The 72,089-nt window shown below is 39.7% G+C and overlaps 1 protein-coding gene across 1 annotated transcript; it reads left to right on the top strand.

Annotated features, from left to right (window-relative positions):
• The first annotated feature begins 13,242 nt into the window (after window positions 1-13,242).
• LOC144250606 (uncharacterized) lies at window positions 13,243-33,215 on the top strand. The gene is given in 5 exon segments (XM_077793510.1): window positions 13,243-13,310; window positions 30,492-30,618; window positions 30,799-30,859; window positions 31,430-31,491; window positions 31,702-33,215. Coding segments are annotated over 5 exon segments (1,725 nt in total). The 5' UTR covers window positions 13,243-13,307; the 3' UTR covers window positions 33,174-33,215.
• Window positions 33,216-72,089: the final 38,874 nt, after the last annotated feature.

Genomic DNA, 72,089 nt, shown 5'->3' with positions numbered 1-72,089 from the left:
CTGTTTTCTCGGTTAATTGAACAATCAATTTTGTAAATCCTTTGAACAATCAAGATGTTTTCTTAATTCTTTCTTTTGTATATTTCTTTTATTCTTGCTCTATTCTTTATCAAAATTCATCCCCAGTGCAATTTGATTACAGTTTACATTTCTTTGTCTAGTTACTTCATAGAGTTAGGTTTTGGTTTGGGCGGTGTTTCTTTTATAATGTAGGCTTTTGTGGTTATGAATTTTCTCCTGAGGGCTACTTTAGCTGCAACTCATAAATTCAGTCATGTTTGTTTTCACTTTTATCCACCTAAACTATTTTCTATTTTTTTCTTTCTAAAGAGTACACTGTCTAATTGCTACATGTTTGCAAATTTTTAAATTTTTTTTCTAACTTAATTTCATTGTAGTTACAAAAGATCATTGTCCTGATTTCAGTGCTTTGAAATTTATTGATATTTTTATGGCTTTAAAATGGCAAGTCCTGTACACTGTTTCCTACACAGTGGAGAAAAATATGTAGTCTACTCTTTGGGGCAGAATATTCTGTGTAGTCCTGTAGACCTACTGTAGTTATATTGTTGTTCAATCAGTTTGTTTTACATGGATTTTTGCTAGTCATTTCATTCTTTCTTGAAAGTGGGATATCACAAATTATCCACCACATTTTGTAGATTTTTTCCCTTTAATCCTGATAGTTTTCACTTCACATATTTTGGAACACTGTTTTTAGACATGTATACATTTATAACTTAGTTTGTGAGATTGCCCACTTTATTGATATATATCTTAATTTTTATCACAAATATGCATATATTTAATATATAATTTAATCTATGTAATTGCAATTATATATCATGTTCTTGCCTCTATCTAACAATTTCTGTTACAGATGATTTTGTCTCACAAGTGCAGAGCCCTTCAGCTGTTTTCTTTTTTGTTTTTATTTGTTTGCTTGTTTTTTTCTTGTACTGGTGGTTTTACCCAGGAGCACTTTACAACTGAGACCTGTCCCCAGCCATTTTTATATTTTATTTTTAGGTAGGGCCTGACTATGTTGCAGGGAGTCACCCGTGAATTCCTTGGGGGTCTTCTCTCATTATGGGGCCATGGAGATTTAGGTTTTACCTTGGGAAATATCAGCAGCACCCCCAAGCCCAATAGATTGCCAAGGCACATGGCATCTAAAAGTTACTAGGTGATATTCATTGGGTGTGACCAAGTTTAAAATTAGCCACTGCAGATTTCAGTCCTCTGTTTCAGATTGCCCAGGGAGATCCTTCTGTACTTTCTCATCAACTTATGGCAGAAAAAAGGATTGCCATAACAAAGGTTGACTTTGTCATGGAGACTGCACAGCTTACTAGAATTCATCCACAAGAGCCTGTATATTGACTAACATTTGCCAATGTTCATACTCCTACAGGAGCAAAATTGCAATAATTGGGAATTATTGAGTGGCCTTGCCTACCTCATTCTCCTCAAAAGTCATCAACTCATTTCCATGGCTTTATTACTCAGTTATTAAAGGAATGACATGAGTTTTGCAGATAGTTGGGTCATGGCCTAATATTATTGTTGTGTCTTTTACTACTCAAGAGCATGATTGGCTTTGGCAGTCTTCTAATAATTGGCAGATAGCTTTTGCTAATTTCCCTGGTCAAATGGAAAGCCATTACCTTCATGATAAAATTATTTAGTTTGCTCTTGTGACTACATTTATTTTCCCCAAAATTGTATGTGCTTAACCAATAGTTGGAGCACTAACAATATATTCTGCTGGATCAAGTTCAGGAAAAGTAGGTTTCTATAGCTATGGTCATATAGAGATAATACAGACATCTTATACTTCTGCACAATGAACAGAACTTCAAGCTTTAATTCATCTTGCGAATGAGCCAATCAATCAATGTTTATTCAGATATTTTACATGCAGCTCGTGTTACAAAAAATATTGAAACATCAACTACTGGGAACACACCATTGCAAGAGTTATTTAATATGTTTCAGACCTTACAGAAGACAATTCAAATGTGTCACTATCCATGTTTCATTAGCCATATAAGTAGGGCACATTCTAATCTTCCAAGTCCTTTAGCATCAGGTAATGATAAGATTGATTAGCCTGTTGCTGTTTGTGAATAAATATCTTTATATGATTGTGCACAAGCCTCACATTCTTTACATCATCAGAATGCTTCTTCTTTACATAAACAACTTAATATTCCTGGGGAAAAACTTGTCAAATTGTTCATCAAATCTCACAATGTTTTAAACATATTTTATCTTTACCAACTGGGGTTAATCCCATGGTTTATTACCAAATCAGTTATGGCAAATGAATGTAACTCACATCCCTCAATTTGGCAAACAGTGTTAAGTTCATGTTATTATTGATACTTACTCTAGATTTATGTTTGCCACTGCTGGTGTAAAAGAAAATACTCAGCATGTTATTTCTCACTGTCTAGCTACTTTTATAGCATTAGAATGTCTTTTACAGATTGAAATTGATAATACACTAGCTTATACCAATTTTTCTTTTCATCAGTTTTGCCGTCAATTTTGTATTGATCATAAAACAGATATTCCATAGAAGCATCAAGGTCAAGCCATTGTAGAATGAGTTCATTTATGTATTAAGCTACAATTTTTAAAAAAAAGTGGGGGATAAGCCCGCATAAAATAACTTTAATCATGTTTTGTTTTAATTTCTTTATTGTGACTCTGAAAGTCACACTGCAGTTGAAAAACACATTTTTTCCACTGCATCAGGTCCCTTGGGCCATGTTTGGTGGAAGAATTTACAAACATAACAACAGAAAGGATAAGATTCAGTGATAATGTGGGGTAAAAGTCATGCTTGTGTTTTCCCATAAAGTGCCTCTCATTCTATTGGGGTACCTGAATGTGCTATCAGACATGGAGGACCCAGAACTGAGGTTCAAATGACTGAAGATTGATCCAGACATGTCAGCCCTTGTGGGAGGCCAACCTTACAGGTGACTGAGTTACACTCCCCAGCTGGGTGCTGAGGTGCTCAGTCACAGAAATGGGTGTGTCTTGATACAGTCCCATGGGTGAAGCTATGCTCACCTGTTCCTTTGTAATAGAACCCCTTGCCCTGTTTAGGATAGAATCTTCCATGGAAGTGCCTTGTGTGAGTTCCCTCCTCTTACTGTGCCCTTGGGTGTGGCCTACCCAGGTGTCAGTCAACCTGCTGACAGTGGACATCATGAAGATAGATTCAGCCCCTGAAACCTGACCCCTTGCCTCATTTGAATAGCTTCTCCTCAATAAAAGGGGTCAGCCCGTGCTCTCTCTCTCTCTCTTTCTGCTGACACTTACGGTCAGAGGAGCTGTCACAGCAACCCCAAAGAAAAAGGTATTTGTGTTTCTTGTGTGGTTATTTCATGCAGCCCAGTTAGCCCAGTTTAACTAGAGTGACCCCTGAGCCTTTTAGTCGCGAGAACAGAAATCTGGCAATTGGTGCCCAACGTGGGGCGAAAGGTCTGTGTCTTTAAGCTGCTGGGACAAAAGGGACAAATGCTGGCTCCTAAGGGTACTCCAATTTAAATATTAAAGAAAGTGAAGTTGAAAGTTCTCTCCAGGAGTTAAGCATGCTTAGGATTGCAGAGTTTTGTGGGTAGAATTGTAGAAAATAAGTGAATTAGACAAAAGGAAAATCTGTGACGTTAAAATTTTTAATATTGGGGTATAATTGTAGAGACTCTAAATAAATATAGTTATTAAGATGATTGATGGGCTATGTTGTTGAGTGAGTCCTCTGCCTGGAAAGCGTGCTTTTGTGGATTTTAAAATTTTTTTTTAAATTTTTTTATTGGTTGTTCAAAACATTACAAAACTCTTGACATATTTAAAATTGTTTTTATAAATCTTTATAAAAGATTTTTTGGGGGCTAGGATTGTTGCTCAGCGGTAGAGTGCTTGCCTAGCATGAGCGGAACCTGAGTTCGATCCTCAGCATCACTTAAAAAAAAAAAAGCCTAAAAAAAAAAAAAGAGTTTTTTTTTTTGGCCTTTATGTTCTAGAAGTTTGCGCTAGAAGAGTGAGCAAAGGGGAGAGAAAATGTGATGTTTACCTGGAGAGAAATAAGTTTCAATTTTCTATTTTTTTTGTCAATACTCAGAAAGTATGTATGGACCTTTTTACTACTTGATTGTCCTATGAATCAGAATGGCTGTAACTCAGCCGCTGGGGATAAGAGACTTTTGCTGCTGCTGCTCCCTGCTCGCTATGGGGTCCTAGCCCCTGCAGCCAGCAGTGCTTTTAACCCTTGAAATACTTGACCTAAATGCCAAACACAGACTAACTTAAGATCTGATGGTAATGCTAGCATAAAAAACCTTTGGAGCACCCACATGCCACAGAAAAAAGTGCAGGATGTACAGGAGCTGCAACCGCAGGTGGCAGAGACAGAAAAAGCTGCTTCTGCAGTAAGATCTTGGCCAGGTGGAGGAAAATGCAGACAAATTCAAACAAAATACAATCGGCTAGGAAAACTTGGGGAACTTTTGCTTGGACAATGGGCAGCGGACTCCATGTTGTTTGCATGACCATGGTAACTAGGGGGTGCCTGGCGGGAAGAGTGGGCTTCCTGGTCCCACCTCGCATACTTCTGCGGGCTTCCGATTGGTACTTCCACAGTCACTCAGACAGGACTTCTAGTCCCACTTCCAACCACTAACCTGTATTACTGTGTTTCAGATTTCTACCAAGCTGTTCAGAGTCTATTTTTAAGAATGCCTACCTGTAAATGCTAACGAAAGATATCTTTTTCAGACAAAATTTAATTCCACAGGTTTCTATGTTGCAGCCCTAAATTTAAGTTAGTTCTGAGTTAAATAACCTGACTTTTCTCCATAGTTGTGTTACTAAATAATGTTCTATTGATGAGAGATATCAAACATGCTTCTTTATATTTTACTTTTAATTTTGGAGGTTATGAGGATGCATTTGCTTGAAACAGGAACAAAGCCAGCAACATTCCTGTGATGACCAAAAAATCCTTATTCTCATTCCTAACTATAAAAATAAATATGTATACTCAAGTATTTATTTCAGTTACATCAAGTGACGTCACATAGAAGAGTGCACTCCTAGTTAAAAATAAATTAAAATGGATCCAAATATTTTAAGACCACGTGGTTACATAAAGTTAATATAAGTTATGTTCTTATTCTTAATATATATTTTTAGATATTTAGATAACCTATATTTGTTAATCTATAAAATAATTATCACATGGCTAACTGATCAGTTAATATAAATTTCCTAATTGTTTTTCTTCAACAGAAAACCCATAATTTATGCTTTATATTTACATTTATCAAATACTCTGCCTTTTCAGTTACAGATATTTGACATAAATGTGTTTACTATAAATTTGCTTTTAAGTGAAAATACAATCTTCAAGTCGTTTCTAATTCTCAAAGTTACTGTTCAAACACATAAGATGATAAATAATTATAATTATGTCTACAAAATATCTAAGGATTTTAACTATATGTTCATTGATATTTCTTATCAAAGTATAATAGTTTGTTTATAGAGTCTAAGGTTTTCAGACATTGTTCCAAAGTATAACCAAAAACAGAATTCTAAAAGAAAAAGATGCTTCAACAAAGAAAAAGCACACATGGATCCTAAAAAGAAGAAAGAAATCATCTTTGGGTAAAACAAGGTCTTTATATTCATTTTCCTAAGTAAAAAAGATTTTTATATTGTTATCTAAACAGATGATGTAAAAAGTTAGAACAATGATGGGGCTGGGGATGTGGCTCAAGCGGTAGCGTGCTCGCCTGGCATGCATGCGGCCCGGGTTCGATCCTCCAGCACCACATACCAACAAAGATGTTGTGTCCGCCAATAACTAAAAAATAAATAAATATTTTTTAAAAAAGTTAGAACAATGAAAAAAGAGATCTATATATACTAAACCGACTATAATTAATTTAAGGGTATTTCAGGTTATTTTCCTAATTTAACTATACGAATATGAGCTAAGATTTTGTCCATATTTTGACATGATAAACAACCTATTAAAATGTAAGTTTATTTCTTTAAAGTAAGATCCTTATTGCCTAATAATTCTTACTGTTTAAGACAAAGATTAGTTTTGGTAAATAAATTCACATTGTTGATTAAACATTAAGTATATTGAACTACTAACTTAAATCCCGATTTTAACAATTGTCCTTAGAGACTAAAATTGATTGATTCTAAGACACTGAGATACTAATTTTTACATATTTTGTTTGTTAGATGATTATAAAATTAAAAAAAATTATTAAGACTAATGTTCTCCAAATTAAAGTTATATATTAATTTTAAACAATAAAGGTTACAAACTTAAAAAATTCATTGATATTATATAAGTTCTCTAACTAGATCTTTTGTCCATAAAAAAATACAGTAAGATTTATATACTGCTCCCTACACAGAAAATAACCTTCATCCTATTTTTTAAAGGCAATTAAGAGATACCTATTTAAAGGATAATATTCTAAAACATAGAGATTTTGAAACCTTCTCTCAAAAAGATTGAGGATTCTTTCTAAATTGTCAGGATGGATCGACTAGTCTATATTAAAAAATTTAATAATCAATAAAAGGTAAATCTATTCTTAGTCATTTAAATACTTGTACTAATAATACTATGACTTATGCCAAGCCTTTACTCGATTTTATTAAATAAGGAAAAGGGGAATACAGGATCCCAGAGAGACACTAGATTTTACAAAATACTTTAAAAGTTTTTTTCTTAAATTGTAATATTGAGAGTCTTAGTGTTACTGAACACGATTCAGTAAATTTAATCAGATATCAAAGGAGAGTTTAAACCAGTCATCATGATAATGAGTGAGAAACCTGGCCTAGGAAGGTCAATTTCCAGCTACAGAGTTTATAGCCATGCAGCTTCACGAGCTTGTCAGGTAAATAAAAATTATGAAAAGACTTGTATGGACCCATTTTCCAGGTCCACCTTTAATGTGTCTTGCAGTGTGGACTGGAAAGTCCACCCATGAAACTAAATTAATTGTCCTGACTGTAATGGTCAGTTATACCTGTATATTGATTCTATGGTAAACAGACTGTCTGGAAGTATCTTTTGAGAAAAAGAGAGTGTTGAAATAACGGATTGTTCTGCATCCTTATGGATAACAGCTGTGGACCAGATGTGAGTGACACCAGGTAAGGGCCAGTTCTGTGTGAGGGATCTCCTCTTCATCTGTCTCTCTCAGCTTTGTCACTATATTACTGTTTGACTTTCTATGGCCTGTCTCCTTCCTTCCTGAACGCATCCCCACCAGCCCGGTGCTGTGAGCTGGGCCCTCCATGGAGAAGAAACCTGAGTTTGCTGATCCTAGGGTAAATGCTGGCGTGGAGGCCACGGGGGCATTATCTATCAAGGAGACAGAGAGCCCCCTTGGGGATGATGCCATGCACACTCTACATCACCCTATTTGGCCCCAGAGAATGGCTGGTTAGCCAGTGACGGGTAAGATTCCTCAAGGGAGGGACAACCTAAGACAGGCACAGTTGCAGAGGGGCCATCAGGAGAAAATTTGGGGGCCAACAGAGGTGAGGCAAAGAAGCTCACCCCCCCACTGGTGCAAAGGCCTAATTCTTCTCCCCTTCTGAGAGAGGTCTCCTGCCCCATGGTTGCTTTGCTCCCTACATCCAGCTCAGATCAGAACCCTAGTGACAGAGACCTAGTCAACAGTGACTGCCTGCTCACCACAGCAGGAGACAAATGCAGCTACAGTAATGGGCCATGTCTGGATGCTTTTCTCTTTCTTGGTACTCATTTTTTTCTATGCCTTTCCTTTTCCTTTCTTTTCTCATCAGGGTTCTCCTTTGACAATAAATTTAATAGAAGAGGAGAAAATGTTAGAGTAGCCTTCAGTTGCAACTAAAGCTACCAGCATATAGAGTTTCCTCACAGTATGGTTACACTAGGCAGAAGATGATTGGCTTATGGATATTATCTTGCTTTTGTAGATTGACAGGCACGCCCCACTCAAACCCTATAATAGTTGTGTACATTCCAAAAAGAAACTGAGCTACTGGACATTGACTTGAGGTTTGTCACCAGCCAGTTATCACCATCTCTCGGGAATGAGGTAGCCAAATAGCAGAGCAACAAATTGACCACACCAGTGACAGAAACTTATGCTAGACAGCAAATAAAAAACTCAAGCCAGCCAATTTTGCTGGACTTTAGTGACCAAGACTACATTTACCTTTATGGGCAATTCTACCACGCGGCCTGCGCAGTGGTTTCATTAATGAGGTTCTAGGCATAAAGTTAGTTAGACGAGATCGAAATAAAAACACAAGACTCAATTACCTTAATTCTATTGCTAGGTCCGAGACGGCTCCCCTCTCTGGTTCGCTCCTCTAGCCGCCCAGCAGGGCAGCAAGGATTACTCAGGGCTAGCAGGAGAGAGAGAGCGAGCACACCGGGGAGTAGCCTTTTATTAGGGAACAAGAGATTCAGGGGAGAATTCCATCCAATGAAGGTTGAGGGGGGGCTGCACTCCAAGGTCAGGGTCAGCGATTGGGTCCCCGGGGTCAGTGGTCAGGCACACCCCCACACGGATGGGCTCTCTCATCAGGAAAGGGCCCGGAAAAACTTCGACTTGTGCCAAAGTGCCTCTGACCCTCAACGGGAGGCACCCGATCACGTGTGAGAATGGCTCCCCACAGGCAATTGTTGGAAAGATTATTAAAATAAATTTTTCCAAGGGTATTTGTATTACTGACAGATATAATTAACTCCTTAAATATGAGAGTGAAGAGAAAAAATGATAAATATCCTGTAGCCTATAAGAATACAACTTATTGCCTCATTAGTTATTGCCAGCTAATATTTCAGAACTATAATATGCTGAAGTTAATATTCAGGCTTTGAAACAGGTGTATGTTTATTAACCAGACCTAGCCAAACTGCTGGTCTCATAATCCCTAAAGTAACTACTTTAAATATTATTCCTTGCTTATTCAATTTCAGCCTTTGTGGCTATGTCTTACAACTTACAATGTATGGATTTTCTTAATGTTTGACTTAAATAGCATCCAACTTCCTTCATGGTCAGTTAAGTGCTAATGGAAGGATGAGAACTAAGTAATGATGTTCTAGAAGACAATGTAATGAATAATGTGAGTGAGCCCTTTGCCCTATGGTTTATGGAGAGGCCTAAATGCCATGGCAATGAAAATGTCTGTTACTATGGCCAAAAACAATGCATCCCAATAAAATTGGGAAAAGATTAAAAATCTTCTGATGAGTGTTTGGCAAGGTAATAATAATAATCCAGATTATTGTGTTGACTGTTATGAAGATAATATGTTTTCTACTAATTCTTTTTGTGTTTCAAAAGCAGATTGTGATGACCTTGGACCATGAGCCAAGTGACTGAAAGAAAATTTCCCTGTTACATTCCTTTTTTTATATTAAGAAAGGGGGAATATGTGGGAGGCCAACCTTATGGGTGACTGAGTTACACTCCTCAGCTGGGTGCTGAGGTGCTCAGTCACAGAAATGGGTGTGTCTTGCTACAGCCCGACCTGTTCATTTGTAATATAACCCCTTGTCCTGTTTAGGATAGAATCTTCCATGGAAGTGCCTTGTGTGTGTCCCCTCCTCTTACTGTGCCATTGGGTGTGGCCTACTCAGGTGTCAGTCAACCTGCTGACAGTGGACATCGTGAAGATAGACTCAGCCCCCTGAAACCTGACCCCTTGCCTCATTTGAATAGCTTCTCCTCAATAAAAGGGGTCAGTGCGTGCTCTCTCTCTCTCTCTCTCTCTCTCTTTCTGCGGACCCTTAAGGTCAGAGGAGCTGTCACAGCAACCCCAAAGAAAAAGGTATTTGTGTTTCTTGTGTGGTTATTTCATGCAGCCCAGTTAGCCCAGTTTAACTAGAGTGACTCCTGAGCCTTTTAGTCACGAGAACAGAAACCCGGCACTCACCCATTGTTGGTGGGACTACAGATTGGTGCAACCACTCTGGAAAGCAGTATGGAGATTCCTTAGAAAACTTGAAATGGAACCACCATTTGACCCAGCTATGCCACTTCTCGATTTATATCCAAAGGACTTAAAGATCAGCATACTACAGTGACTCAGCCACAAAAATGTTTCTAGCAACTCAATTCACAATAGCTCAACTATACAATCAGCCTAGTTGCCCCCCCCCTCACACACACATACACACACACGGAGATTGAGGAGGGAAAAAATAAAAGTCTATTGGATTAGATAAAGGGAAATTATGGGAAGGGAGGGGAGTGGTATAGGAAAGAGAGTAAACTAAATGGGACACATTTTTATGTTCATATGTAAGTACAGACCAGGGTAACTCCACATCATGTACAACTAAAAGACTGGGATCCTAATCAGAATAAGTTACACTCCATGTATGTATAATGTGTCCAAATACACTCTAGTGTCATGGAACACACAGAAATGCAAATACTGAAATTACTCAAATTACCAGGGCAAAAAACAAGAGTGAATTTTGGGGATCTTGAGAGAGGAAAGATGTCTTAGAATCATACTGAAGGTACAATCAGAAACAACTTTTAAAAATTTTTTATTTGATTTCCTTGGTATGGAGGATTGAACCTATGGGCACTTAACCACTGATCCACATGCCCAGCTCTTCTTTATATTTAATTTAGAGACAAGATCTCACTGAGTTGCTTCAGGCCTCACTAATTTGCCAAGGGTGGTTTGAAACTCGCATTCCTCCTGCGCCAGCCTCCTGAGCTGCTGGGATGACAGGCATGAACCACTACACCAGCAAGAACAGAAAATTTGATAAAGAGTACCTCATCAAATTGATAAGAATTTTCTCTTCAAACACCATAAAGAACGTGAAAACAGTCTCTAGACTGAAGCATTCCAAAATCTATGCATACATCCATATAACGTGATTTTACTAATGAATGTTTTCCAAAGGTTATTGATATGCCCTGTGCAAATACCCCCATCTCTGAAATCTGGGGCATCTTAGAGTAGGTCTCCACTTGCTGCTCAGGTGACACAATCTGAGGCTAACAGGGACCCTAAGAACTCTGCAGCCGTGTGTTCCTGCAGGAGCCCGGCAGGGGGCGCCCTTCCCACACACTCCCCCCTTCTCCTGCAGGATTTTTTAATTGGAGGAGGAATGATGGGAATATGACTTTTTACACAACAGCCCCCCTTGGCCTTGGGCAATATTGTTAGGTAGAATGAACTTGCGCCAGTGAGCAGGATGTGAAAGACTTCACAAAGCCCAACTTAAGAGTAGAGAAAAAAATTGTACTTAATTTCCAAGAGGGGGATAGACATGACAGGCAGTGTTGGCCCCCAGTGGCAATGTTTTATGGTTTATATGCAGAGTTAATGGGCCCAGCTGAGCAGGGTTTTGGTTTCTTTCTGGTTGGACTATCAGTTCAAACCCAGGATGCTGAGAGTGCTGGGTCAGCTACTGGGGGTATGTTGCTTCCTAGGGCTTGTGGCTTTTTTGGGAAAACCTTGACATGGAAAGAATACACTGGAGGGGGACTTCGTCCTGACAAAGTGAGGTCAGTCTTTGCAATAGAGCGACATGCGTCCAGGGGGCAAGTGAGTGTGAGCTCAAAGACAAGTTATAAGACCACAGATGCCTGAAGCTTAAATCCTATAGATAATACTAAATCCTAGACACAATTTCCCCTACCCATACATGCCTATGATTACCCATTCTACAAATTCTCAAAGTCCTTGTCAGCATCTGAAGACAGGGTAAGGACAGGGTTTCCTTGTCTTCCTGGTGGAGCTGCACTGGTCAAAGTTTCTTTCCTGCTTTGCATCATAGGCTTTTCTGTTTGGTTTTGGGTGAACACCTGAACAGACCTATGGGGTCACCAGAGTCACATCTCTGCAGGAGACTTCCTAACAGTGGAAGTAGAACATCCACACTAAGCACAAAGCACCCATTTTATTTCCACCGCACATTGCTGCCCTAGAGGATCGCCTTCCTTCCTCCCCCACCCTTTCTGCTGGGGAGGGAGCCTTGGGCATCAGAGCCAACCCCAGCTGCTTCCTTCCATAGATCAGGAGCCTCCTCAAAGCAACAGAGGCCAGGAGGTGAGGAGAGTTACTAAATAGCTTTCAAATTGTTTCCATTTTTAGATATTATATATGGGTCATATATATGATATCGTTAAAAAGTGTTTCAAAAATTTGGAAACCGTGTCTTTCTAACATGAGATCGCATCAGCTGGGGGAAAAATATTTTATATATATATATATATATATATATATATATATATATATATTATATATATTATATATAATATATGATAGATAATATTCTGATTAGATGTACTTGGTGTGAGAAATATATATATATATTATATATTTTATATATAAATATATATTTTACATATAAAAATATATTTTATATAAATAAAATATATTATATAAGTATCCATTTTATATATAGAATATATTATATAAAATACACATTTTATATATAAAATATATATTTTATATATATAGAACATATTATATAAAATACGTATTACATATAAATATATAATATATTATATATATTTTATAAAAATATGATATATATTTTATATATACAAAAAATATACAAAATATATATTATATATAATATATAATAAAATATCGTTCTTTGTTTTTTAAGGTACTGGGGAATAAACCCAAAGGGGCTTGACCCCGACCTCTGAGCTCCATCCCCACCTTTTCATTTTATTTTAAGGCAGGGACTCACTGTTTGCAGATGCAGACCTGACCTTGGGCTCCTCCAGCCTCAGCCTCCTGGAGAAGCTGTGCTTTGTTTTTGTGTTGAGGTTAAACCCAGGGCCTCGCCATGCTCGGAAAGCACTCTATGGCTGAAGCCTAGCTCAGTGCCAGGTGTCCCCTCTGTCCCAGAGGCTAAGCCAAGGCTTCCCACGTGGATTCCTTCCCAGCACAGCCAGGAAGCTCCTCCTGAAAAGGGCTGGGGCCACGAATCTGTCACTCTACCTAATTTCAGTCAATGATTGGATGATGTTAGCTGTCAGTCACGATCCAGAGGCGGGCCTGGAGGCCATCCATCCTGGTCTATGGGAGGAACTGTCCAATCGGTGCGCAGAGGGAGGGGAAGGGCGGGCTTCCGCAAGCTCGCGGGCTTTTCTTCCTCACCGACTGGGCTGCTCCTGCTCCAGGGACCCGGGTGACTGCGCTGCCGTGTTCTCGGGGATCTCGGGTGCCCGCAGGTTCCTCCAGAGGACGCCAGGTCACCAGAGAAGCCAAAAATGGTGAGTTCGCTGAAGGTAGGCATTCAGCACCTGCCTTGGGGCCCGGCGGGCGGGCGGGCGGGCGAGCTGCTGAGTGGCGCGGAGTCGCCGCTGTCGGGTGGCCCTGGGCCCTGTCCCCTGGTTCCCTGGGTTTGGAAGGGAGGCTCAGGTCCCAGGTGTCCCCTTTGCTCCCTACCAGTGGCCTGCACTCACTTTTCCCAACGTGTGGGAAGCAGGGCCCTAAGTGCACCTTCCTTCTCCCAGTGGAGCTCCACCCAGTGGAGGGCCTCCAAATTGCAGGCGCCTCCTGCCTTCTAAAAGGCCACCTTCCCCCCACCTCCAGCTCAGCCAGACATTCTTCTTCCCACTCGTTTCAAATGGACACCGCCTGCTAATTGTCATTATCGCTTAGTGAAGTATTGGAAAGAATCAATCAATCTTCCCTTCCCCCCTCCCTCCCCCTTCCCCTTCCCTTTCCCCCTCCCTTCCCCCCTCCCTTCCTCCCTTCCCCTTGTGTTGGAATCTGGGCTGGCCTCCAATTTGTGATCCTCCTGCTTCAGCCTCCCGCTTAACTGGGGTTACAGGCCTGTGCCAAATGTCCCTGGCAAGAAGAACAGTTTTGAAAGCATTTGCTTTCTATTTGTGAATATTATCCTTGAGGGGAAAGAATGATCACTTCACACTTTCTTGTGTTTGGTCAGAATAACTGCTTTAAAGGGAATAAGGTGGTTGTTTGTAGATCCCAGGGGTATGGAATTCTGGGCTACATCAATAGAGTATAAGTGCTCCTTTTTCTGAGAGTCCATAATGTAGAGTCACACCCGTCCTGTAGTTAGGTAAGCACACGGGGTGATAATGATGTAGGGACAAAGGAGGCAAGGCACTGAAGAGAGCTGGAAACAGTTCTATGTGGCTGCAGCCAGTCTCAGAGGGCAATGCTTTGCTGTATTCAATCCATCCATCTCCTGAACCCCGAGTTCAGGTGGTTTCAGAATTTTATACCCAGCATGTAAGGGGAGGGGCTCAGAAGTTCACATTGTAATACTGGGACCCCCAAATAACTCTCGGACCACACAGTCTCATTCCAGTTAAGCCTTTGTTGCTGGCCAGTGGCAGACACTGTGCTCTGGAAAGAATGAGATGGTCAGAGTGGTGCCCCTGCCTTCAGTTGGCTCCATATTTAAGCACAAAAACCACAAAAGGGAAGTTTGGGGGTTCAGGCAACGTAAGCAAGCCTGAAAGTTGTGGTCAGTTAGTCTCCAGTTGGCCCCATAGATCATTGTGTGTTCTTGGGGGAATTTTCATGAACAAAAGAATCCAAACGGCCCCAGTCATGAGCTTTTTCAGTGTCATGGCTGAGTTCACAAAGTGGAGTCACCATAGTCAAGTTGTCACATCACACACATAAATGCAGGTTTTTCTTTCTCTGTTCTGGCCAAGTTAACCCTTCAAGGACAGCACCTGAGGAGGGGAGAGCTTCTTCTCCCCTTTTTTTCCTCCCCCACCAGCTGTTACCATGGAGCCCAGTTGGTGACTTGTCTGTGAAGCCCAGCTCAAAGCCAGAGGCCTTGTTTGCACATTTCTACAAACTACTATACTGGATACACGTGTGTAAAAAACTAGTAAGGGGGAGTCCAGCACCTGGAGTGCTGATTTCTTCCAGACTAGCAGCCCAGTAAAATAGGGGAACACAAAAATAGGAAGTTTATCCACACTGAACTTTTTTGTGGACACTCTTTTGTTGACAGTCCTAAAATTAGCCATGGTGCAGATTTCTGGAGAAACCCAGTTAGAATTTTCTGTGAAAAAAGGGGATGCCACTATACTAATGTCTGATTCCTTTACTGTCCTTCATCCCCAGCTCTTTTCAGTATGATTTTCAGAAAGGATCTGGCTGTGGTGCCCAGCCTGGCCTGAAAGCTGTGATCCTCCTGCCTCAGCTTCCCAATCTGTTGGGATTAAAGGCATGGACAACCCCAGCTACAGAAAATAGTTCATTTTAACCCAAATATTAGTTATCATACTAAGGAACATGGATTCATGTTACCATGAATGATGTGTGTGACCCTCCCTGGAAGAGATTACATCACTTCTTTCTTTCTTTCTTTCTTTCTTTCTTTCTTTCTTTCTTTCTTCTTTATTTTCTTTCTTTCTTTAATTTTTTTTCTTTTTTTTTTCCCTTTATAATATACCAGGGATTGAACCAAGGGGCACTTAAACACTGAGCCACTTTCCAAGCCCTTATTATATTGTATTTTCAGACATGCTCTCACTAAGTTCCTGATGGTCTCACTAAGTTGCCGAGTCTGGCTTTGAATTTAGCAATCCTCCTATCTTAGCCTCTCAAGCTGCTGGGATTACAGTTGTGTGCCACTGTGCCTGGCCTCCATGAACTTTTATAAAAGAAACTGTGTATCAGTGCATTAACCAATTGCATTGGTAGGAACATCAGACTGGTGGGGTCCAGAAAAAAAGTAAAGAAAATTTCTTCTGTATGTCTGTTATTGCATTCTGAGCTTTGATAGATTTTGGAGACGTCTGGTCAGGTTAGTGATATATTCTGAGAAGTTTTGAGATTGTGGTCTGATACAGAAATTAAGATGATTGGCTATTAAAGGGCTTAAGGTAGCCCGAGATAATGTTTGCTCTCCATACAGAACCCTGCCTTTCCACCCTCATGGTGGTCTAGTTAGCCAAAGTCAAGTACTCTGAAGGTTCTTTGATGTAGATGCAACTGTATAGAGAACTTGAGTTCACAGGTGTAAAAATCTTGTGGCTTTTTCTTTTATCTTCCTTAGGTGTAGGCACCATGTCCGATTTCTTGGGCAGAGGTTCCCTTTGGACACATCACAGAGTCCCATGTCCTCAGCCACTGTCCTCTCCTGGAGCTGCCACAGAGTGCCCATAGCTGCCGTGTGCCTTGCAGGGTGAACAGAATTTCAGGCCCTGGGTCAGCTGCTCCCAGAGGACAGCCTGAGGTGTGGGGTGCAGGCTCTCAGGGAAGCTGCTGGGGGCCCTGGGCTTTGGAATCTCCTGGAAAAGGCCTCATCTAAACAGCTACTTCCTTGGGACCTTGTTTTCCCCAAGCTCTGTTCCCATTCCTTGGAGCCAGGTGGACAGTCAGCCTGTGGATGCTGGTGCTGAGGGGCCAGGTCAGCAGTGACTCCTGCCCTTGAGGTCTCTCATGGTGTGAAGGAGCAAAACCTCTCCCAGAGCATAAGGACCACCCACCCCAGTGCAGAGCTGTGCAGACCTGAAAAGCCTCATAGACTGGAGTCATGGTCCAGGTGCCTGGGAGGGTGATCCTGGATGCTTTCCATGAGCCAGACCAGGAGGAAGCATGTCCCAGCTGTCAGGGACCTTCCCTGCCCCTTGAGCCTGACACATGTGTGCTCCCTCAGCACCAAAGATTTCTGTGTATCACTTTGAAATGATGTGCTCACTTATCTGAGGCCCAGGTTTATTTATTCAGAGCCAAATGGGATGGACTATTATTAAAGAGGCAAGAGAGAGGTGGATTAAAATCCACCTTTTTTGTTGTTGTTAAAAATCCCAGCTTACAGCCAGATACAGTGGTGCACACCTGTGATCCTTCCTGCTCCAGAGGCTGAGACAGGTGTGTTGCAAATTTGAGGACAGCCTTAGCAACTTAGCTGGGCTATGCAACCTGGTGAGACTGCGTCTCAAAATAAAATATAAAAATGACTGGGGATGTGGCTCAGTAGTAATATCTCTGGGTTTAATCTCGGGGGCTTCAAACAAAAAAGAAAAAAAAAAGAAAAAGAAAACACCTAATTGCCTAATTTACCTTTTGCTACCCCTGAGTATGTGTAGAAAGTTTGTAAGATTCAGATTTGTCTTTTCAGTGGTTTCAAATTGAAATCCAATCCTCGCTTCCAAAATACCACGTAAGATACAGAGAAACTCTGTCTTGCATTAGTGCTGCAGAATTTGAGTCCAATTCTACAAAAATAGTGGTGGATTAATTTATGAATGTGATTTCATTTTTTTTTTAAATATTTATTTATTTTTAGTTCTTGGCGGACACAACATCTTTGTTTGTATGTGGTGCTGAGAATCGAACCCGGGCCGCACGCATGCCAGGCGAGCGCGCTACCGCTCGAGCCACATCCCCAGCCCGAATGTGATTTCATGAAAACTAGTATCTGTCCTTCACAAGGTGATGAATTTGACAAAGGACGACAGTTTTTCACCGTTGTTGTCTGAACTTGGCAGGTTCATGCTAACTATGTGGTTTTTTGTTATCAGGAATGAAACCTAGAGGTGCTTAACCACCAGCCCCTTTTAGATCCTTTGTTTTGAGACAGAGTCTTGCTACATCATCTAGGGCCTCAGAGTCCTGAACCATTGGGGTTACAGGTATGCACCATCACAACCGTCTCATTGTAAATTTTAAGGACAATTTTGGCAGTACCTTGAATACCCAACTGTAATCATTCAATCACTGAATATCAGTGAAAGAGTAAATGACACCTGTTTTCTGCAAAAGAGAGATCCATGTGTCTAAATAACGGTGCTGATCCCCTCACCATCTCACCTAATTCCTGTTCCCTCCCAACTGCCTCCTCGTAGGGCCACCCCTTTGGGAGCTAGCCTTTTAGCTTATGAAATTTGGGAGTAACATAAATGCTCTCTCTATTCTCTCTGTCTTGTACAACATTTTGCCTGGTCTTAGATACATTTTACTATTTCCAATTTTTTGAAGAGTATTTTTTGTTGTGGCTGTAGTTGGACACAATACCTATTTATTTATTTTTATGTGGTGCTGAGGATCAAACCTAGGGCCTCTCATGTGCTAGGCAAGCAGTCTACTGCTGAGCCAGAATCCCAACCCTACTATTTCCATTTTTAGGTGTAGTTTTTCTTAAATTTACCTCCACAATACAGTAAACCATGCCCTAAATTTCACAGAATTTACTGAAACACTCAGTGTTTTTTCCGAGAGTTTAGATCATGGGAACATTCAGTCTTCTTTGTGCGAAAGTGTGGTGTCTTTCCACTGATTTTGTTGTGTTGTTATGCCTCTAATTGTGTACCTTTTGTATTATAATCATTTTTATCTCTCACTACATGTAGCTTACCAAGCTACTCTCCAGCCCAAGAGAATTCGTATTGTAGACTGTTGTTTATTTATTTGCTTCCTCATTGAGTGCTGGGAATTGATGCCATGGACTTGCTCATGCTTAGTTATCTCCCAGAAATGAATTTCAATTTCTGAGCAACGTTCTGGAGGTGGGCAGGTGTTTTGCTGGGGAAAAAACCTACAGGCACTCGACCCCTGAGCACATCCTCAGCCCTTCTTATTTATGTGTGTTTTCTTTTTCTTTTTCAAAAAATATTTTGTATAGTTGTAGATGGACAGACTACCTTTATTTTATTTATTTTTCTGTGGTGATTAGGATCATACCCAGTGCCTCATAAATGTTAGCAAGTGGTCTGCCACTCAGCTACAGTCCCAGACCCCCTTTTTATTTTTGATGAAGACCAGTCTCACTAAATTTCTGAGTGTCTTGCTATGTTGCTGAGAGAGGCCTCAAACTTTTGCCATTTCCCTGCCTTGACCTCCCTAGTGGCTGATATTACAGGTGCACACCACTACACCAGTAGTTGGAATGAGTTTTGAAGACTTATCATCCAATTTCTGTCCAGATGCAAATAGTATTGAAAATCAGTTTTCTTGCTTTTGTTCATACTTTTGAAATTTGTAACTATGACTCTTCCTCTTTGCTTTATTTTTGCATTATTATGAAAAATGTATTTAGCATATAATATCGTTTCTTATGTATACATTTTTAAAACTTCATGGCTTTATAGTTTATTTACTTCTTTATTAGATATACTTTGTTTTCATGAGCAATTTTAGGCTTACATTGTTTTAGTCAGTGTTCTCTAGAGGAAAAATATCAAGAGGAAGTGTAATTATCAAAGGGGAGTCATTAGATTGGTCCACTTGACCCGAAGGTGGATGTCCACAGTGGCCATCTGCAGGCTGGAGAAGTACTAGCTGCAGAGTCCCAGAGGCCGAAGCCTCAGAACAAGGGGGATCAATGGTGCTGCCCTAGTCCAGACCAAAGATTCTGGAAACTCACTGGCAGTGTCCACTTTGGGAGAGTGAAGAATTTTGTTCCACCCAAGACACCGTCCTATTGGATGGTGCTGCCTAGCTTAAGGAGGTTCTCCAGTTTGGCTCACTATCCCATATGCGCATCCTTTGTAGACACACCCTCATGGACACACCCAGAAACTCATTAATCATTGGCATCCTTTAACCCAATCAAGGTGACAATTAAATGTGCCATTACACATAGTATCAAATACCCCTTCTCTCCAGCTGATAGTCTCCACTGTTTTCAACATATTGCATTGGTGTAGGGTGTTTGTTAGTTACTAAACCAGTGTTGAACATTGGATAAAGAGAATGGATGAAGCAACATCTTATGATAAGCCAAAGTTCACCCTTTACCTTAGGGTTTCTTGTCTGTGTTTTGTGATTGTGTGTGTCACGTCGTATACAAGATAATGTCATACAGAAGAGTTTCACTGCTCTGGGAATCCAATGTTCCACCTGTTCATCACTCCTCCTCATTCCTTCCTCCCTCTCTGCCCCCTAAGTCCCTGGCACCCATCAGTTCTGCTAGTGCATCTATAATGTTGTCTTTTTCAGAATTTTCATGACTTGGGATCTTACAGCACTTGGTCATTTCAAACTGGCTTCTCTCACTTACCATTCTGCCTTTAAGGGTGCTGTATCTTTCCAGGCTGCAGGGCTCATTTTCTGGGTGATGCTCTTCAGCTTGTCCATTCAGTATTGAAAGGTGCATCTTCCTTGCATCTAGCTTGGGCAGTTCTGGATATGGCTGCTGTAGTCACTGCAGTGAGGGTTCCTGTGCCCATAATTTTCACATCATTTGCATAGACACCTGGAGTGTGATGACTTAATTGTACCTTTTTTTGCATTTATGATTAAATTTTGCATTTATGATTATGAGCATCATTCATAGTCTTCTTTTCTATTCAATACTTTTCTTCATCTGTTTAACTTGGGTAATATGGTAACTTATGCCTCAGGAAGACTTAGGAGGTGTTAACTCAGCTTTTATGTTCTGGAAAAAAAGTAGAAAACTGGTGGCAGTTCTTATGTGTCTCATGGAAGCCTGTTTGAGATGTCAGAGCCTTGCTTTGCATTTTTGGGAAGTAATTAGTTATTGAGTCTGTTTTTCTCAGCAGCCATGGGCTCATCTGTTTTGTGTATTTCCCCTTATGTGTAAGTTGTAGGAGATTGTCTCTCTCAAAGAAATGGTCCCGTTTCAGTAAGTTGTCTAATTTGTGTCAAGCACATTTGTGATAATCTGAAGTCCCAATGCATTGTTGATGATGACACTTTTAAATCTGTTAGTAGGTTTTCAGTACTTGTTGTTTTTTTCTTTAATATTATTGTATATTTTACACTTTTTCTTTCTTTCTATTTATGTGGCAGTGAGGATGGAACCCAGTTTCTCCCAAGCACTAGGCAAGCACTCTTCCACTGAGCCACAACCCCAGTCTCTGTCCTCTGTATTCTTAGCCTTTTGTTAGTTAATCAGTGATGCTGATGTTCATGAAGAACTTGATTTTGCAGACTGCGGATTTCCTGATTGTGGTTTCATCAACCCTTTCTCTGTTACCTACTGTTGAGAGCCACAGCCGAAGGGGCCCCAGCAAACTTTCAGACTGCCAGCTGGTGATTGGCTCACGACGGCCCAAGCAACTTCTAGCTGATTGGCTCCTCTGCGGTGATGCTCATTGGGCTGTTTCCCCGTGCTTTCAGACTACAGAGCTGGTCATTGCGGGACTTTTTGGCTCCTCCCACGTGACCCAGCCAATTTCCCTAAGAGCAGGAGGAGTGAGGGAGGTTGAGAGGCTTGTGGGAAGCCGGTGGTGGCAGTTGGGCTCTGAAGGTTTTTCCTGACGAGCTTTTTTGTTTGGCATGTGTGGTTCTAAAAATAAAGTTTGTTTCTTTTGACAAGTGGCTCCTGAATTGTGCCCAGCCAGACTGCGGCATTTGGTGGGCCGCATGGGGAATGACTGAGGGTAAGTGATAAGGTAAACTGCTTGCCCCTGAGGGCAGGGTGAGAGGATGGGTAGCCATTTTAAGATTCTTCTTTTGTTTTGCTTCACTTTTGTTTGAAGTTGCCTGTCCTTGGAGATGAGTGAGACAGAAGAAAAACCACTCACATCTAAGGAAAAACTATTTACATCTGAGGAACAGATAGGGAGAAAGGATGGATGCACATTTCAGGAGGATAGAAAGGCTATAATGATTTTTTGTTGTTCCATTTTTATTTCATTCTATCTCGGTTTTGTTTGGCGTTATCATGTTGGGTTGTAGTATAGTAGAAATATGGGATCAGAAACTAGTAAAAAACAAACCGAAAGAGTGTTAAGTAAATTGTTAGAGGAAGGAGGCATCCCAGTAAAATCAAGAGCAGTCAGGTCATACGTTGATACAATACAAAAATGTAGCCCATGGCTTTTTAAGGAGGAGTTGTTGAATATATCACAATGGAACCATCATGGTGAAGATTTAAAAAGAATAGAAAAGAAAAGCCCAGGGACTCTGCCAGTTGGCACATTGCCATTGTGGATGTTCGTATGTTGTTTGCTTAGTCCAAAGGCCTCTTAAGCTAGTCAGAGAAAGAAAGTGTCAAGCAGAAAAAGCCGTCTGGGGGAAAGTTACATCAGGAGACTGCTACTAACACTTTTCTATCACCAGAGGGTGTAAGTGTCCAACCAACAACACCACCTCTACAAGAGACTGCTACTAACACCTTTCTATCACCAGAGGACGTAAGTGACCAACCAACAAGGCCACCTCCATATGCTGGGAGGCCCCCAACCCCTGCAGCAGATAGTTGGGATCCTGAGACAGGATCTCAAATATGCTCTGTATTTGAGGCAGGAGGGCAGCGAATTCACCATGCTTTAAATTTCAAAAAAGTGAAGCAGCTAAAAGAGGCTGTAACAACCTATAGTCCTCAAGCACCCTTCACTGTAAGCATGGTCGAATCCATTACCAACTTGAACATGACGCCAGCAGATTGGGCTAATATGTGTAAAGCTGTGCTAAATGGAGGACAATACCTGTTATGGAAGGTTGCCAATGAGGAATTTTGCAAGGAGACGGCTAGGCAAAATGCAGCAGCTGGTTATCCTCAGAGAAATCTAGATATGTTGTTAGGAAAGGGACCTTATGAGGATCAGCAGCAACAAATTGCATATGATCCTGGTGTATACGCACAAATTGTTGCAGATGCGGTTAGGGCATGGAAGACATTACAAGGGCATGGAGGTTTACAAGGTCAATTATCTAAGGTAATACAAGTGCTAATGAATCTTATGCTGAATTTGTAGATAGGCTTATTCAAACAGCTACTAGAGTTTTTGGGAATACAGAACAAGCAATGCCATTAATAATACAACTGGCTTATGAGCAAGCGAATCATTGGTGCAGAGAAGTCATTAGACCATGGAAACATGAAGATTTAAACACATATATTAAATTATGTAGAGACATTAATGAACAAGGGCAAGTCGTGGCAGCTGCAGTAAAACAGGCTTTAGATGCCAGAGACATTAATGAACAAGGGCAAGTCGTGGCAGCTGCAGTGAAACAGGCTTTAGATGCCAGAGACATTAATGAACAAGGGCAAATCATGGCAGCTGCAGTAAAACAGGCTTTAGATGCCAGGCCAAGAACATGCTACGATTGTGAAGAAACAGGACATTTTAAAAGGAATTGCCCCAAAGGAGGAGGGTTTAACAAAACTAGGTATCAAAGGAGTAGAATACCGGGTATTTGCCCAGGATGCCGTAGAGGGAAACATTGGGCTAATGAATGCCATTCTCAAACCACCATAGAGGGTACTCCATTATCAAAAAATGAACAAGGACCAGGTGTTTATCCACGATATCATGGAGAAAGACATCGGGCTCCATTGCCAAAAAATGGACAGGGGGGCCCAATGCTCCGGGGCCCCAAATCACAAATATACGGAGCACTGGAGGAACCCAGCAACCCCATCAGGGTAGTGCCCAGGACACATTGTCCATCAGATCCCTCATCAGACAAACCAGAGGGAGCGCAGTGTTGGACATCTGCGCCTCCGCCAGATAAGTACTAACTCCAGAGATGGGAGTTCAAATCATTCCCACAGGGGTGAAAGGATCTCTTCCCAAAGGAACGGTAGGCTTATTATTGGGACGCAGCTCTTCTACTCTAAAAAGACTTATGATAAGTCCTGGGGTAATTGATCCTGATTATGAAGGTGAAATAAAAATTATAGCCAGTTCTCCAAAGGGTATATCAGTAATTTCACCTGGAGATAGAAGAGCACAGTTACTACTAATACCCAGCCTACATGATAAATTTTCCAGTCATACTGTAGAAAGAGGTTCCAAGGGATTAGGCTCCACAATTGTAGATTGGGCTATGCTTTCTTTGAATTTAGATTCTCGCCCCATGCTAAAACTAAATATCCAAGGACATGAATTTAATGGGCTACTGGATACAGGTGCAGACCTTAGCATCATCTCTCATCAAGAATGGCCAAAACATTGGCCATTACAATAGGCCACTCAAACGCTTCTAGGCCTAGGAGTGGTGACTAATCCCCATAGAAGTGCAATGGTATTAGATTGGAAGGATCCTGAAGGATGTGAAGGAACTATACAGCCATATGTATTGGATCATATTCCCGTAAATTTATGGGGACGAGATGTCCTAGATCAATTAGGATTGACATTAACAAATAACATCAACCAAAATGCACCCACTATTATGACTAGACAAGGTTTTAGGAAAGAATAAAGATTAGAAAAACAAGAACAAGGTATAGCAGCACCAATACAAATAGATCAAGGAATGGACACACATGGGTTGGATTTTCAGAAAGGGCCACTGAGACAATAAAAATTACTTGGAAATCAGAAAGACCAGTATGGGTTCCTCAGTGGCCCCTGACTAAAGAAAAGATACAAGCAGCCCATGACCTGGTCAAACAACATTTAGCAGAAGGACATATACAACCTTCTGTATCTCCCCATAATACTCCAATTTTTGTCATCAGAAAGAAATCTGGTAAATGGAGATTATTGCAAGATTTAAGAGCCATTAATAATGAGATGGTTATTATGGAACCTGCTCAATCGGGGATTCCTCAATTGTCTGCTTTGCCAAAAACTTGGTGTGTTTTAGTCATAGATATTAAAGATTTTTTTTTCAATTCCAATTCATCCTGAGGATAATCCACGTTTTGCATTTACTATCCCTGCACTGAATCATGAAGGTCCTGATCAGAGATATGAATGGAAAGTACTCCCTCAAGGGATGGCTAACAGCCCAATTATGTGTCAAATTTATGTTAACAAAGTAATCCAGCCACTTAGAAATCAAAATCCTGAACTACAAATATTTCACTATATGGATGATGTATTATTAGCACACAAAGATAAAAACACATTGCTAGAATGTTATGCCACACTCACAAACTTATTAAAAAATTATAATCTAGAGATAGCAATAGATAAAGTACAATTAAATTTTCCAATTAATTATTTAGGAGTTCTATTATCCTCAACCATGGTCCGTCCACCAAAAATTCAAATACGAGTAGATCAACTCAAATCACTTAACGACTTTCAAAAGTTATTAGGAGACATAAATTGGATAAGGCCTTATCTAAGTATACCAACAGGAGTGTTGGGACCTTTATTTGATATCCTAAAAGGTTTATCAGATCCAAATTCACCCCGAATGTTAACGCCTGAAGCAAGAAAGGCATTAAAAATCATGGAAACATATATGGAAAATATGCATTTGGATAGAATTGATATAAGTTTGCCTTTTTTATGTATTGTACTACCAACAAAAAATATTCCTACAGGAGTATTTTGGCAAGAAGGTCCATTATTATGGATACATTTATCTTATTCTCCTAACACTATTCTTACTAGTTATCCTGAGGCTGTAGGACAATTAATACTCAAAGGAATAAAAGCAGCAAAGGGAGTGTTTGGAATTTCTCCCAATAAAATGATTACTCCATATACTATGAATCAAATTGATGAGTGAGCTAATGAGTTAAATAGTTGGGCAATAATTGTGTGTTAATCTAATGTTTCATTTGATAACCACTTATCATCTAATCCTTTATTGTCTTTTTGGTCATTGCATCCTGTAATTTTTCCAAAAATGACAAGGAAAAACACCTATCATGAATGCTCCAAATATATTCAGTGATGGGTCAAATAATGGTACAGCAGCAATAGTTATACCTGATCAAACTTTTACATTTTTAGTACCCAAACAATCGTCTCAAAAGGTAGAGCTTAATGCAGTATTGCAAGCTTTTGTGATGTTTAAAGATTCTGTATTTAATTTATTATCTGATAGGCAGTATGTAGTTAATGCTATAGTATCCCTTGAAGATGCTGGTAGGATTTCCCCTTCTTCTACTGTTTTCTCTTTGTTTTCCACTATACAAAGTCTAATCTGGGACAGAAAAGATCCATTCTTTATAGGACATATCAGGGCACATACAGGATTGCCTGGAGCCCTTAGTTTGGGCAATGATTTAGCAGATAAACTACACATGACATACATATTTTCTCTACACTAGAAGAAGCTATAAATTTTCATAAAAAGTTCCATGTCCGTGCTAATACTTTACAAAAGCGTCTTAAAATAACTAAGGAACAAGCTAGACAAATAATAAAACAATGTCAAAATTGTGTGACCTTTTTACCACAAGTTAATCTTGGAGTCAATCCTAGAGGACTGATGCCTAACCATATTTGGCAGATGGACGTCACACACTTGCCAGAATTTGAAAAATTAAAATATTTGCATGTTACAGTTGATACTTCTTCTGGATTTTTGATGGGCTCCCTTCATGCCGGAGAAAAAACTAAAGATGTTATAGCTCATTGCTTACAAAATTTTGCCACTGTGGGCGTTCCAAAACAGTTAAAACCAATAATGCCCCTGGTTATACTTCTACCTCTTTTAAACAATTTTGCTCAACATTTGGCATTACTCATATAACAGGAATCCCATACAATCCACAGGGACAAGGCATAGTTGAAAGAGGTCATTAAACTATTAAAATGTACTTATTAAAGCAAAAAGAAGGAATTGGGAAGGGGTATATATTCCCCAAAGTTAAACTTAAAATAACCCTTTTTACTCTAAACTTTTAAAATTTGGATTCATCAGGGCTTAGTGCTGCAGAAAGGCATATATGTCCAAAAAATGTACATAAGCCCAAGGTACGTTGGAAGGATATTCTAACAGGACAATGGAAAGGTCCTGACCCAGTAATTGTCTGGAGTCAGGGGGTCTGTTTATGTGTTTCCACAGGGAGAACAGCAGCTGATTTGGATTCCAGAGAGATTAACTAAAGTGATTTCTTTCTTTTTTTTTTTTTTTGGGTTAGAGACAGAATTTTTTAATATTTATTTTTCAGTTCTCGGTGGACATAACATCTTTTGTTTTTGTGTATGGTGCTGAGGATCGAACCCGGGCTGTACGCATGCCAGGCGAGCGCACTACTGCTTGAGCCCTAACTAAAGGTATTTCTACAGACCAAAAAGAAGATGATTTGGCTCAAATCCATAACAGTTGATATCCAGAACTCCAGTTTGGCTACTCTTACATCTGTGACAGAACCAGGATGCTCTTTTCAATATCTATTTTATTATTGCCCTTTTCCACATCATGAAGTTCTATTTTGTGTTTTGAGCTCATACAGACCTAGGTTAATGTTTTGCTGATCAGTTCTATTTTTTGACTATAGAGTTTTTAAACATTGCAATGGAGATTTCACCTGTAAAAATTTATAAGGCCTTTACTATTATGTGTTGTGTGCACACTTGTGTTTTATGTTGTATGTTTGTATGTACGTTTGTCCATATATCATATATGATGAGGGCTCATGAAAAAATGGATCCAAATATTTTTTTTTTCACGTGATTTATATGGTTTATTTTAAATTGGGTAAACAACTGTTGAGGATTGTTTTAATATGTGAACAAAAAAGCAGGTTAACAGATCTGTTTGTTTACTTTCACCTTTCCTTTTCATTATATTTAATAATTCTCTTCAAGATAATGTAAATTGTTAAGAAAATTGTTTTCTTTTAGTGCCTTCTGGAATTTTACATAATTTTTTCTTTAGCCATTATTGCCAGAATTCCTATTTTCATCCCTGTGCCGGTGAAGACAAAGATAAAACCAATCTACAGCTTCTGCAATAGCCATCACTGAACTGCTTGCAGAACTTGCCTGGACTATGTATCACTTGTATGCATTGTGAACTCACCTGTATGCATTGTGAACTATCTGTTGGTGCAGTGACTTGTGGTAGCGTTGGGGTATTTTTGCTGATGATGTCATTGGTGGTACAATTTTTCCAAAAGGAGCCGTCAATTGTCTTGGTGTATCTTCCTCACTTCTGCTTGTCATGATCGTTCATCAAAAATTTGGGGGCCAACAGACGTGAGGCAAAGAACCTCACCCCCCCCCCCCGCTGGTACAAAGACCTATCCACAGGTGTGACTGTATACTGGATCGGTAGTCAGTGATGGGTAAGATCCAATTGCCATGGTACCAACCTAAGATAATGGGTAAGGACCATATGTACTATTGGACAACCCAAGGCAGGCATGGTCCCTAAGCCACATGCTTTTTGTTTAAACAGAGAGGGGGAGATGTTGAGAGCCAAGCTGAAGGGGCCCCAGCAAACTATCAGACTGCCAGCTGATGATTGGCTCACAGCGGCCCCAGCAACTTCTAGCTGATTGGCTCCTCTGCAGTGATGCTCATTGGGCTGTTTCCCCGCCCTTTCAGCCTATGGACCTGCTCATTGGGGGACTTTTCTGGCTCCACCCACGCAACCCAGCCAATCGGCCTCAAGAGCAGGAGGAGTGGGGGAGGTTGAGAGGCTTGTGGGAAGCTGGTGGTGGCAGTAGGGCTCTGAAGGTTTTCCTTAGGAGCTTTTTTGTTTGGCGTGTGTGGTTCTAAAAATGAAGTTCGTTTCTTTTGACACGTGGCTCCTGAGTTGTGCCCAGCCAGACTGCGGCAACCTACCTGTGGTCAATTTAGGTTTACCTTGCTCTTCTTTCTCTGGTTTTCTGAAGCGGCAGTTTCATTGGTTGCTTTTAGCTGTTCTTTTCTGAAATGTGTGTTGGATGACTTAGATACCAATACAGCGCCACCTCTGGTGTTCTCTATGAATTTCCTATGATGGACTTTTACATTTTTTTCTTTCAAAATGGTCACCTTTTCTCTTGAGTCACCTCTTTGTCCTGTGTCTGTTCAGAGCCCTGTGTTTCATGTCCCCTTCCCTGGAGGCCTTTCATCTTCTTCTGATCTGATTTCTGCTTTGGCTCTCATGTTCTTTGAGCATACATGGGATTTCACTGGTGGTGCACTTGTAGGGGTGTGGTTTATGTCCTGTAGTATGTTTCTGTGACCCTGAGACCTCAGTGTGCTTCCCGTTTGGTTGAAGGTCCATGAAGCCCTCCTGTCTGCATCATTGTCCTGACAGATTTGGGCTGATGTCTCTGAGGGTAATTGTGGGTTCTTCATTGTTTGGGGTGGTTCTGTATGGTTTCAGTCCTTGAGTATGCTTCTGTGTAAGTGGCAGGGACATTTTCTTTTTGTCTGTTCCATCACTGTGCAGACATCATAGCATGCTTACAGATGTGAATGGTGGCCTCTTTCACATGCAGACTGTGTGGGATAGTTCAGAATTCTGGGCTACAAACTTGTTGCTTTACCACACTCTGGAAGAGCTTCTGCCTTAGGTTTGTTTGCACCACCATTGCTACAGGCACGATGAATCTCTTTCACCACAGACAACCATTGCATATGTGGCCCAATCTTGTTCAAAATGTTCTTGAGCACAACATTGGTATGTGTCTCATGACTGTACATTATGGTAGTGAACCAGCTCCTGTTAAGAAGAGTTTGACAATCATTGGACATTCATTGTTGCTGTGAGAGTTAGAAAAATAGTGCCTGCTGTTTATTAAGAAGATTGTTTTCAGAGTTATAAAACTTTGTATGGCTGTTTTTTGGACAAGGTGACATTTTTGTGTTTTTTTTTAGAGAGAAGAGAATCTTTTACATATTTATTTTTTAGTATTCGGCGGACACAACATCTTTGTTTGTATGTGGTACTGAGGACTGAACCTGGGCCGCACGCATGCCAGGCAAGCGCACTACTGCTTGAGCTACATCTCCATCCCATGGTGACATTTTTGGGTCATAGAGTTATTTCTAAGACACGTGCCATCTTTCCACTTACCCCATTCTGCTTTGACAGTAACCACAAGAAATTATCAAATTGTTGTGTTTATTAATAAATACATTAAATTAATCAAATAAAGAACTCATGTTTATTTTGGTCATATAATAGTAAGCTAGTTCACTAAATTTGTTCTGGAGTAAAGCACCTGCAAACTTCTAGTTGTTATTAGTGTAATCACACAGAATGAGCTCAATCTCCAGTTAACACATTGTGACCACCTGTGTGAAATGTTGTCTAAATGTTGTCTATGAAGGAATCTCCTTAGTGACCCCATGCCCAGAGGGTGGGAGTGGGGGCTGGTTCTAGGCATTTCTTTAAGTATGGAACAATAGACTTTCAGAGGAAACAAGACATCAGTAAATACCATGTTGCCTACATTAACCTTGTAGGTACAGGGAGCCACTGTAGTTGACAGAATCTCTCTCAAATGCTTAGTTTTATGATTCCTGCATTTTTCTACTCATCAGCTTTCTTTTCTAAAGATACGTACTATCAGAAGTGCTTATATTAGTTCTGTCCCACACAGGACATTTGTAGGACATGTAATAGAGGTGCAACCATTAAAGAAGTTAGGAGTGATCTGGGAGCCTGTCTTACTTCCTGTGAACTCCCCAAAGGAAGGGTATAAATCACTATGATGTTTGCCTTCTGAGTAGCCAATTTCTAGTGTTGGAATGGGTGTAAGAAATTGAGTGTAGTAAAGATTTGATGGACCAAATCATGGAATTAATCAGGAGGCCAGGGAATCATGTGAACATCATGAATGTTGAGTGCAGATTTCTCATGCTGTCATTCTCTCCTGGCCTCCACTATACATTTGTGGGATATTTTAGATCTCAGTGACCTTTGAGGATGTGGCTGTGATCTTCACCAAGGAGGAGTGGGCTTTTCTGGATGCCCCCCAGAAGAACCTTTACAGAGATGTGATGCGGGAAGTCCTCAGAAACCTGGCTTCTATAGGTAATAATGTTGGTTTTAAAATTAATCAAATCGAGAACTCATGTTTATTTTGGTCATTTATGTAGAAGGTGAAAAGGAAATCAGTTGGTGAATTATTGAAGTATAAATGGCACCTAAAATTTGGCAAAGCATTTCTAGGTCCTAAATATTCATAAAGATTGTTATGTTGTCTCATTTTAGGAAACAAGTGGGAAGACAAGACCACTGAAGATCAGATTGAAAACTGTGGAAGCAACCTAAGGTAACTGTACCCACAAGAGGAATTCGTGAGGGAATCTGAGAACTGTCATATAATTTTTAAAGCAAACCAACCGAAGAAGTATGCATAATTTGAAAATGTATTTATTCTTATAATATTTTTTACCAGAAATATATACTTATCTGTGACAGGTATTCAGTCTTTTCAAAGTATTTGACATGCAAAAAGGACTATGAAATTGCATATGTGAATATGACTATGTGAATAATAGCCATAGAGAAGCTGTGTTGCAAAGGATTGTTTCCTTTTAATCTCTTTATTTTCAGGCAACTTTAACAAGTCAGAAAATCTAGCCTTTACCTGATGTTGGTAGAAATGTAAAGACCTATAAATAAATAGAAAACTGAATTAGTTAGGTATCAATTATGTGCTGGTCACTTCTTCTTCAAAGAAGTCCTATGGTAAACTTCAAACTTTCCCCACAGAATAGTGTGGGGAAACCTTCAAATCGATTCCAATTCTTAATCAAACAAAGACAAATTTTAATAGATTAAATCCATGTGACTTCATTATGTGTGCAAAAGATTTCATATGTCCTTCATTCCTTCATAGGCACATCACATCTCACTCTGGACACAAATACTATAAGCATGAGGAATGTGAAGAGAAGCCATGTGAATTTAAACAATATAGGAAATCTATGGTTTCTCTCAAAAGTGTTCACACACAAATGTTGTTACAAACTGGAGATAGACCACATGAAAGTACAGTATGTGGGAAAGTCATCAGTTGTTCCAATGACATTCAAAGACATGAAGAAACTCATACTGGGTGGCAACCCTGTGAATGTCAACAATGTGGTGAAGCCTCTTCTTCTCTCCCAGGTGTTCAAAGACACATGATAACACACAGTGGAGATAAACCTTTTCAGTGTGAGGTGCGTGGGAAAGCCTTTCATTTCTCCTCTTTATTTAGAAGACATGAAAGAACTCACTCTGGAGAGAAACTCTATGAATGTAAACAAGATGGTCGAACCTTTAGTTCACAGACAAGTCTTCAAAAGCACAGGATCGCACACACAGGGAATGCACATTTCAAATGTAAGGTATGTGGGAAAGACTTTGCTTATCCCAGATTACTTAGAATACATCAGAAAACACATACTGGAGAGAAGCCCTACGAATGTAAGCAGTGTGGCAAAGCCTTTGCTAGATCTCGTTACCTTCACATACATGAAAGAACTCATACTGGAGAGAAGCCCTATGTATGTAAGCAGTGTGGCAAAGCGTTTGCTACATCCAGTGAACTTCAAATACATGGAAGAGTGCATACTGGAGAGAAGCCCTATGAATGTAAGCGGTGTGGGAAAGCCTTCACTCAGTCCTCTCACCTTCACTCACATGAACAAACTCATACTGGAGAGAAGCCCTATGAATGTAAGCAGTGTGGCAAAGCCTTTGCTAGATCCAGTGAACTTCAAATACATGGAAGAGTGCATACTGGAGAGAAGCCCTATGAATGTAAGCAGTGTGGCAAAGCCTTTGCTAGATCTGGTGACCTTCACATACATGAAAGAACTCATAGTGGAGAGAAGCCCTATGTATGTAAGCAGTGTGGCAAAACCTTTGCTACATCCCGTCAGCTTCTTGAACATGGAGGAACACATACTGGACAGAAGCCTTATGAATGTAAGCAGTGTGGAAAAGCCTTTGCTAGATCTAGTCACCTTCAGATTCATGGAAGAACACACACTGGAGAGAAGCCCTATGAATGTAAGCAGTGTGGAAAAGCCTTTGCTAGATCTAGTCACCTTCAGATTCATGGAAGAACACACACTGGAGAGAAGCCCTATGAATGTAAGCAGTGTGGAAAAGCCTTTGCTACATCTAGTTGCCTTCAGATTCATGGAAGAACACATACTAGAAAGAAACCCTTTGGATGTCAACAATGTGGAAAAACATTTGCTTCATCTTGTCATCTTCACATACATGGAAGAATGCATACCGGAGAAAAGCCCTATGAATGTGTACAATGTGGAAAAGCCTTTACTGCTGCCTCTTACCTTCAGATACATAAACGAACTCATACTGGAGAGAAGCCCTATGAATGTAAGCAGTGTGGCAAAGCCTTTGCTAGATCTTCTGCCCTTCGCAGACATGAAAGAACTCATACTAGAGAGTAGTCCTATGTATGCAAACAATGTGGCAAAGCCTTCACTCAGTCCTCTTACCTTCACTCACATGAACAAACTCATACTCGAGAGAAGCCTTATGAATGTCAACAATGTGGAAAAGCCTACACTACTGCCTTTTACTTTCGGATGCATAAACACACTCATACTGGAGAGAAGCCCTAAGAATGTAGGCAGTGTGGCAAAGCCTTTGCTAGATCCAGTGACCTTCACAGACATGGAAGAATGTATACTGGAGAGGTGCCCAATGAATGTCAACAACGTGGAGAAGCCTTTGCCACATCTTGTCTGCTTCACACATGTGAAAGAACACATACTACATAGAAGTTGTATGCATGAAAACAATTGGTAAACTCTTCTGTTATTACTGTTTCACTCATATACATGTAGGAAGTTTACTGGAGAAAAATCCTTTGAATGTGAAATATGGTAAATCACATTTCATATCATCCTCAAAGACAAGAGAGGCTCACACAGCTGTAAATTTGTGTGTGTGTGTGTGTGTGTGTGTGTTTGTGTGGGTGTATGAATGTATGTGTGTGTGTGTGAGAGAGAGAGAGATCGATCAATCAATCGATCCACTGGGGATTTAGTCTGGTGGTGATCTACCACTGAGCTACATTCCAGTTCCTTTTTACTTTTTATTTTGAGACGGGGACTTGCTGAGTTTCTTAGGGTCTTCCTAAGGTGCTGACGCTAGCCTCCAACATTGATTCTTCAGAATCAGCCTCTCGAGTCTCAGGAATTAAAGGCATACACCACCACATCCAACTGAATAACTCTTTAAATGTGAAAAATATCACAAATCATTCCATTTTCCCCGTTGCCTTCAAAGCCATTTCACTCACATTGAAAAACAAACCGTCTGAATTTGGGGGATTTGCTACATTCTGTCAGCTCTATTTCCTTTATTATATATGAAAACACTCATGCAGAGAAGCCCTGTGAATGTGAGAAATGTGGGAAATCTTCTAGTTTTCTCATTTTTTTTCCTAAGGACTGGGAATATTGTTTTGGAATAAAAAGAATAAATCCTATGCAAGTAAGAAATATAAAGGGTTCAGCTGTTCTAGTTTTGTTCAGTTGTATGAAAGGACTCATACTGTAGAAAATGCTGAGGATAAGCCATGTGGGGCAGTATTCAGTTTTGAGAGTTTTCTCCAAAGGCATAAAAGAATTCACATCTGTGAAAATCCTTTTTCTATTTTTAAAAATTGTAGTAACACTTTCAACTTTCCAGGTCCCTTTGAACAGCATTTAAGAAATCACACTGGAGAAAAGCCCTGTATGTAGAAATGTGGTGAGAACTTTGCTTGTTTCAGAACCATTTGAATTTGTTCAGACTTGAGGAAAATTTTATTTTATTTCATTTTATTTATTTATGTTGAGATAACCACTGTAGCTGTGTGAAAATGGTGTGTGCCTTCATTTCTTTCTTTCTTTTTTTTTAATGTATTCAGAGGTAACAAAACTGCACCCTGGGTTGGAGGGGAGCATTGCATCAGCATGAAGGTTTGAAAGCAACATGTTTCTCTGGGTTAAATCTCTCTTATTGTTAGATTCCATTTTCCCGTATTTTAAGTCTTTTGTGTCTAACGTTTCATTACATATTGTGTATGTTAGTTTAGGCCTCTCCACTCCAGCCTTTGGTACAGATTGGTGAAATGGCTCTTCTGAACTTCTTTCCTCTCTTTCTTTGTTCAGATTTCACCCAGGAGTGCTCTAGCACTGAGTTTCTCCACAGTCCTTTTAATTGTTATTTTTTGAGAGGGGATGAGGCTGTCAGCTGGGACCATAGGGATGTGTCTATGTACCCTGCAGCTGGCCTCTTCCTTTTCCTTGATTGCTTATTGATCTGTTGTTGGCTCTGGGACCACCACTCTTGTCACTTGTGCTTGTTCTAAGGCTCATGTATTGTGCTGTAGGTAGGCACATTAAAGAGAATTATAAAACAATGTCATTTGTGTATATTGTTTAGAGAGGCACTTTTTCAAAATATATTTTGCCCTATACTTGAGTTGCTTACTCTTTTCTTTTCCCAGTTCTGGGGACTGAATCCTGCCTTGTGCATGCTAGGCAGGGATTCTAGCAGTGAACGCTCCGTAGCTCAGGTGGTGAGTTTGCTGCAGCTGTGAGTGTGGACCCCACGGATAACCACATAAGCCGATGTAGCTCTGCAGGTGTTTCCTCTACAATTGCAGCTGATCTCTTCCTTTTTAAAGGTCTTTTATACCAGTGAATTTGTTTTAAAAAAAAACTACATCCAATTTACGTTTTCTTCCCATGAATAATACTTAGGTGGAATATGCCAGAAAACCCAGGCTTGATTTCTCTCTGTGTTTTACAGTACCTCAGTAGCCCTGGAAAAAATTGTGTGATGGTTTTCTTAACACACACTACATGACCAAAGGCTTGGTAAGGAGCATCCAAGTCTGATGTCCTAATATAGCGGCTCTCCCTTCTCCACCAAATAATCTTAAATAAGCTTCTCAAGAGACCTTCACCATAATTTTCTTTCAACAGAATGTCAGGAAATGATTTTGCAAAGATCTCAATGTGGGTTATAACACAAACTTCTGCTTTTGTGGCAAAGCTTGGAAGACCTCTGACCAATCTTACAATTGGTACACAAAGCACTTTCTTGAACTAATCAAAACAACAACAACAACAAAACCTTTATGTATACCCCTACAAAAAATATAAACCTCCATCTTTGTCCCACTGGATGTAAATAAAGATCAGCGAAATTCCAAGCAGTGAACCAAAAAATTTTAAGTGATACCCCTCAGAACCTAATCAATGTGCTCCTGGAACATTCCTTGGGTGTCTAGCCTCATGTGCCCTACATCACTAATAAAGCTACAGCCTCCAATCAGGTGATATTGTGCAGTAGTTGCTGTGGATCGGGCTGTTTCTGCTCAGGCTAAAGGATTCAGTTACTTGTCCTAAGGATTCAAAGCCTCCTAAGCAAAACCTCACCCACAACCTATTCAGGTGTCATGGATGATGTGTGATCATTGGTAAGAGTTCCTTACATACTTGTGTCCAAATGTTGAAGTTTGCCAACATGCCAAAGATGGGTTGATTGTCACTGCTATCTCTGTTCTAGCCTTTTGCTGTGTCTTAGTGCTCATTTGGAAAGGAAGGCCAAAAGAGTGTGCTGTGGCCCTTCTGTTTTTGATAAATACAGCATAAGCATTCCAGTAAAACTTCATCTTTAAAAGATAGTTTTGAACGCTTCCCAGGATTTCCAAAAACTTTCTTTGCAGCCATTGAGCCAGTGTGGCAATTTCTTAGTTTTACATCTTTGATTTAGTAGAAATATTGCATAGAGGCGTGTGAGCACTTGACGCAGTCTGTACTTCTTTGTAATAAATCCATTTGCCAAAGGCAGTAGTTGCAGGCTTGATCCTGGGCAGTGTGAGGGACTGGAGTGAATGCAGCTGTATGGGGTGTAGGCATTGTTTGTACGAGTTCAGTCTTGGTGAGTACATCAGTGTAGGAATCAGACTCTATCTCAGCATTTACCCAAGGCAAATGCTGAGATAGAGAATATCTGTGTTTCTGTAGTTGGTATTTTATTTTTTCCTCTGTGATTATCAGTGACTGTGTTTAAACATTTCAGGATGCCCAGTTAGAACTCAGATTTATCCATATTTCATGAATTAAAAAATGTTAGACTATTAAATATTCCTAGGAGGACTACAGAATCTCCTGACAGGACCTGCCTGTCCCTTTTGAACAGTAGTGTTGTCATATGAGCTGGCAGGTGGGTGGCTACCTTCTGATGGATTTGGGTTTGTAGCTGAGCAAATAGTGAGAATGTACAATGATTAAATGAAAATTAAAATATTCTTTGTCATACCAAAGACATAATTTGGGGGCCAAAGATAATAACAAGTAACCTCTTGGAACTTGAACCACATATTTTCCTTCATGTATGCATTTTCTCACAAACTTTTGTAGTGTGATGCTTATGTCTAACAAACCGAGATAAACATGGAGAGGTTTATTTAATGGTACAGTGTACTAGAAGTTTTAAAGGCTCGCAGCAGGCTTAGATTCCACTATTGTTAAAATTTTATGAAAGACTCTGAAATTCTCAAAATTCTTGAGAATCCCCAGGTGCTGTGGCATACACCTGAAATACCAGTAGCTCAAGATTCTGAGGCAGGAGGATTGTGACTTTTTTTAAAGAGAAAGAATTTTTTAATATTTATTTTTTGGTTTTCAGTGGACACACCATCTTTATTTTATTTTTATGTGGTGCTGAGGATTGAACCCAGCACCCCACGCATGCCAGGTGAGCATGCTACCATTTGAGCCACATCCCCAGACCATCTTTTCATTTTTTAAAAAATTATATATATATTAAATTTTTTTTTTCCTAAGAATCAAAGTCAGTGCCTCCCACATGCTAGGCGCATTGTCAACCACTGAGCCACAACCTTAGCCCAAGGTTTGTGATTTGAAAGGTGGCCTCCCTGGATAAAAAGGAGTAAAGAACTCAGTGAGACCCTGTCTCTAAGAAGTAACTCAAATAATAAATAAAAAAGAAGACTGGGAAGTGGCTGAGTGGTTGAGTGCCACTGAGTTCAATTCCCAGTATCCCCAAGAAAAATGCATTAGAAACCAAGTTTTAATAAACCGTATGATGGGTGGATGGGCTTGTCCATTATATTGTTTTCTTCTTTGGATTCTCAGGCATGGTTTATTAATTCAGGACCTCTGTAAAATTCACCAATTCAATAAAAATCAAGTGTATGGTTTTAAAAATTAATGATATACCAAGGTCCATGAGGAGCAGCTTCCTGCTCTGGGAACCCTCTGTAATTGGTAGTCATCACAAGTGGCCATAATGTCCTTATCATAAAGAGTTTGTGAAAGCTTCTATTTTGCAGGAGTCTCTGAAGGTGCTAAACGTGCCTCTCTTTTCAGAGCCTTTTGGTGGAGGAATTCCATATGGAGGTCTCTGATTTATAGATGATGTCATTGGGGAGCTCAAATGAAACTGATAAGTGAAGAATACGTTACCACCTGGTCCAGTGCAGCCTAAAAGGTGTCAGATTTTCTTGTCTTCAAGGAGTGTGTCAAGCAACCTTGGAGGAGGATGTCAGCAATTTATGATGTGCTCCTGCATAAAACGTGATGCTGTGAGTCTCTGCTCAGGTCATTTGTGAAAAGCTGATGAGTAGTCTGAAAATTTATTTGGTCCTGGTAGTGATAAGGACAATTTGCATTAGAATGCTATTGAAATAGAGAAAACAGAAAATATTAGCCAATTCTCAGGCCAAAATATATACCAGTTGTTGATCAGATAGGATTAGTAATTTTTATTATATTTGGTATTGGGTATGGATACTTACAGACAGGACCAGATCATCATAGTAGCATTAATTTACCCAAGGCAAATGCTGAGATAGAGAATATATGTGTTTCTGTAGTTGGTATTTTTTTTTCCTCTGTGATTATCAGTGTCTGTGTTTAAGCATTTCAGGATGCCCAGTTAGAACTCATATTTTTCCATATTTCATGAATTAGATAATGTTAGAGTATTAAATATTCTGAAGAGCACATCAGATTTTATAGGAATTTTTAGTTTTCATATACCTTGTTTTAACATCAAAAAACATATGAAGTGATTTAATTAGAGATTGATGGTGTTTATTTATTTATTTATTTTTGCTACTGGGGATTGCTGCGACAAGTGTGGCCAAACTAGGAGGTTTTGGCAAGGTTTGATGGGACATTGGAAGAAATAAAGAGTCACACATGTAGAAGATACAACATCTGGGATCAGGTGGATCACTGCTCTATGATGGAGCAGCAGGTCTAAAGAATTATGCCAGGGGGGCTGGGTATGTGGCTTAAGTGGTAGCACGCTCACCTGGCATGCGTGGGGCCCTACGTTTGATCCTCAGCACCACATATAAATAAAATACAAGATGTTGTGTCCTCCAAAAACTAAAAATGTAAATAGACAAATGTTAAAAATTATCTCTCTCTCTAAAAAAAGAAAAAAGAATTACATCAGCAGTCTTTATTGTATATTTTTCATTGATCATATTAAAGACCATGCAAGCATTATTCTTTGTATTTATGAAAGTTACACAGCAACAGTATGCAGCTATTTCCTCCGTTACATTCTATAGTTGGAATGTGCAGTGTTATAGCACTGTGAAGCTCTAAAGAAAGTCCATCCTTTAAAGTTACTTTAAAGCATCCTTTAAAGCACCGGAACTGGTGAAACATTGTGGTTGACTTAACAAGGAACTTTGTGCCTGAGAATGAGGTCAAAGCTGAAAAGTCTCCCACAACAGAGTCTCCCCCATGGAGAGCATTGCCATGGCAACCAGGCATCCTATACTTTTGCATAGAAACTTTTCCAGTCACCAAGCATGCCACTGCCATTACCTCATTAGAGACCTCCATCTTAGACACTTGTCTCCCAATCACTGTCCTTGTCTCCACAGGGGATTGAACTCAAGGCTGCTTTACCACTGAGCTACACCCTCACCAAGGCTCCCCCTCTTTTCTCTTTCTTGAGACAGTGGTGGACTCAGTTGGCCAGGCTGACCTCACACGCATCTAAAACTGGAGCAATGTGGTCTCTGAACCGTTACCCCAATGGCAGTCACATTTGATGGGAACTCAGCTGAAGTGGTTCCATTAAAATAACGACTTTGGAATTCTATAGGATGTGACTACTGTTTCCAACCCATTCTACCAGTCCTGGTAGAAATTTGCAAGTCCATTTCTATGACTCTAGATCATAAGAAAAAATATATTTTTTTTTTCAAATTTTCACAGATGGACCAATATCACACAGACCCTAAGTACTTGTTAATGAGGGCAGGTATTATGGTTAATTCGTGGAATTGTGTGGATCCATTCTGCCTTCTGATTTGTCTTCCCTATTTTCTCTCTCACTCATTTTAGTACAAGGGGTTCTTAACCTCCCAGCCACATCCCCAGACCCTCTTTCATCCCCACGAAAGTAGATGACAGTTGAATGCATACACACACACACACACACACTTTGGTATATCATACTTGGTTGGGATATCATTTCTCATTTTTCTGAGTGTCCATGTTGCAGAATCATATTAGTCATGTAGTCAAATATATACATACAGAATGATGTCTGTTTCAATCTACTACTATCTTTCCTATTCCCACATCCCTCTCCCCTCCCTCCCATCACTTCCCTCAACTTAATGTAAAGTAAAGCTATTCTGCCCCAGTGCCCCCTCCCTCCTGAATTAGCATCAGCATAATAGAGAAAACATCTTTGGTTTTGCGAGACTGGCTTATTTCACTTAGCATGATATTCTCCAACTCCAACCATTTACTAGAAAATGCCATAATTTTAGCCTACTTTCAACCTGACTAATATTCCATTGATCATATATACCACATTTTCTTTATCCATTCATCTTTGGAGAACCACCTAGGTTGGTCCATAGTCTAGTCACTGCAAATTGAGCTGCTATAAACATTGATGTGGCTGCTGAGGAGTCATACATGTGAAAATATTAAAAAAAAAAATAAGTTGCTGAGCAGGAGAAAATATTTTATGTTACACATTTAATTATTTCATAGTATTCAGACTATAAAAGGAACTCTAGTGACTCCATAATAAAATGATCAACAAATTAAAAAATGAATTCTGAATTGTGAACCCCTCAGATATTTCTGCTACTCTTTATGGTGTTTTCTGAGAATGATTTTCAAAATGCTAATTGTTACTTTTTGCTCCCAGTCATCTGGAAGTTTTTAGAGAAAGTTTCTAGTCATCTGCACTAGGCCAAGTTCCAGTGGTTTTGCTAACTTCTGTTGGTGGAAGAATTGCTTCTCTCTCAACTCAATTATAGGTACCAAAGGGGAAAATTAAACAAACTACCAATAGACTCAAGAATATTTGAGCACTTTCTGAGCCCTGACCTACCCTTGTTCACCCCAGTAATAATTCCAGGCCTTCCAGTTGTTTTCCGATGTAGTTTCTCCATGTCCTGAGCATCTAAAATTAGTGACTTCTGTTCCAGGGAGTATATCCTAAACATCCAATTTCTATAAGCCACAGAGACTGAGCATGTGCAAATATTCATACATTACAAATAGTTGGATTTGCATTGTTTGTAACTACTTCCAAAAACTAAAATTTGCAGCAGTCGTGTTAAAAATGTGTTAGAAACCACAGATTCCTGTTTCACCACAGAAAATACAGTACACTCTTCTTCCAGCTACTTGACAGCCTGGAATATAACTCACTTGCCTCAGAAATTTAATGCATCAGTCAAATGGAAACTTTCCTTCACCCTAAGCAGTCTTGTCAGAATGCGTATGATAAAAATCTGAAAGATAGGGGCTGGGGTTCTGGCTTCGTTCATAACTCACTTGAAACTAATGTCTGAAATATGATATGTCAAGAGCCTTGTAAGGTTTTGAACAACCAATAAAAAAAATGGGGAAAAAAATAAAGATTCACTTGTAAAAATGCTGGTGAGAATATAAATTGAATAAAGCTATTTTTTTTATTTTATTATTTTTTTATTGGTTGTTCAAAACATTACAAAGCTCATGACATATCATCTTTCATAAAATTGATTCAAGTGAGTTATGAATTCTCATTTTTACCCCAAATACAAATTGCAGAATCACATCAGTTACACATTCACAATTTTTACATAATGCCATATTAGTGACTGTTGTATTCTGCTGCCTTTCCTATCCCCTACTATCCACCCTCCCCTCCCCTCCCATCTTCCCTCTCTACCTCATCTGCTGTTGTTCAGTTCTCTCCCTTGTTTCCCCCCTTTCCCCTCACAACCTCTTATATGTAATTTTGTGTAACATTGAGGGTCTCCTACCATTTGCATATGCTTTCCCTTCTCTCTCCCTTTCTCTCCCCCCACTCGTCTCTGTTTAATGTTAATCTTTTCCTCTTGCTCTTCCTCCCTGTTCTGTTCTTAGTTGCTCTCTTTATATCAAAGAAGACATTTGGCATTTGTTTTTTAAGTATTGGCTAGCTTTACTTAGCATAATCTGTTCTAATGACATCCATTTCCCTGCAAATTCTATGATTTTGTCATTTTTTTGTGCTGGGTAATACTCCATTGTGTATAGATGTTACATTTTTTTTATCCATTCATCTATTGAAGGGCATCTAGGTTGGTTCCACAGTCTAGCTATTGTGAATTGTGCCGCTATGATCATTGATGTGGCAGTATCCCTATAGTACGCTCTTTTAAGATCCTCAGGGATTAGTCCGAGAAGGGCGATAGCTGGGTCAAATGTTGGATCCATTCCCAGCTTTCCCAGGAATCTCCATACTGCTTTCCAAATTGGCCTCACCAATTTTCAGTCCCACGAGCAGTGTACAAGTGTACCCTTTTCCCCACATCCTCGCCAACACTTATTGTTGTTTGACTTCATTATGGCCGCCAATCTTTCTGGAGTGAGATGGTATCTTAGTGTGGTTTTCATTTGCATTTCTCTGACTGCTAGAGATGGTGAGCATTTTTTCATGTACTTGTTGATTGATTGTATGTCCTCCTCTGAGAAGTGTCTGTTCAGGTCCTTGGCCCATTTGTTGATTGGGTTATTTGTTATCTTATTGTTTATTTTTTGAGTTCTTTGTATATTCTGGATATTAGGGCTCTATCTGAAGTGTGAGGGGTAAAAATTTGTTCCCAGGATGTAGGGTCTCTTATTGTTTCTCTTGCGGTGAAAAAAATTTTTAGTTTAAGTAAGTCCCATTTGTTTATTCTTGTTATTAACTCTTGGGCTATGGGTGTCCTGTTAAGGAATTTGGAGCCCGACCCCACACTATGTAGATCATAGCCAACTTTTTCTTCTATCAGATGCAGTGTCTCTGATTTGATATCTAGGTCCTTGATCCATTTTGAGTTAACTTTTGTACATGGCGAGAGAAAGGGATTCAGTTTCATTTTGTTGCATATGGATTTCCAATTTTCCCAGCACCATTTGTTGAAGATGCTATCCTTCCTCCATTGCATGCTTTTAGCCCCTGAATAAAGCTATTTTTGAAAAGGTTATTAAGGTTCTTCAATAAGTTAAAATAAAAATGTCATATGATTCAGTAGTAGTACTTCTGGGTGTGTATCTAAAAATATTGAGTCATTAGATCATAGAAAAGAGTACATTTATATTTTCATTGTAGTATTTTTCACAGAACCTGGTAAAAGATCTGAAGTACTTTTAAGGCAAATGGTAGGTTGGGCATGGTGCCACATACCTGTATTCCCAACAGCGTCCGAGGGTGAGACAGGAGAATCATGAAATTAGAGCCAGTCTCAGCAACGTATCAGCCAGGCAATAAGCAAATCTATGAGATCTTGTCCGTAAATAAAATATAAAAAGGGAGCTGTATTCGGTGGTTGACTAGCTCTGATTTCAACACACAGCATAATGAATAAATAAATAGGCTCAACACATTGACCCTATGCTTTATCTTCCAAGAAGCAATTTACTTGCACCCTTTCTGGATTAACTGGACAGGATGTGTTACATTCTTTAACAAACTATTACCTGCAGGAGAAATCCAGTTTCAAAATAATGTTTGTAAGAGGAATGCAAGTTACACTAAAGGGGAGACTTTCATGATCTTGTTAAAGACCAGATTCTGGAACTCAGGGAAAGAAAGATAATTCCTACTAACCATAAAATCTGAAAGAGTTTATGATTAAGAATTCAATTATAAATCATGAACATGAGGCTAATTAACCTAAAGTTTTCATGGCACTGGATACTTGAGAGTTTGATATTATCCTGCTGTCAGTCCAAAGTCAAAAAGTGTACCTGGGCAGGATTCTTTAGAATCTTTTTTTGGATCTCTAATAAAAATGGAGAGAAAGAGAGCCATGCTCTTCTCTTTACAGAGAGGACACATTCTCTCTCTTGAAAGTGTCACCTTTTTCTTCCTTCACATCACTTCTAATAAACTCATTGTGTCTGCTTTTTTCTCATGTGAAATGCTCACAAAGAGAAAGCAAAAATCTATAAACTGTCATCGAGTTCTTGGAGGAAAAATTAGAAATACTGCATCCATTTGAAATATAGCATAAAAATAGTTGATAAGGCAAAGAGGGAATGCTGGCATTAAAATTGTGACCAGAGCTGAGTGCAGTGGTGCACTCCTGTAATCCCAGGGTCCTGGAAGGCTGAAGCAGAAGGATCATGAGTTCCATGCCAGCTTCAGCAAGGGAGAAGTGCTAAGCACTTCTTTAAATAAATTACAAAATACTGCTGGGGATTTGGCTCAGGGGTCGAGTGAGCCAATAAGTTCTAGAATGACTTGTTATCCAGTGACAATTAATTGACCCACCATAGGCTGGAACTCAAGATTCAATCACAAGTTCCACAGAAGTCATATGGAAAATAGCTGGTGTCTTATAGATAATGTGGTTAAGTTGTTCCTGCACCCTCTGTCTGACAGGGTCACAGCATAGGGGATGCCATGGCAGAGCTACACCATTTGGAAACTGAAACCATGGGGAAGGTTAAATGTATTCTTTATGATACTCATGATATGGATAATAGAGTATACATCAGTCAATAATAAAATACATGTTGATGGAAATGGCAGGAAAATTCCCAAAATGAGACTAAAGATACACTTAAGACATGCCTGGAGATGTGTTTTCATATCTCTCAGGACACAAACAATAGCGTTATTCCTCAAAAATGTATGAAGAAAATCTTACAAATCTCAAGGTTCTTGAGAAAAACTTAACAATTTGCACTAAGCCCCACATCTAAATCTACAATCTGTGCAACATACATTTCCCCTCACTAACAGGCCCTCCTCTGCCTTACACAGGAATTCATGATAAAAATGGGAAACACATTTTTAATATTAATGGTAAATGGGCTGTGTTGAAGAGCCTGCTCTTTTGTTAAAAATTACAAGAACATAAGAATAGTTGTATTTTGGAAAAGTATCAAAGAAACTCTTAAAGCAGTTAAATAGGTCATATGAAACAGAAAATTACCCTTGGAATTAAAAATAGAATAGTATAAAATTAATATACATTTTAGAAGCACTTCAGAAAAGTGCTTTTAAGTAATAGGCTTTAACTACTTTAAGTGTTTTATTGGGACTTTAGAAGTAAGAAATCTTACCAATAATCATAGGTATGCTTTAAAGTTAAAGGTTAATGATAAAATTATACGTGTGCTTTAAAGTTAAAAGTTAATAATAGGTCAAGATACATGTAGTCGAGTTGTGTAGTCTAGCACTTATTGATTGAGGTGAAAATGTAAAAGCTTTATTGTGAATGGCAAAGGTTACAGGAAAATATTTTAAACCATGCACTTAATATCTTAGGTAATTAATATATTCTGAAAATATTGTAACTCTTAAAATTATGTAAATCAAAGAAATTTTGAGCTTTGAAGCTATCCATTAACTACATGAAAAAACACTTGTAAAAAATGTTTAAAAATAAAGGCCCCTCTAGGGGCAGTGGGTACTTCTGAAGGCTGCTCATAACTTGCAACTATAGTCCTGTCTCCTCCTCTTTCACCTAAGCCACTCATCCTTCAGGATCCCTGGATCTCTGGTAGCTAGGGCTTGACCTAAACAATGGAGATTTAATTTTTTTCTTTTAAATTTAATGTTGAGTTTGTTGATGGGCTGTATTGAAATGTATATAAAATCTGTGATTTCTGCTCATATTCTCATAGTACCCCTCATAATCCTACCACTATGCTCAAGGCAAAATTGCAAATAAGTCTGCTTTTAATTGCTTATATTCCAGTGTCTAGAGATCTGGCACCCTCCATCTCTTTTTCTTTTTCATCGGTAATACTAGAAACTTTAAATTTTATTTGTACTTTTCAAGTACAGCATAAGGTGTGTAGAAATGGTGAGTATATTTTGGACTGGTCTCCTAAAATTGACAAAAGGCAGTTATGCAAGGGAAATGCCATGAATCCTGGAGGATTTGTTAGTAGCATCCTTACTTTCAGGGAAGGTGGCATTCAAAAAGATGTTTGGCGCTTAATTGCTGCCTCAGAATTCTCACATTTTACTGACAAAGCTTTACCAGACTTTGTAGGCAAGAACTGTAACAGGAAGGTTCTTGCTACAGCTTATGGGTCTGTGTTCAATCTCCTTATGTTTTAATTACAGGAAATGTAAAAGTTAAAAGGGAAGATGATAGATATCTTGTAACAGATATTAAATATAATTTAACTAATTGTATCACCAGAAATAATAGAGAAAAAGGAACGATGATGCTCCATCAGCCCTCCTTTGTCTTATTACCAGAAAATATTTCAGCGCCATGGTAGGCTGATGCTGCTTTTCAAGTCTTACAACAAATACACTCCCAGCTAGCGAGACCTAAGTGTGCTCTTGGACTCATAATAGTGAGAGTTGTTTCCTTGGTTTCTTTTATTGCTTCCATGGTGACAGCTTTGGTGGCCATATCTCAAATATTCAACATGCACATTTTCTTAATTATTTGGCTCAGAATACTTCCAAGGCTCTTCACAATCAAATAAATGTTGATGAAAGGAATGAGACCATGCTAAATGCCTTAGAAACTGTTGTCATAAATATAGATAATGAACTTTCCATTTTGAAATTCAAGGAAAGACTTAAATGTCATGCTAGCTATAGGTATGTGTGTGTTACTGCTGCCAAATGCAATGCTTCTTAGTGGTATTGGAAGAAGCTTCAGAACCATTTGTTCGATATTTGGCAGAAGAATGCTTGGATCTTTTGGAGCTGCATCATCAGATTCAAGATACAAAAATGTAAGATTGATTTTTTAGATCCTACTTTTTTTTTAGCTGATCAAATACTTAAAGAATTAAACAGCTTTAACCCTGGAAACATTCTTAAACACTCTGCATGGTATATCCTTGTATTGTTCTCATTGCTACTTATTCTCTCTTGTGTTGTAATTGTAGGATGTTATACCCCTAGAGGAAGAATTCAGGGACTCAAAATAATGACCCATCACCTGCTTTTTCAAAGAAAAAAGAACAGATATGTGGGAAGCTCTTCTGAGTGACATATGCCTTCCAGTCCTGAAGCAGGAGGCTCTGACGAGTCACTACATTTGTGGTGACTTGGGTGCTGTCCCAGCTTAGATAGAGAGGGGGGGTCTTCAGATGTAGGCATTATTTATGAGGATTGACTTACCCTCATAAATCCTCATAAATAATTGTAACCCTGCTCCTCTGGCCTTTTTTGAATAGAACTTTCTAAGGACAAGATTCTTCCAATGAAAGCTCTCTTCTGAATGTGGTCGCTTTCTCACCAGCCTCTCGGACTTTCTCTTGCCCTCCCTTTTGGGGGCCTGAGGCCAAGATCAGAGAAGAAGTCCTGAAGCTTGTGTAAAGGTAAAGTGTGTCTATGTTTTATTTGGTGTCCCTGGAAATTCACATGAGTGCCCTTAAGTTCAGCTGACTTTGCAGGTCAGGGGTGGCAATGTGTAACTGCGTGGGCAGCAATTTGCCTGACCTGCATGGGCAGCAATTTGTAACTGATATTCAGAGGGATTACACACACACACACACACACACACACACACACACACAGTGCTTATATTTTTCAAGAGTAAAAGCTAAAGCAAAAGTGTCCCTGAGATGACTAGATATCCACAAGAAGAAAAAATGTATTTGGATATGTACCTCACATCATGTACAAAAGTAAAATTAAAAAAGGATCAAAGTTCTTTGTGTAATAGCTAGAAGCATAAAAGTCATAAAAACAGTTGAGGAAATTTTCATTACTTTGGATGTGGTTATGGCTATATAATATTTGTATTTATTTTTAATCACGCCACTCAGATAGAATAATCCCAGTTTAAAAGTGGAATGATTTCATGTCAAAATCAACCTTAATGTTATGTGTAACTGAAATTCAAAAATAAAAAATAAAATTTAAAAATGAAGAAAGGCACTGGAGATGTAGCTCAGGGGTAAAGCACCCCAGAGTTCAATTTCCAATACCAAAAAATAATTTATAAAGGAACAAAGACATTTCTCAATGTAATAGGATTAATCTTGACTCTTTTGACACTTCTGTGAGTTCGGTGAAAATGAGAACCATTTTCAAGATAATTCATAATTTGTTAAAAAATATGCCCACAAAATTATAAGAGTTCTCTTTTTGTTGACTCAACAATACATTCATGACTACATGAAGAAGTGCCAAGTATACAGATGTTATTTGGGGTCAGAAGGTAATTAGTTAATATTATTTCTTTTACAGCCCTTCAGCTAATATGATTCCACACAATGCTATGGATCATTTGGCTCTAGAGGAATAATCTTTACTCTTGAGAAATTTCAATTTTATTTAAGTCTATAGATTAAGAAAAATGGATGTCCAGGTTTGACTTCTACAAGGTAAATCTGTTTGGAGTTTTTCAGATAGAAGTCCCCATTGCGAACAGTGAAATTTCAAATAGTATATACGGAAGGCTAGATGAAGTCTATAGTTTAAAAAAACATATTGGCTAAATTATAAATATATTTTTCTTTACCCTTCACAAAATTTATTATGCCACATCATAAACCTCATATCTAAAATCCTGTAGATACTTTCTAAATATGTGGCATTATAAGCAGTATCTTTTGGCACCTGCCTCTAATCCCAGCAGTTTGGGAGGCTGAGGCAGGAGGATCACATGTTCAAAGCCAGACTTAGCAATTGGGCTCTAAGTAAAATTTTTAAAAGGGCTGGGAATGTTGCTCAGTAGTTAAGCTCCCCTGAGTTCAATCTGTAAGGGTCCGGTGAGAGGAAGAGACCACAAGAGACTGTCTTATGCAACAGCAGAAGGGAGGGTTTATTTGGAGACCAGCATGCTGGGGCTCAGAGCTCACTATAGCAAAGAGAGATAGAGCCCTGAGAACAGCTTAAGCAGAGCTTCTATACTTTCCTTGGAGAGGGCAGGGAGAGAAGTTACATTTTGTAGTTTGGCAGTTGGGGACAGCTCATTCTGGGAACAAGATTAACAAACACTTCACAGTTGGGGACAGCACATTCTGGGAACAAGATTAGCAAACAGTTCTTAAGATTTCAACAATGTTTTGTTAAGCATATAGAAAAACGGAGTGACAAGTACCTATTTTATTAACCTTTCAAATCCCTGGTACCAAAAAGAAACAAAGAAAATTTGTCTTTACTAAGAATCTATTGTTCAATGCAGGATCATGAGATTTTTACATGTTTTCTGCTAAGAATCTTGTAGTTTAAATTGTCATATTTACACTTTTCTTCCATTTAAAATTAATTGTGAAAAGTGTGAAATAGTGTTTGAGATCGTGTTCCAAGTTTTATATGGATCATTGTTCCAGATGATTTGAAAACATTTTTCCTGTAATGTCTTGGCATTCTCCTTGAAAAATAATCGACCATAAATTTAAGGATCTATTTCTAAATTGTATTCTTATTTCTTTTTGCAGTAATGAATTTGAATCTAGGAATACTCTACCACTGAGATATATGCCCAGTTCATTTTTTTTTTTTTGGTTTTGAGATAATATCTTGCTATGTTCCCAAGGGTGACCTCAAATTGTCAATTCTCCTTCCTCAGTCCCCTGAGTTGCTGGTACTATAGGCATCCACAACCATGCCTGGCAATATTATTCCATTTAATCATTTTTTTAAGCATGACTCAGTACTGATTACAGTAACATTTTAAAAATAGCTTTGTGAAGATGAACTATATATACATACATAATAAAGGGTCTCTGCTTAGTATTTTAACACATATGCCACATCCACTGATGAAATCCCTTTCTCATTTCCCACCTCCACTCTGTAACCTTTAAAAATCACCAACCTAAGTCCAGGTTTAGCCTCCCACACATGCGGGACAGCATGCAGTGTTTGTATTTCTGTGTCTGGTTTTATTTCATTTTACCACACTACCCTCCAATTTCACCCGATTGTTGCAGGTGGTAGGATTTGATTTTTATGGATGTATGCATACATATATGTCATATTTTCTTTATCCATCTGTCCCAGAATTCCTATGCGATTCCATATCATTTCAACTGGGAAATGCCTCAATAAAGATGGGCATCCAGTTATCAGATGAGTGTTTTATTGTTTTCATTACATACCCCCAAGTGGGATACCTGAATCCTAAGGTAATTTTATGTTAGTGTTATTTAGTTGAGATACTGAAGACTAACCAAAGCCTCATGTGCTTGGCAAACATTTGACCATTAGACTACATCACAGTGCCTTATTTATTATTATTATTATTATTATTAATTTATTTTGAGAGAGCGTTACATTAAGTTTCTTTAACTTCACAGCAGATTCAGGAGTCTGTTTTGATGGTCTCACTTTTATTTTTGGTATTTATTAACTTGAGTACGCTCTCTCTCTCCCTCTCTCTCTTTTCTCGGTTAATTGAACAATCAATTTTGTAAATCCTTTGAACACTCAAGATGTTTTCTTAATTCTTTCTTTTATTCTTGCTCTATTCTTTATCAAAATTCATCCCCAGTGCAATTTGATTACAGTTTACATTTCTTTGTCTAGTTACTTCATAGAGTTGGGTTTTGGTTTGGGCGGTTTTTCTTTTATAATGTAGGCTTTTGTGGTTATGAATTTTCTCCTGAGGGCTACTTTAGCTGCACCTCATAAATTCAGGCATGTTTGTTTTCATTTTTATCCACCTAAACTATTTTCTATTTTTTTTCTTTCTAAAGAGTACACTGTCTAATTGCTTCATGTTTGCAAATTTTTAAATTTTTTTTCTAACTTAATTTCATTGTAGTTACAAAAGATCATTGTCCTGATTTCAGTGCTTTGAAATTTATTGATATTTTTATGGCTTTAAAATGGCAAGTCCTCTACACTGTTTCCTACACAGTGGAGAAAAATATGTAGTCTACTCTTTGGGGCAGAATATTCTGTGTAGTCCTGTAGACCTAGTGTAGTTATATTGTTGTTCAATCAGTTTGTTTTACATGGATTTTTGCTAGTCATTTCATTCTTTCTTGAAAGTGGGATATAACAAATTATCCACCACATTTTGTAGATTTTTTCCCTTTAATCCTGATAGTTTTCACTTCACATATTTTGGAACACTGTTTTTAGACCTGTATACATTTATAACTTAGTTTGTGAGATTGCCCACTTTATTGATATATATCATATATCTTAATTTTTATCACAAATATGCATATATTTAATATATAATTTAATCTATGTAATTACAAGTATATATCATGTCCTTGCCTCTATGTAACCATTTCTGTTACAGATGATTTTGTCTCACATGTGCAGAGCCCTTCAGCTGTTTTCTTTTTTGTTTTTATTTGTTTGTTTGTTTTTTCTTGTACTGGTGGTTTTACCCAGGAACACTTTACAACTGAGACCTGTCCCCAGCCATCTTTACATTTTATTTCGAGGTAGGGCCCAACTAAGTTGCAGGGAGTCACCTGTGAATTCCTTGGGGGTCTTCTCTCATTATGGGGCGATGGAGATTTAGGTTTTACCTTGGGAAATATCAGCAGCACCCCCAAGCCCAATAGATTGCCAAGGCACATGGCATCTAAAAGTTACTAGGTGATATTCATTGGGTGTGACCAAGTTTAAAATTAGCCACTGCAGATTTCAGTCCTCTGTTTCAGATTTCCCAGGGAGATCCTTCTGTACTTTCTCATCAACTTATGGCAGAAAAAAAGGATTGCCTTAACAAAGGTTGAATTTGCCATGGAGACTGCACAGCTTACTAGAATTAATCCACAAGAGCCTGTATATTGACTAACATTTCCCAATGTTTATACTCCTACAGGAGCAAACTAGCAATAATTGGGAATTATTGAGTGGCCTTGCCTGAAATTTTCTGAAGAACAGAAAATTTGATAAAGAGTATCTCATCAAATTGAAAAGAATTTTCTTTTCAAACACGATAAAGAATGTGAAAAAAGGCTCTAGGTTGAAGCATTCCAAAATCTATGCATACTTCAATATAACATGATTTTACTAATGAATGTTTTCCAAAGGTTATTGATATGCCCTGTGCAAATACCCCCATCTCTGAAATCTGGGGGATCTTAGAGTAGGTCTCCACTTGCTGCTCAAGTGACACAATCTGAGGCCAACAGGGACCCCAAGAACTCTGGAGCTCTGTGTTCCTGCAAGAGCCCGGCAGGGGGCGCCCTTCCCACACACTCCACCCTTCTCCTGCAGGATTTTTTAATTGGAGGAGGAATGATGGGGTGTGACTCTCATTCATGCTTTCCCTGCAAGTGAGGATACAGAAGAACTCCAAAGCTGAAACCAAGCCTCTTGTGGACAAGACATCAGGGAGCTAGACTCAGCCCCCTGAAACCTGACCCCTGGCCTCATTTGAATGGCTTCTCCTCAATAAAAGTGTTCAGCCTGTGTGTGTGTGTGTGTGTGTGTGTGTGTGTGTTTTCTGAATCTCCTACTAGATCAGATGGCTGTAACTTGGGGATGCATTTGCTTATCGCAGAAACAAAGCTGTCCATGTTCCTGGAATGACCCCCAAATCCTTCTTCTTGTTCCTGACTATATAATTACAAGAAAGAAATAGATGTATACATAAGGATCATCAGCTACATCACGTGACGTCACATGCAGGCGTGCACTCGTAGTGAAAACAAATTGAAATGGATCCAAAATATCTTAAGAACCACGTGTTTACGTAAAGTTAATCAATTCTACTGTGTTAATTATAGGTTATGCCCTTATCTACAGAAATATCCAAGGACTTTAACTATATTTTCATTGATATCTCTTTTCTTTTTTTAAATATATTTTTTAAGTTGTTGATGAGCCTTTACTTTTTTATTTATTTGTATGCAATGCCAAGAATTGAACCCAGTGCCTCATGCATGCCAGGCAAGCGGGCTACCACTGAACCCCAACCCCAGCCCTCATTGATATTTCTTTTTATCAAGGTAGAAAGATAATTATTTTTCAGAAATTATTTTCATAAATCATTTCAAAGTGTAACCAGGAAAAATTCTAAAAGGAATTTCAACAGAGGATAAGCACACACTGGAGGTCCTAAGAAGAAAGAAATCATCTTTGGGTAAACCAAGGTCTTTGTATTCTAGATTTTTATGATAAAAATATTTTCCTAAATAGAAATATATTTATATTATTAATTAGATAATATAGAAATGTAAAAATAAAGATTTGTATGTACTGGACTGACTAAAAGTTTTAACTGATTAATTCAAGGATATTTCAGGCTATTTCCCTGATTTTACTCTCTATGCCGATACTGAGCTAATATGTTTTGTTCATATTTTGACATGATAAAGACATATTAAAATATTAAGTTTAATTCTGTTAAGCAAGGTCTTTATTGCCTAATGATTCTTATTGTTTAAGGCAAGGATTAATTTGGGTGAATAAATTTACATCCTTGATTAAACACTAAATACATTAAACTGCTGACTTCGATTCTAATTTTTACAATTATCCTTGGAGACTAAATTTGATTGATTCAAAGACTGTCTATTCTTGCATATTTTGTTTGTTGAATCATTTTGAGATCTGGGAATTTTATTAGGACTGAGGTTCTCCAAATTAAAGTTGTACGTTAGTTTTGAGCAATAAAAGTTGCAAACCTTGTTGAAAATTCATGGACATGATAGAAGTTCTCTGAGTGGACCTATTATCCATAAAATATGGTAGGATTTATATAATGCTTAATGATATTTTTTAAAAGACCATCGAGAGACACCTATTTAAAGGATAATATTCTGAGACATAAAGATATGTTGAGACCTCCTCTCAGAAAGAGATTGAGGATTCCTTTTAAATTGTTAGGATGGATCAACTAGTATATATTTTGGGAAATTACAATAATAAATACAAGGTAAATCTGATGATTTAAATACTTGTACTACTATCCATAACTTAAACTGATGATACTATGCCTTATGCCAAGTCTTTACTCAATTTTATTAAATAAAGAAAAGGGGGAACACAGGACCCCAGAGGCACACACTAGATCTTACAAAATATTTAATGTTTTTCTTAATTGTAATATTGAGAATCTCAGGGGATATAGCTCAGTTGTTAGGGTGCTTTGCTCACATGCACAAGGCCCTGGGTTCAATCCCCAGTACCACCAAAAACAAAAAAAAAATTGAGACCTCTGCTGAATTTATTGAATCATGTTCACTGCTGCTGAACATGATTCAGTAAATTAAATCAGGTTTGAAAAAATAGAATTTAAGCCTGTCATCATGAAAATGACTGAAAAACCAGACACAGGAAGGTAAATTTTCTAACTGCAGAGTTTACAACCACGCAGCTTCATGAGCTTGTCAGGTAAGTAAAAATCATGAAGAGACTTCTATGGACCCATTTCTCAGATCTATTTTTTTAAAATTTGTTTTTTACTTGGAGATGGAAACAAAATAAACAATTTTGTTTATTTTCTCATGTGGTGCTGAGGATCAAAACCAGGGCCTCGCATGTGCTAGGAGAGCGCTCCACCACCGAGCCACCACCCCAGCCCTCAGATCCATTTTTAATGTGCATTGTAGTGTGGACTGGAAAGTCCACCCATGAAACTAGATTAATCCTACTGACTGTAGTGGCCAGTTATATGTCAGTGGCTAGGCAGCGCTCAGTTAAATCCCTGGTATCAAAATCCCCACATATTTGTATATAAAGCAATACACCCTTAGTTGTCCCCAACTCCCTTTGTCCTTTTGTGCCGGGAAAGTCTTCTTGGATTGAGTGCATGTTGGACCTAGACACTTTTGACTTTAGCTGAATCAACACTGTTTCTTTCTCTCTTGGTCAGGGTGACCCCTCCCGACCTCCTGTGTGTCCAGGGTTGTTCAGGTGCACGGACTCGGGATCTGCCACATCCACAGTCTGAGGCTGTACACGTGACTCTCCATTTTGCTCTCCTTGCCCTCAGGCTGCCTTTCTTATGTATCAATTCTACATTTAAGGCAAAATACTATATTCTCATACCCAGCCATGTTTGGTATTTTATTTAGAGTCAGACTCTCATTGAGTTGCTTAGCACCTCATTTTTGCTGATGCTAGATTGAAACTAGCAATCCTCCTGTCTCGGCCTCCTGAGCCTCTGGGATTACAGGCATGAACAACCATGCTTGGCCTCACCCTCTGATTTGTCAACTTCTTCATTGGATTGATAGTAGGTTGGAGTCACCATCCGGAGTTATTCTCTCAGTTATTCTCTCAGTTATGCTCACACCCACCTTCTTTGAACCACAATAAAAGGGATGCTCAGTGGCAAAGTGCCCCTGCCCTCCATTCAATCTCTACCATGGGGGACAATATAGGCACCTGGAATTCAATTCTCAGCCCTGGGCAGCTATGGGTCCACTTTTCCACACCTGTGGAAATAGGACTTTTTACACAATAGCCCCTCTTGGCCTTGGGCAATATTGTTAGGTAGAATGAACTTGGGCCAGTGAGCAGGATGTGAAAGACTTCACAAAGCCCAACTTAAGAGTAGAGAATAAAGTTGTACTTAATTTCCAAGAGGGGGATAGACATGACAGGCAGTGTTGGCCCCCAGTGGCAATTTTTTATGGTTTATATGCAGAGTTAATGGGCCCAGTGGAGCAGGGATTTGGTTTTTTTCTGGTTGGACTATCAGTTGAAACCCAGGATGCTGAGAGTGCTGGGTCAGCTCCAGGGGGTATGTTGCTTCCGAGGGCTTGTGGCTTTTCTTGAAAACCTTGACATGGAAAGAATACACTGGAGGGCGACTTCCTCCTGACAAAGTGAGGTCAGTCTGTGCAATAGAGTGACATGCGACCAGGGGGCAAGTGAGTGTGAGCTCACAGACAAGTTATAAGACCACAGATGCCTGAAGCTTAAATCCTACAGATAATACTAAATCCTAGACACAATTTCCCCTACCCATACATGCCTATGATTACCCTTTCTACAAAACTCAAAGTCCTTGTCAGCATCTGAAGACAGGGTAAGGACAGGGTTTCCTTGTCTTCCTGGTGTAGCTGCACTGGTCAAAGTTTTTTTCCTGCTTTGCATCATAACCTTTTCTATCTGGTTGTGGGTTGGCACCTGAACATACCTGTAGGGTCATCAGAGTCACATCTCTGCAGAGGACTTTCTAACAGTCGAAGTAGAACATCTACAATAAGCACAAAGCGCCCATTTTATTTCCACCCCACATTGCTGCCCTAGAGGATCGCCTTCCTTCCTCCCCCACCCTTTCTGCTGAGGAGGGAGCCTTGGGCATCAGAGCCAACCCCAGTTGCTTCCTTTCATAGATCAGGAGTCTCCTCAAAGCAACAGAGGCCAGGAGGTGAGGAGAGTTACTAAATACCTTTCAAATTGTTTTCATTTTTAGATATTATATATGGGTCATCTATATGATATCTTTAAAAAGTGTTTCAAAAATTTGGAGACTGTGTCTTTCTAATTCACTTGAGGTCGCAGCAGCTGGGGGAAAAATATTTATTTTATATATATGTATTATATATATATATTATATATATATATTATATATATATATATTAAAGATAATATTCTGATTAGATGTACTTGGTGTGAGAAATATAGATGTATTATATATTTTATATATATAAATATATATTTACATATAAAAATATATTTTATATATAAAAATATATTATATAAAATATCCATTTTATATATAGAATATATTATATAAAATACATATTTATATACAAAATATATAATATATTATATATATTTTCTAAAAAATATATGATATATATTTTATATATACAAAAATATATAAAATACATATATATATATATAATAAAATATCATTCTTTCTTTTTTAAGGTACTGGGGAATAAACCCAATGGGGCTTGACCCCGTCCTCTGAGCTCCATCCCCACCTTTTCATTTTATTTGAAGACAGGGTCTCACACTTTGCAGATGCAGACCTGACCTTGGGCTCCTCCAGCCTCCTGGAGAAGCTGTGCTTTGTTTTTGTGTTGAGGTTAAACCCAGGGCCTCACCATGCTCGGAAAGCACTCTATGGCTGAAGCCTAGCTCAGCGCCAGGTGTCCCCTCTGTCCCAGAGGCTAAGCCAAGGCTTCCCACCTGGATTAGCTCCCAGCACAGCCAGGAAGCTCCTCCTGAAAAGGGCAGGGGCCAAGAATCTGTCACTCTACCCAATTTCAGCCAATGATTGGATGACGTTAGCTGTCAGTCACGATCCAGAGGCGGGACTGGAGGCCATCCATCCGAGTCGTTGCGGGGAACTGTCCAATCAGTGCGCAGAGGGAGGGGAAGGGCGGGCTTCCGCAAGCTCGCAGGCTTTTCTTCCTCACCGACTGGGCTACTCCTGCTCCAGGCCCCGTGTTCTTTGCTCCAGGGACCCAGGTGACTGCGCTGCCGTGTTCTCGGGGATCTCGGGTGCCCAGAGGTTCCTCCAGAGGACGCCAGGTCACCAGAGAAGCCAAAAATGGTGAGTTCGCTGAAGGTAGGCGGTCAGCACCTGCCTTGGGGCCCGGTGGGCGGGCGAGCTGCTGAGTGGCTCGCGGAGTCGCCACTGTTGGGTGGCCCTGGAACCTGTCCCCTGGTTCCCTGGGTTTGGAAGGGTGGCTCAGGTCCCAGGTGTCCCCTTTGCTCCCTACCTGTGGCCTGCACTCACTTTTCACAACGTGTAGGAAGCAGGACCATAAATGCACCTTCCTTCTCCCAGTGGAGCTCCACCCAGTGGAGGTCCTCCAAATTGCAGGCGCCTCCTGCCCTCTAAAAGGCCACCTCCCCCCCACCTCCAGCTCAGCCAGACATTCTTCTTCCCACTCATTTCAAATAGACACCGCCTGCTAATTGTCATTATCGCTTAGTGAAATATTGGAAAGAATCAATCAATCTTCCTTCCCCCCTCCCTTCCCCCCTCCCCCCCTCCGTTTCCCCCTCCCCCCTCCCTTTCCCCCTCCCTTCCCCCCTTCCCCCCTCCCTTCCCCCCTCCCCCCCTCCCTTGCCCCCTCCCCCCCTCCCTTCCCCCCTCCCTTCCCCCCTTCCCCCCTCCCTTTCCCCCTTCCCCCCTCCCTTCCCCCCTTCCCCCCTCCCTTTCCCCTCCCTTCCTGCCTTCCCCTTGTGTTGGAATCTGGGCTGGCCTCCAATTTGTGATCCTCCTGCTTCAGCCTCCCGCTTAACTGGGGTTACAGGCCTGTGCCAATGTCCCTGGCAAGAAGAACACCTTTGAAAGCATTTGTTTTCTATTTGTGAATATTATCCTTGAGGGGAAAGAATGATCACTTCACACTTCCTTGTGTTTGGTCAGAATAACTGCTTTAAAGGGAATAAGGAGGTTGTTTGTAGATCCCAGGGATATGGAATTCTGGGCTACATCAACAGAGTATAAGTGCTCCTTTTTTCTGATAGTCCATTTTGTAGAGTCTCACCAGTCCTGTAGTTAGGTGAGCTCACAGGGTAATAATGATGTAGGGACAAAGGAGGCAAGGCACTGAAGAGAGCTGGAAACAGTTTTATCTGGCTGCAGCCAGTCTCAGAGGGCAATGCTTTTGCTGTAATCAATCCATGCATCCCCTGAACCCCGAGTTCAGGTGGTTTCAGAATTTTATACCCAGCATATAAGGGGAGGGGCTCAGAAGTTCACATTGTAATACTGGGACCCCCAAATAACTCTCAGACCACACAGTGTCATTCCAGTTAAGCCTTTGTTGCTGGCCAGTGGCAGACACTGTGCTCTGGAAAGAATGAGATGGTCAGAGTGGTGCCCCTGCCTTCAGTTGGCTCCATATTTAAGCACAAAAACCACAAAAGGGAAGTTTGGGGGTCCAGGCAACGTAAGCAAGCCTGAAAGTTGTGGTCAGTTAGTCTCCAGTTGGTCCCATAGATCACTCTGTGTTCTTGGGGGAATTTTCATGAACAAAAGAATCCAAACTGCCCCACTCATGAACTTTTTGAGTGCCATGGCTGAGTTCACCAAGTGAAGTCACCATAGTCAAGTTGTCACATCACACACATAAAAGCAGCTTTTTCTTTCTCTGTTCTGGCCAAGTTAACCCTTCAAGGACAGCACCTGAGGAGGGGAGAGCTTCTTCTTCCCTTTCTTTCCTCCCCCACCAGCTGTTACCATGGAGCCCATTTGGTGACTTGTCTGTGAAGCCCAGCTCAAGGCCAGAGGCCTTGTTTGCACATTTCTACAAACTACTATACTGGATACAAGTGTGTAAAAAACTAGTAACGGGGAGTCCAGCACCTGGAGTGCTGATTTCTTCCAGACTAGCAGCCCAGTAAAATAGGGCAACACAAAAATAGTTAGTTTATCTACACTGAACTTTTTTGTGGACACTCTTTTGTTGACAGTCCTAAAATTAGCCATGGTGAAGATTTCTGGAGAAACCCAGTTACAATTTTCCATGAAAAAAGGGGATGCCACTATACTAATGTCTGATTCCTTTACTGTCCTTCATCCCCAACTCTTTTTAGTATGATTTTCAGAAAGGGTGTGGCTATGGTGCCCAGCCTGGCCTGAAAATTGTGATCCTCCTGCCTCAGCTTCCCAATCTATTGGGTTTAAAGGCATCGACAACCCCAGCTACAGAAAATAGTTCATTTTAACCCAAATATTAATTATCATACTAAGGAACATGGATTCAAGTTACCCTGAATGATGTGTGTGACCCTCCCTGGGAGAGATTACATCACTTCTTTATTTCTTTCTTTCTTTCTTTTCTTTTCTTTTCTTTTCTTTTCTTTTCTTTTCTTTTCTTTTCTTTTCTTTTCTTTTCTTTTCTTTTCTTCCTTCCTTCCTTCCTTCCTTCCTTCCTTCCTTCCTTTCTTCTTTCTTCCTTTATTTTTAAATATACCAGGGATTGAACCCAGGGGCACTTAAACACTGAGCCACATTCCAAGTCCTTTTTATATTGTATTTTCAGACATGATCTCACTAAGTTCCTGATGGTCTCACTAAGCTGCTGAGTCTGGCTTTGAATTTAGCAATCCTCTTATCTTAGCCTCTCAAGCTGCTGGGATTACAGTTGTGTGCCACTGTGCCTGGCCTCCATGAACTTTTATAAAAGAAACTGTGTATCACTGCATTGGTAGGAACATCAGATTGGTGGGGTACAGAAAAAAAGTAAAGAAAATTTCTTCTGTATGTCTGTTATTGCATTCTGACCTTTGATAGATTTTGGAGACGTCTGGTCAGGTTAGTGATATATTCTGAGATGTTTTGAGATTGTGGTCTGATACAGAAATTAAGATGATTGGCTATTTAGGGGCTTAAGATAGCCAGAGATAATGTTTGCTCTCCATACAGAACCCTGCCTTTCCACCCTCATGGTGGTCTAGTTAGCCAAAGTCAAGTACTCTGAAGGTTCTTTGTAGATGCAAGTGTATAGAGAATTTGAGTTCACAGGTGTAAAAATCTTGTGCTTTTTCTTTTGTCTTCCTTAGGTGTAGGCACCATGTCAGATTTCTTGGGCAGAGGTTCCCTTTGGACACATCAAAGAGTCCCATGTCCTCAGCCACTGTCCTCTCCTGGAGCTGCCACAAAGTGCCCACAGCTGCCCTGTGCCTTGCAGGGTGAACAGAATTTCAGGCCCTGGGTCAGCTGCTCCCAGAGGACAGCCTGAGGTGTGGGGTGCAGGCTCTCAGGGAAGCTGCTGGGGGCCCTGGGCTGAGGAATCTCTTGGAAAAGGCCTCATCTAAACAGCTACTTCCTTGGGACCTTGTTTTCCCCAAGCTCTTTTCCCATTCCTTGGAGACAGGTGGACAGTTGGCCTGTGGATGCTGGTGCTGAGGGGCCAGGTCAGCAGTGACTCCTGCCCTTGAGGTCTCTCACGGTGTGAAGGAGCAAAACCTCTCCTAGAGCATAAGGACCACCCACCCCAGTGCAGTGCTGTGCAAACCTGGAAAGCCTCATAGACTGGAATCATGGTCCAGGTGCCTGGGAGGGTGATCCTGGATGCTTTCCATGAGCAAGACCAGGAGGAAGCATGTCTCAGCTGTCAGGGACCTTCCCTGCCCCTTGAACCTGACACATGTGTGCTCCCTCAGCACCAAAGCTTTCTGTGTATCACTTTGAAATGATGTGCTCACTTATCTGAGGCTCAGGTTTATTTATTCAGTGCCAAATGGGATGGAGTATTATTAAAGAGGCAATAGAGAGGTGGGTTAAAATCTACTTTTGTTGTTGTTGTTGTTAAAAATCCCAGCTTACTGCAGATACAGTGGTGCACACCTGTGATCGTTTCTGCTCCAGAGGCTGAGATAGGAGTGTTGCAAATTTGAGGACAGCCTTAGCAACTTAGCGAGGCCTTATGCAACCTGGTGAGACTGCGTCTCAAAGTAAAATATAAAAATGACTGCGGATGTGGCTCAGCAGTAAAATATCTCTGGGTTTAATCTCGGGGGCATCAAACAAAAAAGAAAAAAGAAAAAAAGAAAAAGAAAACATCTAATTACCTAATTTACCTTTTGCTACCCCTGAGTATGTGTAGAAAGTTTATAAGATTCAGATTTGTCTTTTCAGTGGTTTCAAATTGAAATCCCACCCTCTATTTTTAAATACCACGTAAGATACAGAGAAAGTCTGTCTTGCATTATTGCTGCAGAATTTGAGTCCAATTCTACAAAAATAGTGGTGGACAAATTTATGAATGTGATTTCATGAAAACTAGTATCTGTCCTTCACAAGGTGATGAATTTGACAAAGGACGACAGTTTTTCACCGTTGTTGTCTGAAATTGGCAGGTTCATGTTAACTGTGTGGTTTTTTGTTATCAGGAATGGAACCCAGAGGTGCTTAACCACCAGCCCCTTTTAGATTGTTTGTTTTGAGACAGAGTCTTGCTACATCATCTAGGGCCGCTGGGGTTACAGGTGTGCACCATCACACCAGTCTTCATTGTAATTTTTAAGGACAATTTTGGCAATGCCTTGAATACCCAACTGTAATCATTTAATTACTGAATATCAGTGAACGAGTAAATGACACCTGTTTTCTGCAAAGGAGAGATCCATGTGTCTAAATAAGGGTGCTGATCCCCTCACCATGTCACCTAATTCCTGTTCCCTATCAACTGCCTCCTCGTAGGGCCACCCCTTTGGGAGCTAGCCTTTTAGCTTATGAAACTTGGGAGTAACATAAATGCTCTTTCTATTCTCTCTGTCCTGTACAACATTTTCCCTGGTCTTAGATACAGTTTACTGTTTACAATTTTTTGAAAACTATTTTTTGTTGTTGCTGTTGTTGGACACAATACCTATTTATTCATTTTTATGTGGTGCTGAGGATCAACCCTAGGACCTCTCATGTGCTAGGTAAGCACTCCACTGCTGAGCCAGAATCCCAACCTTACTATTTCCATTTTTAGATGTAGTTTTTCTTCAGTTTACCTCCAAAATCCAACAAACCATGCCCTAAATTTCAGAGAATTTACTGAAATGCTCAGTGTTTTTTTCAGAGATTTAGATCATGGGAACAGTCAGTCTTCTTTGAGAAAGTGTGGTGTCTTTCCATTGATTTTGTTGTGTTTTTATGCCTCTAATTGTGTACCTTTTGTATTATAATCATTTTTATCTCTCATTACATGTATTTTACCAAGCTACTCTCCAGCCCAAGAGAATTAGTATTGTAGACTGTTGTTTATTTATTTGCTTCCTTATTGAGTGCTGGGAATTGATGCCATGGACATGCTCATGCTTAGTTATCTTCCAGAAAAAAATTTCAATTTGTGAGCAACCTTCTGGAGGTGAGCAGGTGTTTTACTGGAGTATAAACCTACAGGCAGTTGACCACTGAGCACATCCTCAGCCCTTCTTCTTATTGATTTTTTCTTTTCTTTTTTTTTATATAGTTGTAGATGGATAGAATACCTTTATTTTATTTATATTTCTGTGGTGCTGAGGATCATACCCAGTGCCTCACACATGTTAGCAAGTGGTCTGCCACTCAGCTACAGTCCCAGACCCCCTTTTTATTTTTGATAAAGACCAGTCTTACTAAATTTCTGAGTGTCTTGCTATATTGCTGAGACAGGCCTCAAACTTTTGCCATTTCCCTGCCTTGACCTCCCTAGTGGCTGAAATTATAGGTGCACACCACTACACCAGCAGTTGGAATGAGTTTTGAAGACTTATCATCCAATTTCTTTCGAGATGCAAATAGTATTGAAAATCAGTTTTCTTGCTTTTGTTCATACTTTTGAAATTTGTAACTATGACTCTTCCTCTTTGCTTTATTTTTGCATTATTATGAAAAATGTATTTAGCATATAATATTGTTTCTTATGTATACATTTTTAAAACTTCATGGCTTGATAGTTTATTTACTTCTTTATTAGATAAACTTTGTTTTTATGAGCAATTTTAGGCTTACATAGTTTATTAGTGTTCTCTAGAGGAAAAGTATCAAGAGGAAGTGTGATTATCAAAGGGGATTCATTAGATTGTCCTACTTGATCCGAAGGTGGATGTCCACAGTGGTCATCTGCATGCTGGAGAGCTTGAGAAGTAGTAGCTGCAGAGTCCTAGAGGCTGATTCTCTGAACAAGGGGGATCAATGGTGCTGCCTTAGTCCTGGAAACTCACTAGAGAATCACTGGCAGAGTCCACTTTGGGAGAGTGAAGAATTTTGTTCCACCCAAGACACCGTCATATTGGATGGTGCTGCCTAGCTTAAGATGGTTCTCCAGATTGGCTCACTACCCCATATGCCAATCATTTTTAGACACACCCAGAAGCTCATTCATCATTGGCATCCTTTTGCCAATCAAGGTGACAGTTAATCATGCCATTACACATAGTATCAAATTCCCCTTCTCTCCAGCTGATAGTCTCCACTGTTTTCAACATATTGAGTTGGTGTAGGGTGTTTGTTAGTTACTAAACCAGTGTTGAACATTTGATAAAGAGAATGGATGAAGCAACATTTAGGATAAGCCAAAGTTCATCCTTTACTTTAGGGTCCCTCTTTCTTGTGATGTGATTGTGTGTGTCACGTCGTATACAAGATAATGTCATACAGAAGAGTTTCACTGGTCTGGGAATCCAATGTTCCACCTGTTCATTACTCCTTCTCATTCCTTCCTCCCTCTCTGCTCCCTAAGTCCCTGGCACCCATCAGTTCTGCTAGTGCATATGATGTTGTCTTTTTCAGAATGTTCTTGACTGGGAATCTTGCTGCACTTGGCCATTTCAAACTGGCTTCTCTCACTTACCAGTCTGCCTTTAAGGGTGCTGTATGTTTCCAGGCTGCAGAGCTCATTCTCTGGGTGACGCTCTTTGGTGTGGTTAAACTTCAGCTTGTCCATTCAGTTTTGAAAGGTGCATCTTCCTTGCATCTAGCTTTGGGCAGTTCTGGATATGGCTGCTGTAGTCACTGCAGTGAGGGTTCCTGTGCCCATAATTTTCACATCATTTGCATAGACACCTGGAGTGTGATGACTCAATTGTACAGTTGTTTGCATTTATGATTAAAATTTGCATTTATAATTTTGAGCATCATTCATAGTCTTCTTTTTTATTTCATACTTTTCTTCATCTATTTAATTTGGATAATATGGTAACTTATGCCTCAGGAAGACTTAGGAGGTGTTAACTGAGCTTTTATGTTCTGGAAAAAAAGTAGAAACCTGGTGGCAGTTCTTATGTGTCTCATGGAAGCCTGTTTGAGATGTCAGAGCCTTGCCTTGCCTTTTTGGGAAGTAATTAGTTATTGAGTCTGTTTTCCTCAGCAGCTATGGGCTCATCTGTTTTGAATATTTCCCCTTGTGTGTAAGTTGTAGGAGATTGTCTCTCTCAAAGAAATGGTCCAGTTTCTGTAAGTTGTCTAATTTGTGTCAAGCACATTTATGATAATCTGAAGTCCCAATGCATTGTTAACGATGACACTTTTAAATCTGTTAGTAGGTTTTCGGTCTTTGTTGTTTTTTTCTTTTATATTATTGTATATTTTACACTTTTTATTTCTTTCTTTTTATGTGGCAGTGAGGATGGAACCCAGTTTCTCCCAAGCACTAGGCAAGCACTGTTCCACTGATCTACAACCCCAGTCTCTGTCCTCTGTATTCTTAGCCTTTTGTTAGTTAATCAGTGATGCTGATGTTCATGAAGAACTTGATTTTGCAGACTGCGGATTTCCTGATTGTGGTTTCATCAACACTTTCTCTGTTACCTACTGTTGAGAGCCACAGCCGAAGGGGCCCCAGCAAACCTTCAGACTTCCAGCTGATGATTGGCTCACAGCGGCCCCAGCAACTTCTAGCTGACTGGCTCCTCTGCGGTGATGCTCATTGGGATGTTTCCCCAAGCTTTCAGACTCTGGAGCTGCTCATTGGGGGACTTTTTTGGCTCCGCCCATGCAACCCAGCCAATCGGTCTCAAGAGCAGGAGGAGTGGGGGAGGTTGAGAGGCTTGTGGGAAGCCGGTGGTGGCAGTTGGGCTCTGAAGGTTTTTCCTGAGGAGATTTTTTGTTTGGCATGTGTGGTTCTAAAAATAAAGTTTGTTTCTTTTGACAAGTGGCTCCTGAATTGTGCCCAGCCAGACTGCGGCATTTGGGGGGCTGCTCGTGGAATGACTGAGGGTAAGTGATAAGGTAAACTGCTTGCCCCTGAGGGCAGGGTGAGAGGATGGGTAGCCATTTTAAGATTCTTCTTTTGTTTTGCTTCACTTTTGTTTTAAGTTGCCTGTCGCTGGAGATGAGTGAGACGGACGAAAAACCGCTCACATCTAAGGAAAAACGATTTACGTCTGAGGAACAGATAGGGAGAAAGGACGGATGCACATTTCAGGAGGATAGAAAGGGTATAATGATTTTTTGTTGTTCCATTTTTATTTCATTCTATCTCGGTTTTGTTTGGTGTCATCTAGTTGGGTTGTAGTATAGTAGAAATATGGGATCAGAAAGTAGTAAAAAACAAACCGAAAGAGTGTTAAGTAAATTGTTAGAGGAAGGATGCATCCCAGTAAAATCAAGAACAGTCTTGGCATACGTTGATACATTACAAAGATGTAGCCCATGGCTTTTTAAAGAGGAGTTGTTGAATATCTCAGAGTGGAACCATCCTGGTGAAGATTTAAAAAGAATAGAAAAGAAAAGCCCAGGGACTCTGCCAGTTGACACATTGCCATTGTGGATGTTCGTATCTTGTTTGCTTAGTCCAAAGGCCTCTTAAGCTAGTCAGAGAAAGAAAGTGTAAAGCAGAAAAAGCCATCAGGGGAAAGTTACAACAGGAGACTGCTACTAACATTTTTCTATCACTAGATGGAGTAAGTGTCCAACCAAGAGCACCACCTCTACGGGAGACTGCTATTAACACCTTTCTATCACCAGAGGATGTAAGTGACCAACCAACAAGGCCACCTCCATATGCTGGAAGGCCCCCAACCCCGCAGTAGATAGTTGGGATCCTGAGACCGGATCTCAAATATTAACATGCTCTGTATTTGAGGCAGGAGGGCAGCGAATTCACCATGCTTTAAATTTCAAAAAAATGAAGCAGCTAAAAGAGGCTGTAACAACCTATTTTCCTCAAGCACCCTTCAATGTAAGCTTGGTCGAATCAATTACCAACTTGAACATGACTCCAGCAGATTGGGCTAATATGTGTAAAGCTGTGCTAAATGGAGGACAATACCTGTTATGGAAGATTGCCAATGAGGAATTTTGGAAGGAGACGGCTAGGCAAAATGCAGCAGCTGGTTATCCTCAGAGAAATCTAGATATGTTGTTAGGAAAGGGACCTTCTGAGGATCAGCAGCAATAAATTGCATATGATCCTGGTGTATACGCACAAATTGCTGCAGATGCGGTTAGGGCATGGAAGACATTACATGGGCATGGAGGTTTAGCAAGGTCAATTATCTAAGGTAATACAAGTAGCTAATGAATCTTATGCTGAATTTGTAGGTAGACTTATTCAAACAGCTACCAGAGTTTTTGGGAATACAGAACAAGCAATGCCATTAATAAAACAACTGGCTTATGAGCAAGCAAATCATTGGTGCAGAGAAGTCATTAGACCATGGAAACATGAAGATTTAAACACATATATTAAATTATGTAGAGACATTAATGAACAAGGCCAAGTCATGGCAGCTGCAGTAAAACAGGCTTTAGATGCCAGGCCAAGAACATGCTACAATTGTGAACAAACAGGACATTTTAAAAGGAATTGCCCCATAGGAGGAGGGTTTAACAAAACTAGGTATATAAGGTGTAGAATTCCGGGTATTTGCCCACGATGATGTAGAGGGAAACATTGGGCTAATGAATGCCGTTCTCAAACCACCATAGAGGGTACTCCATTATCAAAAAATGAACCAGGATCTGGTGTTTATCCACGATATCATGGAGAAAGGCATCAGGCTCCATTGCCAAAAAATGGACAGGGGGGCCCAATGCTCCAGGGCCCAAAACCACAAATATAAGGAGCACTGGACAAACCCAGCAACCCCATCAGTGTAGTGCCCAGGACACATTGTCCATCAGATCCCTCATCAGACAAACCAGAGGGAGCGCAGGGTTGGACATCTGCGCCTCCACCAGATCAGTACTAACTCCAGAGATGGGAGTTCAAATCATTCCCACAGGGGTAAAAGGACCTCTTCCCAAGGAACAGTAGGCTTATTATTGGGACACAGCTCTTCTACTCTAAAAGGATTATCTTATCTTATGATAAGTCCTGGGGTAATTGATCCCGATTATGAAGGTGAAATAAAAATTATAGCCAGTTCTCCAAAGGGTATATCAGTAATTTCACCAGGAGATTGAATAGCACAGTTACTAATAATACCAAGCCTACATGATAAATTTTCCAGTCATACTGTAGAAAGAGGTTCCAAGGGATTAGGCTCCACAGGTGTAGATTGGGCTATGCTTTCTTTAAATTTAGATTCTCCCCCCATGCTAAAACTAAATATCCAAGGACATGAATTTAATGGGCTACTGGATACAGGTGCAGACCTTAGCATTATCTCTCATCAAGAATGGCCAAAACATTGGCCATTACAACAGGCCACTCAAACGCTTCTAGGCCTAGGAGTGGTGACTAATCCCCATAGAAGTGCAATGGTATTCGATTGGAAGGATCCTGAAGGATGTGAAGGAACTATACAGCCATGTGTATTGGATCATCTTCCCGTAAATTTATGGGGACGAGATGTCCTAGATCAATTAGGTTTGACATTAACAAATAACATCAACCAAAATGCACCCACTATTATGACTAGAGAAGGTTTTAGGAAAGGATAAAGATTAGAAAAACAAGAACAAGGTATAGCAGCACCAATACAAATAGATCAAGGAATGGACACACATGGGTTGGATTTTCAGAAAGGGCCACTGAGACAATAAAAATTACTTGGAAATCAGAAAGACCAGTATGGGTTCCTCAGTGGCCCCTGAGTAAAGAAAAGATACAAACAGCCCGTGACCTGGTCAAACAGCAATTAGTGGAAGGACATATATAACCTTCTGTATCTCCCCATAATACTTTCATTTTTGTCATCAAAAAGAAATCTGGTAAATGGAGATTATTGCAAGATTTAAGAGCCATTAATAATGAGACCGTTATTATGGAACCTGCTCAATCTGGGATTCCTCAATTGTCTGCTTTGCCAAAAACTTGGTCTGTTTTAGTTATAGATATTAAAGATTTTTTTTTTAATTTCAATTCATCTTGAGTATAGTCCACGTTTTGCATTTACTATCCCTGCACTGAATCATGAAGGTCCTGATTAGAGATATGAGTGGAAAGTACTCCCTCAAGGGATGGCTAACAGCCCAACTATGTGTCAAATTTATGTTAACAAAGTAATCCAGCCACTTAGAAATCAAAATCCTGAACTACAAATATTTCACTATATGGATGATGTATTATTAGGACACAAAGATATAAACACATTGCTAGAATGTTATGCCACACTCACAAACTTATTAAAAATTATAATCTAGAGATTGCAATAGATAAAGTACAATTAAATTTTCCAATTAATTATTTAGGAGTTCTATTATCCTCAACCATGGTCCGTCCACCAAAAATTCAAATACGAGTAGATCAACTCAAATCACTTAACGACTTTCAAAAGTTATTAGGAGACATAAATTAGATAACGCCTTATCTAGGTATACCAACAGGAGAGTTGGGACCTTTATTTGATATCCTAAAAGGTCCATCAGATCCAAATTCACCCCGAATGTTAATGCCTGAAGCAAGAAAGGCATTAAAAATCATGGAAACATATATGGAAAATATGCATTTGGATAGAATTGATATAAGTTTGCCTTTATTATTTATTGTACTACCAACATAATATATTCCTACAGGAGTATTTTGACAAGAAGGTCCATTATTATGGATACATTTATCTTATTCTCCTAACACTATTCTTACTAGGTATCCTGAGGCTGTAGGACCATTAATACTCAAAGGAAAAAAAGCAGCAAAGGGAGTGTTTGGAATTTCTCCCAATAAAATGATTACTCCATATACTATGAATCAAATTGATGAGTTAGCTAATGAGTTAAATACTTGGGCAATAATCATGTGCAAATCTAATGTTTCATTTGATAACCACTTATCATCTAATCCTTTATTGTCTTTTTGGTCATCGCATCTTGTAATTTTTCCAAAAATGACAAGAAAAACACCTATCATGAATGCTCCAAATATATTCAGTGATGGGTCAAATAATGGTACAGCAGCAATAGTTACACCTGATCAAACTTTTACATTTTTAGTACCCAAACAATCAGCTCAAAAGATAGAGCTTAATGCAGTATTACAAGCTTTAGTGATGTTTAAAGATTCTGTATTTAATTTATTTTCCGATAGTCAGTATATAGTTAATGCTATAGTATCCCTTGAAGATGCTGGTAGGATTTTCCCTTCCTCTACTGTTTTCTCTTTGCTTTCCACTATACAAAGAAGGAATTGGGAAGGGGTATATATTCCCCAAAGATAAAGTTAAAATAACCCTTTTTACTCTAAACTTTTTAAATTTGGATTCATCAGGGCTTAGTGCTACAGAAAGGCATATGTGTCCAAAAAGTGTACATAAGCCCAAGGTACTTTGGAAGGATATTCTAACAGGACAATGGAAAGGTCCTGAGCCAGTAATTGTCTGGAGTCGGGGGGTCTGTTTAAGTGTTTCCATAGGGAGAACAGCAGCTGATTTGGATTCCAGAGAGATTAACTAAGGTGATTTCTTTTTTTTCTTTTTTTTTTTTTGGGTTAGAGACAGAATTTTTTAATATTTATTTTTCAGTTCTCAGCGGACATAACATCTTTTGTTTTTGTGTATGGTGCTGAGGATCGAACTCGGGCCGCACGCATGCCAGGCGAGTGTGCTACTGCTTGAGCCACATCCCCAGCCCTAACTAAAGCGATTTCTACAGACCAAAAAGAAGATGATTTGGCTCAAATCCATAACAGCTGATACCCAGAACTCCAGTTTGGCTACCCTTACATCTGCGACAGAACCAGGATGCTCTTTTCAATATCTATTTTATTATTGCCCTTTCCCACATCATGAAGTTCTATTTTGTTTTTTGAGCTCATACAGACCTAGGTTAATGTTTTGCTGATCAGTTTTATTTTTTGACTATAGAGTTTTTAAACATTGCAATGGAGATTTCACCTGTAAAAAGTTATAAGGCCTTTACCATTGTGTGTTGTGTGCACACTTGTGTTTTATGTTGTATGTTTGTATGTATGTCCATATATCATGTATGATGAGCGCTCATGAAAAAATGGATCCAAATATTTTTTTCACGTGATTTAAATGGTTTATTTTAAATTGGGTAAACAACTGTTGAGGATTGTTTTAATATGTGAACAAAAAAGGAGGTTAACAAATCTGTTTGTTTACTTTCACCTTTCCTTTTCATTACATTTAATTATTCTTTTCAGGATAATGTAAATTGTTAAGAAAATTGTTTTCTTTTAGTGCCTTCTGGAATGTTACATAATTTTTTCTTTAGCCATTATTGCCAGAATTCCTATTTTCATCCCAGTGCCAGTGAAGACAAAGATAAAACCAATCTACAGCTTCTGCAATAGCCATCACTGAACTGCTTGCAGAACTTGCCTGGACTATGTATCACTTGTATGCATTGTGAACTCACCTGTATGCATTGTGAACTATCTTTTGGTGTAGTGACTTGTGGTAGCGTTGGGGTATTTTTGCTGATGATGTCATCGGTGGTACAAGTTTTCCAAAAGGAGCCGTCAATTGGCTTGGTGTATCTTCCTCCCTTCTGTTTGTCATGATCGTTCAGCTAAAATTTGGGGGCGAACAGAGGTGAGGCAAGAACCTCACCCCTCTGCTGGTACAAAGACCTATCCACAGGTGTGGCTGTATACTGGACCAGTAGTCAGTGACGGGTAAGATCCAATTGCAATGGTACCAACCTAAGATAAAGGGTAAGGACCATATGTACTATTGGACAATCTAAGGCAGGCACGGTCCCTAAGCCACATGCTTGTTGTTTAAACAGAGAGGGGGAGATGTTGAGAGCCCCAGCAGAAGGGGCCCCAGCAAACTTTCAGACTGCCAGCTGATGATTGGCTCACAGCAGCCCCAGCAACTTCTAGCTGATTGGCTCCTCTGCGGTGATGCTCATTGGGCTGTTTCCCCACCTTTTCAGACTACGTAGCTGCTCATTGGGGGACATTTTCGGCTCCACCCATGCGACCCAGCCAATCAGCCTCAAGAGCAGGAGGAGTGGGGGAGGTTGAGAGGCTTGTGGGAAGCCGGTGGTGGGAGTTGGGCTCTGAGGGTTTTTCCTGAGGAGCTGTGTGGTGCTGTGTGTGGTTCTAAAAATAAAGTTCATTTCTTTTGACAAGTGGCTCCTGAATTGTGCCCAGCCAGACTGCGGCAACCTACCTGTGGTTAATTTAGGTTTACCTTGCTCTTCTTTCTCTGGTTTTCTGAAGCAGCAGTTTCATTGGTTGCTTTTAGCTCTTCTTTGAGCATACATGGGATTTCACTGGTGGTGCACTTGTAGGGGTGTGGTTTATATCCTGTGGAGTGTTGCTGTGACCCTGAGACCTCAGTGTGCTTCCCGTTTGGTTGAAGGTCCATGAAGCCCTCCTGTCTGCATCATTGTCCTGACAGAGTTGGGC

This window comes from Urocitellus parryii, chromosome 16 (genome assembly GCF_045843805.1).
Source record: "Urocitellus parryii isolate mUroPar1 chromosome 16, mUroPar1.hap1, whole genome shotgun sequence".
Taxonomy (NCBI): Eukaryota; Metazoa; Chordata; class Mammalia; order Rodentia; family Sciuridae; genus Urocitellus; species Urocitellus parryii.
This window is presented reverse-complemented; position numbering and strand designations above follow the sequence as displayed.